The sequence below is a fragment of the Bos mutus genome, chromosome 22 (genome assembly GCF_027580195.1).
Source record: "Bos mutus isolate GX-2022 chromosome 22, NWIPB_WYAK_1.1, whole genome shotgun sequence".
Taxonomy (NCBI): domain Eukaryota; kingdom Metazoa; phylum Chordata; class Mammalia; order Artiodactyla; family Bovidae; genus Bos; species Bos mutus.
The window spans coordinates 70,240,769-70,312,741 of NC_091638.1; the positions used below are offsets into that span (position 1 = coordinate 70,240,769).

General features: G+C 41.2%; 2 protein-coding genes and 1 pseudogene across 2 annotated transcripts; all 3 read right to left on the reverse strand.

Annotated features, from left to right (window-relative positions):
* Nucleotides 1-709: 709 nt before the first annotated feature.
* Nucleotides 710-31,380, reverse strand: LOC102280015 (solute carrier family 22 member 10). The gene is made up of 10 exons (XM_005894366.2): nucleotides 30,979-31,380; nucleotides 30,188-30,291; nucleotides 23,111-23,265; nucleotides 22,856-23,024; nucleotides 9,239-9,362; nucleotides 8,638-8,753; nucleotides 4,555-4,769; nucleotides 2,940-3,048; nucleotides 2,286-2,489; nucleotides 710-770 (listed from the first exon to the last, which is right to left on the reverse strand). The coding sequence occupies exons 1-10, from the start codon at nucleotides 31,378-31,380 to the stop codon at nucleotides 710-712; spliced, it is 1,659 nt and encodes a 552-aa protein (XP_005894428.2).
* Nucleotides 31,381-41,417: 10,037 nt separating this feature from the next.
* Nucleotides 41,418-43,511, reverse strand: LOC102281417 (FH2 domain-containing protein 1 pseudogene; annotated as a pseudogene).
* A 12,857-nt stretch (nucleotides 43,512-56,368) lies between these two features.
* Nucleotides 56,369-58,051, reverse strand: LOC138984612 (endogenous retrovirus group PABLB member 1 Env polyprotein-like). The gene is given in 2 exon segments (XM_070358882.1): nucleotides 56,369-57,311; nucleotides 57,313-58,051. Coding segments are annotated over 2 exon segments (1,431 nt in total). The 5' UTR covers nucleotides 57,990-58,051; the 3' UTR covers nucleotides 56,369-56,557.
* Between the last annotated feature and the right edge of the window lie 13,922 nt (nucleotides 58,052-71,973).

Genomic DNA, 71,973 nt, shown 5'->3' on the forward strand with positions numbered 1-71,973 from the left:
ATCTGCAAATAGTGAGAGTTTTACTTCTTCTTTTCCAATTTGGATTCCTTTTATTTCTTTTTCTGCTCTGATTGCTGTAGCCAAAACTTCCAAAACTATGTTGAATAGTAGTGGTGATAGTGGGCACCCTTGCCTTGTTCCTGACTTTAGGGGAAATGCTTTGAATTTTTCACCATTGAGGATAATATTTGCTGTGGGTTTGTCATATATAGCTTTTATTATGTTGAGGAATGTTCCTTCTATTCCTGCTTTCTGGAGAGTTTTTATCATAAATGGATGTTGAATTTTGTCAAAGGCTTTCTCTGCATCTATTGAGATAATCATATGGCTTTTTATTTTTCAGTTTGTTAATGTGGTGTATTACATTGATTGATTTGACTTTTGCAAATTTATTTAGAGTTCATCATATGGTCCTCCTTACATGAACCTGCCATGGTATTCCTCTGTTTCTGAATCACATTGTCTATTAATAATTTATTGACAAATTTGAAACTTTTTTGACTCCTTCCCCCCAAAATGGGACTGTTCATGGAATTACATATTCTCATTTATTACATGTTTAATTGCCAATTAATGCAATAATTATAAATGAGATGTATTTTTCAAGTGTATTTTCTTGCCATTTTGTAGATATAAAGGAGATATCTACTCCTGGAGATATTTTTTCTTCATAATTTTTTCTTCCTCACCAGCAAGACCATGAAGAGCCTTAAAATTTTGTCACTTTTATGTAAGAATCTTTTTCATTTATTTTTCTTGAGAATTTTTGGCTGAAAAACCAAAGGAGAAACAACAAATTAACCAACCAATCAGAAAATAAGAATAGACATTATGAAAGAGAAAAAATAAAAGTAAGTTTGGATGCCCTCCTTGTACAAGTACAAACTGATCCCTAACCATCAGCTTTTTTCATTGTTGCTATTGAGTCACTAAGTCACAGATTCCTTACCACTGAATCAGGATGACTCAATGGTAAAGAACTCTCCTGCCAATGTAAGAGACACAGATTTGATCCCTGGGTCAGAAAGATCCCCTGGAGAAGGGCATGGCAGTCCACTCCAATATTCTTGCCTGGTAAATTCCATGGACAAAGGAGCCTCATGGGCTACAGTCCATGGGGTCCCAAAAGAATCAGATGTGACTTAGTGACTAAATGACACCAACTGTGCAGGCACATGAATGCACTTAAAAGTGCTACTTGCACTTGGTCTTTTTGGATTCTCACTTTGTCATTTGGATCTCTGGCCAATGACACCTTTGATAAGTCAGGAGGTGGGTTAAAAATCTAAAGGAGTTCCCAACTTGTTATAGGTTCAGTTGTGTACCTTCCAAAGTATATATATTGAAGTCTTAACCATCTACCTCAGAATATGCAATTATCATATTTGAAAACGGGATTGTTGCTGATTAATTAAGATGAGATCAAACTGGAGTAGAAAGAGCCCCTGATCCAATATGATGATGTTCTTATTAAAAGAGGGGAACTTGAGACATAAAGTGATGCCAGGGGGATGCAATGTGAAGACTGGAGCTATTTTCCACTAGCCAAGGAACTACCAGAATCCAGGAGAGACCTGGAACAGACCCTTCTCTAGAGCCTTCAGAAGATGTAGAGTCCTGCCAACAACTTGAGCTCAGACTTTCAGCCTCCTGAAACTTGACACAGTAAATTTATTTTGTTTAAGTCACTCAGTTTATCAGATTCTACTGTAGAAGCCCTATGAAACTAAGATACAACGTTATAGTTTTAAAATGCCTTTTCCAGTTTCTTATTATCGTCAATCTTTGCATAACTTGTGGCAGCAAAACTGAATCTTACAGCCACATGCAAATAAATAACTTTTTTACTGCCTTTCCACAGAAAGTCCTTAAATTGTGGGAAAGTCCTTAAAATGTGATTTTTCTAACAATGCTCCTTCACCAGTCATCCCATTTCTTTCCCCTCTATCCCAAGCTCTTAAGGATCTGAGGATCATGATCCCAATATGAATGTGTGTTTCTCATGAGGACAGGTAGGATGTAAAATCATAACAGAGCTAATTACCATCACTTCAGCACTAAAACTACCAATGAGAACAGGGCAGAGGGGATCTCTGCAGTCTAGACTAGAATTCACAATGGATGGAAATGACCTTGCCTCTCATGAAGATAATGGCCCAAGATGGGAGTATCCCAGGCAAGGCTCAGCCTCCCCAGTGATCTGAGGGACTCATGAGGTGTGTTGCCTTTCTGACCCACAGATCCAAAGCACACAGTCCCTCCCAGGGGATGGTAGGTTTACTCACTTATTTTCCACATCCTGGATGGTGTCAGGAATGGGCAGATTTTTGGTTTCAGGTAGGAGAAGAATGAGAAGACCAGCAATGATTGGAAAGACTCCATAGATGATCCAGGGCAGGATGGGTAGATACACTACTAGGGTCATCAAGAGGGGAGCCAGGGTTGCCCCACATCTACTAGCTAGCATATCTAATCCTAAAAAGTTTGCCCTGAAGGAATAAATGACATGATGTAGTAATTCAGTAAATATCTGCACACAAAATTCATGAGATATTATTCTGCAATGAAACACAATTACTATATTCATGAGCTTGATGATAAACCCTTGTTATTGAGATTTGCTCCCTGGTTTTCTAGCTGTCTTTGTCAAGTGTATTGATATATTTTCATTATTTTATATGGAATGTTACACATTGGACCTATAGTAATAAGAGATTCAAAAGATTAATGAGAAGGATTGAATTACTGCTCAGAACAATACACAGAACGAAGTTGGGTTTTTCAATTAACTTTGGCTATAGTTGCTATTGATATAGTATTACCATTACAAATGATTAATTTATAACTTAAAGATCTTATTGTGTTCACTCCTGAAATAAGCATCAGTTAGATGGGAAAGTCATACTTTAGATCCTGGCAGAGCATCCATAAACTCTTACCTGAGGAGAGTGGGGATGAGTTCATTAGAGTGGACAGAAAGAGCAGACACAGAGGCAGCAACACAGCCAATTCCCACACTTGCCAAAGCCACACGCAGGGTCTGCATTTCTGGAGACAGGAAGACCAGCAACACTAAGAAATCTGGGCTGGAGGAAGTGGCATCCACCAAATTTACTCAGGAAAAAAAGAAAACTATGGTTTATTGATAGATTTGAAATATACCATAGAATATATATATATGTTGATAAACTGAGAAATGTAAAATCATCAATATATGTGGTAAAATTACATAAAACTATCTGGAATAATTGCAACAAATCCATCTGCATATCTGAGATTTGCAAGAAAAGAAAAAGGAAACAGTGTGGCAGAAATTTGCTTTCACTAATTTTGTCTGGTATTTGCAATATCCTTATTGCTGAAGTTAAGACATGGACAATTACTGAGTCTAATGTTCAGCTCCAATCTTGAGACGTTTGTAATTAAAGTGCAGGTTTTAAAGTGACCAGTCATCCTGGGAATTTGAAGGTTTTGATAATGTGAGATTTTCATTGATAAAATCAGAAAAGTCCCAGGTAAACCCAAATAAGTCAACCAACCTAGTGTAGATACAGCATTGCCATGGGGTAAGTATGACACCAGAGAGTAACAGGACAGTACTGCTCTATTAGTGAACAGGCTGTGGAGAAGCTAGATCTACATCAATGTTAGACATGAAGAACCTAAAATTGAAGCCTCTAGTTGGGAAAAATTGTCAAAATTAAGGAACAATTGAGAAAATTGAGGGGAATCAGTTTTCTACACAGTATAAAAAGAAATGTAATTATAACCAGATAATATTGGAAAGAACTCCATAGTAAAGAAGTATTATTAATGCATTATTGATGATATTCTGAGAAGCAATAAAAATACCTATCTGTAATGCTGTGTCACATTCCTGCATTGGAGATGCAAATTGCCCACCAAGTTTCTCCTAATTATTACATATCATCATTCTATTAACTTATAAAGTAATCTGATAGGGAATGGACAAGGATTTTTCTCAGCTTCAGTTCTTGTTTCTACTACACCCTCCTTCCCCACTTGAAAAAGAGGATTTTTTTTTTCATTTCCTGGGAGACTTTCTTAAGCAAGAACTATAGTCATAGTGACTTAAGCTCACAGTCATATGTAGATACATAGAAATGGGGAAGTAGACCAGTCATCAAAGCTGGTAATGAAGAGCCCAAATAGAGGGAGTGGCCATAGTATGCTCTCACATGGGATATAATTGCAAGGCCTCATCCCTCTTTACTGGCTATTTAATGTGTGAATGGGAAAACCACAAGTGAATGATTGCTGTCCTAGAGAGACTACCTGGAATAAATGGGACCATTTTCCAGACGTTTCCACTATGTGATGAAAGATAAATATATGTTTGCGCTGCCCCTTACTGACCTTTAGTTCTTTCCTCAAAAACTTATTAGCAGAATTTCTCATCAGTTTGGTTTGGGGGAATACTTAACCTTTCATTAGGACCTCTTTTTACTCCTGGCTTCAGACAAGTATGACCAAACAAACCTTGAAGAATGAGAAAAAGACCCTTCGTTTCCCCAAAGTCCAGTCTTCTCTCACCTTGGGGCACAAATGTGTTGACCAAAATGGATATTCCCACCAGGAACATGAGAAACATCTGGGTTGGTCGACGGCCCATGTGATTCAGTGGTAAAACTGCAAGACTTCGGACTGAGACAGTGAGAGCTCCAAAGATTACCTGGAACAGGAAAATATTGCTCCCAAAGTGCTGTAGATTCATAAAGATGCCAAAATAGGGTATTGTGGTTGCAAATCTGTAGTGGGGAAAAAAAAAGAAGAAAAAAGACATAAGCCATAAGACTTAGAGCAAAGGTACTATAATTGATGATTATATTCACCCAGGCAGCCAGTGATCAATATTAAACAATAAAGGCCCTATCTGACTTGTGTAATTCTTCATTTTAAAGTGAAAAGTTGTCGTAAAAATTACATGGCTGTATATGAAAACAACACTTTTTCTGACATTCTTTTGTCTGATTTATTAAACACAAATATGACAGTAAGAGGAAACATAACGTGACTCAGTCTCCAAACAGGATAGTATATAATACTTGACAACAGAAGCATTAATAGTAAAACTTAGAAATTAGGGAAATAATTTCTTTTTGAGGGTTGTCTATATGCTGTGAGTCCTCCCCCTCCTCGCCCAATCCCAATACTGCAAAGAATTTCTATTTTCTCAACTAGTGGTTGAAGCTGGAAAATACTGTCTGTGTCCCCTTGACTTGACAGCATAGTGCCCTGGGGATTAACACAGTTCTAGGAAATTTAAAGTTCATTCCTGATTTTTTAAGGCTAAGAAACAGTGTAAGAATACAGGAAAGCAAACATATACCAACAGTAACATCAGAAATGGAATCAAAGGATCTCACTTCAGATTTTACCCAGAAAACATTTAAAGAAGCCCACTTTAATGATCTACTATACCTATAGAGAGCTAGACTTAGTACAACTAGACTTAGACATTAAAATAGAAGAAACATCACAGATCACAGTATTCCAAAAAAGGTGTCTGATGACTGTCATCTTTACTTTTTCTTTCCACTCTGATTGTCTAGGATTCAGAAACACAAGTCTATGTCCTAGTGAATATGGAAAAGTTGAAAATGCATGTGCTGTGAACTTAGTCACTTAGTCGTGTCAGATTCTGTGCAACCCAATGGACTGTAGCCCACCAGGCTCCTCTGTCCTGGGGATTCTCCAGGCAAGAACACTGGAGAGGGTTGCCATGCCCTCCTCCATGGGGATCTTCCCAACCCAGGTCTCCCACACTGCAGATGGATTCTTTACTGTCTGAGCCACCAGGGAAGCCCCTCAAAAGAAGGAGGCACTAATTTCCATGTAAGTATTATTAGGTGTCTTTTCCTCATCTTCTATCTCCCAATCAGTGTCTCCCCCTCATTCTTCATTATTAAAAAGCATAATAAAGTTAAATGCATAAATGGTCTACTAGGCTATGCCTGGGAAGAGATCAATTATGCAATGCAATAGTCACTTACTTAAGCTTGTCAGTGGGTCTATGTTGTCCTGTATGTTTCTCGTGCATGAGCATTCAGTATTCAAAAATTAAGAATTATATTTAAAATTTCTCCTCTTGACTCTACCAAAGTGAGTACTTATATCCCCTCAAGAGACAATAACCAAGATTTCCTTACAGAAGCCCTTGTGCTAACACACAAATAAAATGTATCCAAATTGGAAACCAATAAAAGTCCACCAACATTGAAGTACATAATGGGGAGGGAGGAGGGGGGGGTTCAGGATGGGGAACACGTGTATACCTGTGGCAGATTCATGTTGATGTATGGCAAAACCAATACAATAGTGTAAAGTAATTAACCTCCAATCAAAATAAATAAATTTATATTAAAAATAATAAAAAGGTATAATTTGAAAAAAAAAAAGAAATTGTAGTGTATTCATCTAATGAAAACTGAAGCACTAGGGAGGAAAACCACCTAATGTTATGCGCAGCAGAATGGGTAAATCTTCAGGAACGAGCATGAGAAAAGGGGGCCTGTCACAGAATCCTCTTATCATTTACATTAGGTGAAGGTCAGGATCAGGCAAGACTCTTCTGCAGTGAAAGAGATGAGAGCAGCTGGACAGGCGAGGGCAGTGAGGAGAGAACAAGAATGAGGCAGTGGTGGAGGTAGTGGTGTTTATTATTGTACAGGATATGTGAGGGGAATCCTGGGGTATCAGGATTTTCCTGCTTTGATCTGGAGGTTGCTACATTTTTACATGTTGAAATATTCATTAATCTGTATATATTCATAATATCTTCATGTATCAATTGGCAAAAATTGCTTCCATTAAAATTTAAAGAAAAAATAAACCCCCAAATCCACACTGTGACAGAAATTCTCAACATAAACCTTCACTGAAGAGACTGACACAGTGATATAACCAACTCTACTTCATATACTAATTTCTGTGGCAGTATTATTTGGTGTGTTTCCCTCATCTTTTATCTTTAAATCAGTGCCTCCCTCTCACAACACTGTTGTAATTAATGAAATAGTTTCATGTCCACTCTTTTATTTTTATTTTATTTTATTTATTTATTTTTTAATTATTATTTTTTTACTTTACAATATTGTATTGGTTTTGCCACACATCAACATGCATCCGCCATGGGTGTACACGTGTTCCCCATCCTGAATCCCCCTCCCACCTCCCTCCTCATACCATCCCTCCGGGTCATCCCAGTGCACCAGCCCCAAGCTTCCTGTACCCTGCATCGAACCTGGACTGGTGATTCGTTTCTTATATGATATTATACATGTTTTAATCCCATTATCCCAAATCATCCCCCCACAGAGTCCAAAAGACTGTTCTATACATCTTTGTCTCTTTTGCTGTCTCGCATACAGGGTTGTCGTTACCATTTTTCTAAATTCCATATATATGTGTTAGTATACTGTATTGGTGTTTTTCTTTCTGTCTTGCTTCACTCTGTATAATAGGTTCCAGTTTCATCCACCTCATTAGAACTATTCAAATGTATTCTTTTTAATGCCTGAGTAATACTCCATTGTGTATATGTACCACAGCTTTCTTATCCATTCATCTGCTGATGGACATCTAGGTTGCTTCCATGTCCTGGCTATTATAAACAGTGCTGCAATAAACATTGGGATACACGTGTCTCTTTCAATTCTGGTTTCCTCGGTGTGTATGCCCAGCAGTGGGATTGCTGGGTCGTATGGCAGTTCTATTTCCAGTTTTTTTTAAGGAGTCTCCACACTGTTCTCCATAGTGGCTATACTAGTTTGCATTCCCACCAACAGTGTAAGAGGGTTCCCTTTTCTCCACATCCTCTCCAGCATTTATTGCTTGTAGACTTCTGGATCGCAGCCATTCTGACTGGCGTGAAATGGTACCTCATTGTGGTTTTGATTTGCATTTCTCTGATAATGAGTGATGTTGAGCATCTTTTCATGTGTTTGTTATCCATCTGTATGTCTTTTTTGGAGAAATGTCTATTTAGTTCTTTGGCCCATTTTTTGATTGGGTCGTTTATTTTTCTGGAATTGAGCTGCAGGAGTTGCTTGTATATTTTTGAGATTAGTTGTTTGTCAGTTGCTTCATTTGCTATTATTTTCTCCCATTCTGAAGGCTGTCTTTTAACCTTGCTTATAGTTTCTGTTTTCTCCAGTAGTCCTGTATGGATGTGAGAGATGGATCATAAAGAAGACTGAGTGCCAAAGAATTGACGCTTTCAAACTGTGGTGCTGGAGAAGACTTTTGAGAGTTCCTTGTACAGCAAGGAGATCAAATCAGTCTATAATAAAGGAAATCAGTCCCAAATATTCATTGGAAGGACTACTGCTGAAGCTGAAGCTGAAGCTCCAATATTTTGGCCAGCTAATGTGAAGAGCCAGCTTGTTTGAAAAGACTCCAATGTTGGAAAAGATTGAAAGCAAAAGGACAGGGGGCTTCAGAGGATGAGATGGTTAGATAACATCACCAACTCAGTGAACATGAGTTTAAGCAAACTACAGGAGATAGTGGAGGACAGAAGAACCTGGCATGCTATAGTCCCTGGGGTCACAAAGAGTTGGACAAGACTTAGCAACTGAACAATAGCAACAACTACATGCATTCTGTAAAGCCCACCTCAAAAAGGAGAGAAGACAGATGCTTTTACGCAGATTGGGTGTGCGGAACAAGTCAAACACAGTAGGTTTGGTCTGTGCTGCCTCCAGCTCCTCCTGCATGGTCGCTTTCAATCCCTTCAACAACAACAAACACATATCACTTGCTGACACAGTGCCAGGTATTGTGATGAACACTGGCACCCAATAGGATAGGAGAGATACCTTCCCTTTCTTTGTAGTACAACAGATTACACATGCAATCACATGTGTGAACATGATATGAAGGAGGATGTAGGGAGTTAAGGGAGACTCCAGGAAATTACACAGCAACAATGATTTTTTTTTTTAATGAGGCCATGGTGGAGGGAAGTGGGCAGGGCATCCATGAGAGCACATAGGCTGCAGGTTCAAATCAGCAGATGAACTAAAGGAAGAAGTCCTTGTATAGTGTTCAAAGCTCCCTTTATAAGAAATGGGCATGAAAGACCAGGAAACTGAGCTTGCATTCTCAACTAGATGGCCTTGTTAGAAAAGCAGTTTGTCTCTCTCAATAAGGAGGAGGCAGGTACTAGTTCATGACTTCCCTCCAACCCAATAACCACCTTCCCTTTCCGGCTTACCTCCATACTCAAGATTTCTTCAGCATTCTTTATTCCATTTCTGTGTGCAACTTTTTTAAGTTCCTTTAAGCCCTCATCTGGTTTATTGGTGACAATCAGCCACCGTGAAGATTCCACCTGCCACCTGATGAAAGAAGAGCAGACGGATAGAGTCAACCCTTCTTTGCTTATTTGCTATTTGATTATTGACAACATGTTTTATGTCTTCCACCCACTATCCACTACATCAACTAGACATTCATGTTGTGCTAGACTAATTCTAGGAAAATATGAGAGTGATAACTCCATGCTGGGATGACAGACTTGGAGACAAATTGCCTTTATGCTTATTCAGCAGGAGTTTTTCCCAGAAGTTTATGAAGGTTAAACTGGAGAGTGCCTCACATACATAATTTCCTCTCGAAGCTTGATATGAAATCTAGCAATTTTGTGCACATAATATATATTCTTTTCAAAAAGTGCCCCAGGCTTCCCTGGTATCTCAGTGGTAAACAATCCACCTGCCAACGCAGGAGACCTAGGTTTAATCCCTGTTCTGGGAAGATCCTATATGCCGGGGAGCAACTAAGCCCATGCACCAAAACTATTGAGCCTGTGCTCTAGACCCCAGAAACCACAGCTATTAAGCCCATGTGCCACAATACTGAAGTCTGTGTGCTTCAGGTCTCCTGCTCCACAACAAGAGAAACCACCCCAGTGAGAACCCATGCCCTACAATGAAGAGTAGCCACTGCTGGCTGAAACTAGAGAAAAGCCCATGTAGCAACGAAGACCCAGCATAGCAAAAATAAACAAATGAATAAAAACTTTTTAAAAAAAAGAAGCCCCAGTTATGTATGGTTCAGTTCAGTTCAGTCGCTCAGTCGTGTCCGACTCTTTGAGACCCCGTGAATCACAACACGCCAGGCCTCCCTGTCCATCACCAACTCCCAGAGTTCACCCAGACTGACGTCCATCGAGTCAGTGATGCCATCCAGCCATCTCATCCTCTGTTGTCCCCTTCTTCTCCTGCCCCCAATCCCTCCCAGCATCAGAGTCTTTTCCAATGAGTCAACTCTTCGAATCAGGTGGCCAAAGTACTGGACTTTCAGCCTTAGCATCATTCCTTCCAAAGAAATCCCAGGGCTGATCTCCTTCAGAATGGGCTGATTGAATCTCCTTGCAGTCCAAGAATCTATTCTTCGGCACTCAGCCTTCTTCACAGTCCAACTCTCACATCCATACATGACCACTGGAAAAACCATAGCCTTGACTAGATGGACCTTTGTTGGCAAAGTAATGTCTCTGCTTTTCAATATGCTATCTAGGTTGGTCATAACTTTCCTTCCAAGGAGTAAGCGTCTTTTAATTTCATGGCTGCAGTCACCATCTGCAGTGATTTTGGAGCCCAAAAAAATAAAGTCTGAAACTGTTTCCCCATCTATTTCCCATGAGGTGATGGGACCGGATGCCATGATCTTCGTTTTCTGAATGTTGAGCTTTAAGCCAACTTTTTCACTCTCCACTTTCACTTTCATCCAGAGGCTTTTTAGTTCCTCTTCACTTTTTGCCATAAGGGTGGTGTCATCTGCATATCTGAGGTTATTGATATTTCTCCCGGCAATCTTGATTCCAGCTTGTGCTTCTTCCAGTCCAGCGTTTCTCATGATGTACTCTGCATATAAGTTAAATAAGCAGGGTGACAATATACAGCCTTGATGTACTCCTTTTCCTATTTGGAACCAGTCTGTTGTCCCATGTCCAGTTCTAACTGTTGCTTCCTGACCTGCATACAAATTTCTCAAGAGGCAGATCAGGTGGTCTGGTAGAGGTCAACAAATATTTTAAACACATGTACACCCATGGCTGATTCATGTGAATGTATGGCAAAAACCATGACAATATTGTAAAGTAATTAGCCTCCAATTAAAATAAATAAATAAAATAACTAACCCCCCCCAAAAAATAAATAAATACTCCTGCCACTACCAACAATGTTTATATCTAACTACACATGTGAGTCACGTATTACATGTGCCTCAATTTTCTCATCAGTAAAATGGGAACAAGAGGCCTAGCTTCCTTTTATGGTTTTTAAGAGGATAGAATGACTGAGCATGTGATTCGGACATGGATTACACTGTCCCCTCTCTCTGAACTCATCTCACTGTTAAATATATAGTCATCTTTCTGTGGTCTATTAAATCTGATTCTTCCTAAAATGGTTTTAAGTGTAGGAATGAATTTATTTATTTAAAAACTGTTTGTTGGGGCTTTCCAAGATGGTAGGGGAGTGGGTGGACAAGGAGTGCATCTCTGTCCAAGGATGCATCAGGAATACCTCTGCAGATGCAAAAGTTCTCACAGAACACTGGCTGAACACTACTAGCAGGAGAACTCAATCACCAGAAAGGACCATATGGAGCCACACTTAACTGGCTAAGATGAAAGAAAGAAGGGAGAAGAAGGACGAGAGCAAGTAGGAGCAGACCTACACCGCAGGGTGGGGTAGCTGAAGGAAAGGAGAGATTCCCACATCCAGGGAAATCAATTGAGACAGAAGGGAAGAATTTGGGGCTGTCAGTTATGAACCAGCTGGTCTGTGACAGTCTGGATAGAGTTAGAACCATACGGACAATCTGTGCCACAGTCCTACATACCCTAGACTGGAAGCCACATCCACGGGTATGCAGGGGGTCTGGGAGCTGGAGCCTGGGGATTGGAGAGCAAACCCAGGCGAGGACTGCCGTTGGCTGGGGGGAGACGTCTTAAGGGAATAGGAGGAGAAAATCCACAACAGGGAATGCCTTTGGAGGAAAATTGGACTGCCGTGGAAGCAGGGCACTACTGCTGAGTCACATGCAGGGAGTAGAGTCACCACTGTAGCTTCTCTCTCCCCACACACCAGCCTGGGCTACCTAGCAATAGAGAAGAACCAGCCATGGCTGCCCCTTGCCTGCCTGCCTCTGGAGGTTAGGAAAAGCAATCAATAGAGCCTTATCTCTTGCATCCATGGCCACTGGCTTCCCTGTACGCTGGGCACCACCAGCCTTCCTCAACTCAAGCAGCTATGCTACCTCCATGCCTGGTCCCCACTGCAGCAGACCCAAGTCCTCCAGGGCAGCCTTAGGAGCAGACTCCTGTGAGTGGCCCACATGCAGAGTTGGTGATAAAACCACAAGTGAGCAACAGGGGCCTGGCAATTAAGTAAGAGGATCAAAAACCTTTTCATCAGCTGTTCAAGCTGCAGATTAAATACTCAACATCAACTAAAGACTCTGCATCTATGGAATATATGAGAGTATAATGAGTGCTCCCACAAAAGAAAATGCTCTAGCTCTGGCAGCTGTGGATATTGATGGCAAGCACACATGGGAGAAAAGCCAAATTACAGTCTCAGCTGTCCTCACAGGTCCACAGCAGGTCTAGAGATTAGCCCTCCCCAGCATTTGTGGGTCTCTTGGGAAAGCAGTGGAGGGAAATGATTCAAGGTAGGGCAAAGGACACCAATGGCTGAGATCCTAGGAAAACTTTTATTATTGTTTTTGTGTTTTGATTTGTGCCATTATCACTGGGTTGGGAAGATCCCCTGGGGAAGGAAATGGCAACCCACTCCAGTATTCTTGCCTGGAAAATCCCATGGACAGAGGAGCCTGGTAGGCTACAGTCCATGGGGTCACAAAGAGTCGGACACGACTGAGTGATTTCACTTTCACTTTGGCTATTTTTGAAATTTCTTTATTCTCTGCTGTTGTGATTGCTGTTTTTTTTTTAATTTAAATTTATTGATTTTAATTGGAGGCTAATCATTTTATAATATCGTATTGGTTTTGTCATACATCAACATGAATCCTATTATTATTATTATTTCTATTTAGTTTTGCTGGATTCTTTTTAACCATACTTTTAATTTTTTAAATCTATCTCTACTTTTACTTTGGTTTTCTGTTCTGTTTTTTGGGGAGGGGTTGGTTCCTTTTTGTTTTGTGGGGATTTCTTTTATTAAAAAAAAATATATATATCTTTTATATACTTCTGTATTAACTTTGCTTTTCTGTTGTTCTTTTTTTAATCATTTTTCCATTTGTTTTGTTTTCTTTGCTTTATTCCTCAGTTGGCACTCTGCTTTGGTTTTATTTTCTGTTTTGTATTTTTGTTAGTTTTGTTTTTAATTGGTTGATTTCATTTTGGGTTTCCTTTGCTTGTCTGGTTGCTGTCTTTTACTTTGCTCTCTTGGTTTTGTTTTGGTTTCTTGTGTGTGTGTGTGTGTGTGTGTGTGTGCGCACACACATGCATACACATGCTTATATTTCCTTTGCTCTTCTGTTTTTTTAGATTTTGCTTTAACATTTGTCTGGGTTTCTTTTTTATCCCTTTTATTACCATGATGAATGGCTTGTGGGGTATTGATTCCCTGACTGGAAGTCTGGCCTGAGCCTCTAGGGTGGAAGCACTGAGTCCAGGATACTGAACAGAGGATTCCTGGCCCCAGGGACTATTAATAAGTGAGCGCGCCCATAAAGGCCTCCATCCAAATCCAAGACCTAGTTCCACCCAACTGCCTGTAGCACCTAGCACTGCATACCTCATGCCAAACAATAAGCAAGATAGGAACACAAACCAAATCATCAGCAGACAAGCTACCTAAAGTCGTACTAAGCCCACAGACACCCCAAAACACATCACTTTACACAACCCTCCCATCAGAGTGAAAAGATTCAGCTCCACCCATCAGAATGCAGACACTTGCCCTCTCTACACAAGCCACTAGACCAGCCTCACCCACTTGGGGGAAAGACCAAAAGCAAAAATTATAACCCTGCAGCTTGGGGAAAGGAAAACTTAAACACATAAAGTTAGACAAAATAAAAAAGACAGAGAAATATTGTGCAGATGAAGGAGAAGGTAAAAACCCACAAGACCAAATAAATAAACAGAAAATAGAAAATTTACAAGAAAAAGAATTCAGAGTAAGCCTAAGGATACTGGAGTGGGTAGCCTGTCCCTTCTCCAGGGGAACTTCCCAACCCAGGAATTGAACCAGGGTCTCCTGCATTGCAGGCAGATTCTTTACCAGCTAAGCTACCAGGGAAGCCCAATGATAGTAAAGATGATACAAAATCTCAGAAATGGAATGGAGCAAATGCAAGAAACACTTAGTAAGAACCTAGAAGAAATAAAGAATAATAATATAAAAAATGATGAACAACACAAAAACTGAATTTAAAATACTCTAGAAGGAATCAACAGCAGAATAACTGAATCAGAAGAATGAATAAATGAGATGGAAGATAGATTGCTGGAAATAACTGAAGCACACTAGAATAAAAAAGAGAGCTAAAATAATTGAGGACAGTCTCAGATACCTCTGAGACAATATTAAATGCACACATTCAAATTATAGGGATCCCAGGGGAGAAAAGAGAGCACGCGTGCGAGAGAGAAAGGGGTAAGAAAATATTTGAAGAGATTATAGTTGAAAACTACTCTAACAGGAGAAAGGAAATAGCCAATCAAGTCCAAGAAGCACAGAGAGTTTGATACAGCATACACTCAGTGGAGAAACATGACAGACAATGCACTCTGCGCTGACGGGCAGCAAGCCCTGTCTGTCTAGCTTGAGCAGAAAGCACTGCAACCAAGGACATTGGAGGCAGTCAGGCAGGCGGGGATCAGAAAGAGAGACAGACGCAGGTTGTGGGCAAGCCAGGAACCTCGGTTTCCTTCTCCCCGCAAGGTGATAAATAAAGCCCAGAAAGTTTAGGGCACTGGTTTGAAGACACCAGCTGGTAGGGAGAGGGAGTGAGCCTAAAGTTCCTGGTCCATGCTTGGGGCCTCTGGGACAGTGTGGAACAAATATTTAGAAATAAGGCTTTATGGTTATTGCTGTTCATTAAGTATCAAGAAATCATCATAATAAAGATACTCAAGTTGCTGTAAAAAAAAAAAAATTAAACACAAAGAAAAATATTAAAAGCAGCAAGAGTAAAGCAACAAATACTATACAAAGGAATCCCCATAAGTTTAAATCTGATCTTTCTGCAGAAACTCTGCAGGCCAGAAGATAGTGGCAGAATATAATTAAAGTAATGAAAGGAAGAAAACTACAACCAAAAATACTCTACCCAGCAAAGATCTCATTCAAATTCAATGGAGAAATAAAAAATTTTACAGACAAGCAAAGGTTAAGAGAATTCAGCAACATCAAACCAGCTTTACAACATATGATAAAGGAAATCCTCTAGGCAGGAAATATAAGAGAAGGAAAAGACCTACAAAAACATACCCAAAACAATTAAGAAAATGGTAATAAGAACATAAATATTAATAATTACCTTAAATGTACATAGATTAAAAGCTCCAACCAAAAAATACAGATTGACTGAATGAATAAAAAAATAAGACCCATATATAAGCTGTCTACAAGAGATCCACTTTAGACCTAGGGACATGTATAGACTGAAAGTAAGGGGATCAAAATAGACTTTAGAATAAGAACTGTTATACGAGGCAAGGAAGGACAGTACATAATGACCAAGGGATAAATCCAAGAAGATACAAGAATTGTGAATATTTATGCATCCTACGAAGGAGCACCTCAATATATAAAGTAAATGCTAACAGCCATAAAAGGGGAAATCAACATAACACAATAACAGTGGGGATTTTGACACCCTACTTACACCAATGAACAAATTATACAGAAAGAAAATTTATAAGGAAATGCAAGCCTTAGGTGACACATGAGAACAGATGGACTTAATTGATATTTACATGACATTCCATCCCAAATCAGCAGAATACACTTTCTTCTCAACTGCACATGACTCTCCAGGATAGATCAGATCTTGGGTCACAAATCAAACCTCCATAAACTTAAGAATATTAAAATCATATTGAGCACCTTTTCTGACCACAATACTGAGATTAGATATCAATTACAGGGAAAAACTGTAAAAAACACAAACACACGGAGACTAAGCAATACACTTCTAACCAACGAAAAGATCACTAAAGGAACCAAAGAGAAAATAAAAAATACCTAGAAACAAATGACAACAAAAACACACTGACCCAAAACCTATTGGATGGTTTTGTTCAGTTGCTCAGTCATGTCTGACTCTCTGCGACCCCATGGACTGTAGCTTGCCAGGCTTCCCTGTCCTTCACTGTCTCCCGGATCTTGCTCAAACTCATGTCCATTGAGTCAGTGATGCCATCCACCCATCTCATCCTCTGTCCTCTGCTTTCAATCTTTCCCAGCATCAGGGCCTTTTCTAATGAGTCAGCCCTTTGCATCAAGTTGCCAAAGTATTAGAGCTTCAGCTTCAGCATCAGTCCTTCAATGAATATTCAGGACTGATTTCCTTTAGAATTGACTGACTTGATCTCCTTGCAGTCCAAGGGACCCTCAAGAGTCTTCTCCAGCACCACAATGTAAAGGCATCAATTCCTTGGTGCTCAGCCTTTTATGGTCCAACTCTCACACCCATAAGTTACTGCTGGAAAAACCATAGCTTTGACTAGATGGACCTTTGTTGGCAAAGTGCTGTCTCTGCTTTTTAATACACTCTCCATCACCTGTCCATCACCATCTCCCGGAGTTCACTCAAACTCACATCCATTGAGTCGGTGATGCCGTCCAGCCACCTCATCCTCTGTCGTCCCCTTTTCCTCCTGCCCCCAATCCCTCCAAGCATCAGAGTCTTTTCCAGTGAGTCAACTCTTCGCATGAGGTGGCCAAAGTATTGGAGCTTCAGCTTTAGCATCATTCCTTCCAAAGAAATCCCAGGGCTGATCTCCTTCAGAATGGACTGGTGGGATCTCCTTGCAGTCCAAGGCACTCTCAAGAGTCTTCTCCAACACCACACTTCAAAAGCATCAATTCTTCGGCACTCAGCTTCCTTGACAGTCCAACTCTCACATCCATACATGACCACTGGAAAAACCGTAGCCTTGACTAGATGGACCTTTATTGGCAAAGTAATGTCTCTGCTTTTCAATATGCTGTCTAGGTTGGTCATAACTTTTCTTCCAAGGAGTAAGCATCTTTTAATTTCATGGCTGCAGTCACCATCTGCAGTGATTTTGGAGCCCCCAAAAATGAAGTCTGACACTGTTTCCACTGTTTCCCCATCTATTTCCCATGAAGTGATGGGACCACATGCCATGATCTTAGTTTTCTGAATGTTGAGCTTTAAGCCAACTTTTTCACTTGCCTCTGTCTAGTAATTCTCAAATTATAGTGAGCAGACATTTCATAAGGCAAGCTTGTTAAAAATGCAGATTTCTAGGCTCATCACTCTTAATCTAACTTGTCAGCTATAGTGTAGGTCCTAAGAATGTTGAGTTTTAAACCAGCTTTTATCTCTCCTCTTTCAAGAGGTTCTTTAGTACCTCTTCACTTTCTGCCATTAGAATGGTGTCTTCTGAATATCTGAGGTACTTGATATTTCTCCTGGCAATCTTGATTCTAGCTTGAGCTTCATCCAACCCAGCACTTTGGATGATGTCCTCTGCATAGAAGTAAAATAAGCAGGGTGACAATACACAGTCTTGATGTACTTCACAATTTGGAACCAGTCTGGTCTGGTTCTAACTGTTGCTTCTTGACCTGCAAACAGGTTTCGCAGGTGGTAGATAAGGTGGTCTGGTATTCCCATTTCTTTAAGTATTTTCCACAGTATATTATGATCCACACAGTCAAAGGGTTTAGCCTTTGAAGTCAATGAAGCGGAAGTAGACGCTTTTCTGGAATTATATTGCTTTTTCTATGATCCAATGGATGTTGGCAATTTAATCTCTGGTTCCTCTGCCTTTTCTAAATCCAACTTGAACATCTGGAAGTTCTTGGTTCACGTACTGCTGCAGCCTAACTTGGAGAATTTTGAGCATTACTTTGCTACCATGTGAGATGAGTGCAACTGTGCAGTAGTTTGAACATTCTTTAGCATTGCCTTTCTTTGGGATTGGAATGAAAACTGACCTTTTCCAGTCCTGTGGCCACTGCAGAGTTTTCAAAATTTGCTGGCATACTGAGTGCAGCACTTTCACGGCATCATCTTTTAGGATTTGAAACAGCTCAACTGGAGTTCCATCACCTCCACTAACTTTGTTTATAGTCATGTGTTGTAAGGCCTGCTTGACTTTGGACTCCAGGATGTCTAGCTGGACAGACACTCATTCCAGGATGTGAGCAATCACATCATGGTTATCTGGATCAATAAGATCTTTTTTGTACAGTTCTTCTATGTATTCTTGTCATCTCTTTTCAATATCTTCTTCTTTTTTTAGGTCCATACTCTTTCTGTCCTTTTTTATGCTCATCTTTGCATGAAATGGTCCCCTGATGTCTCTAATTTTCTTGAAGTGTCTCTAGTTTTTCCCATTCTATTATTTTCCTCTATTTCTTTGCACTGATCATTTAGAAAGGCTTTCTTACCTCTCCTTGCTATTCTTTGGTACTCTGCATTCAGATGGATATATCTTTCCTTTTCTCCTTTGCTTTTGCATCTCTTCTTTTCTCAGCTATTTGTAAGGCCTCCTCATATAACCATTTTGCACTATTGCATTTCTTTTTCTTGGGGATGGTTTTGATCGGTGCCTCCGTACAATGTTACGAACCTCTGTCCATAGATCTTCTGGAACTCTGTCTATCAGATCTAATCCCTGTAATCTATTTGTCACTTCCACTGTATAATTGTAAGCGATTTGATTTAGGTCATACCTAAATGGCCTAGGAGTTTTCCCTACTTTCTTCTATTTAAATCTGAATTTTGCAGTAAGGAGTTCATGATCTGAGCCACAGTCAGCTCCCAGTCTTATTTTTGCTGACGTTATACAGCTTCTCCATCTTTGCCTACAAAGAATATAATCAATCTGATTTTGGTATTAACCATTGTGATGTCCATGTGTAGGGTCATCTCTTGTGTTGTTGGAAGAGGGTGTTTGCTGTGACCAGTTCATTCTCTTGGCCAAACTCTGTTAGCCTTTGCTCTGCTTCATTATGTACTCCAAGGCCAAACTTGCATGTTATTCCAGGTATATCTTGACTTCCTATTTTTGCATTCTAGTCCCATATGATGAAAAGGACATCTTTTTTGGTGTTAGTTCTAGAAGGTCTTGTAGATCTTCATAGAATTATTCAACCTCAACTTCTTCAGCCTTAGTGGTTGAGACATAGACTTGGATTACTGTGATATTAAACGGTTTGCCTTGGAAATGAACAGAGATCATTCTGTCATTTTTGAAATTGCACCCAAGTACTGCATTTTGGACTCTTGTTGACTATGAGGGTTACTCCATTTTTTCTAAGAGATTCTTGCCCTCATTCTGGTCCATTTTGGTTCACTGATTCCTATAATTTTGATGTTCACCCTTGCCATCTCTTGTTTGACCACTTCCAATTTACCTTGATTCATGGACCTAACATTCCAGGTTCCTATGCAATATTGTACTTTATAGCATTGGACTTTACTTTCACCACCAGACACATCCACAGCTAGGCGTTGTTTCCACTTTGGCTCAATCTCTTCATTCTTTCTGGACCTATTTCTCCACTCTTCTCCAGCAGCATATTGTTCACCTACTGAGTTGTGGAGTTCAACTTTCAATGTCATATCTTTTTGCCTTTTCATACTGTTCATGGGGTTCTCAAGGCAAGAATGCTGAAGTACTTTGCCATTCCCTTCTCAGTGGACCACATTTTGTCAGAACTCTCCACCATGACTTGCCCATCTTATGTGACCCTACATGGCATGACTCATAGTTTCATTGAGTTAGACAAGGCTGTGATCCATGTGATCAGTTTTGGTTAGTTTTCTGACACTGTGGTTTTCATTCTGTCTGCACTCTGATGGATGAGGATAAGAGGCTTGTGGAAGCTTCCTGATGGGAGGGACTGACTGTGGGGAAATCTGGGTCTTGCATTCAAAACCAATAGAATGCAGCAAAAGCAGTTGTGAGAGTAAAGTTTATAGCAGTACAATTCTACTTCAAGAAACAAGAAAAATCTCAAATAAAGAACCTAAACTTACACCTAAAGCAATTAGAAAAACAAGAATAAAAAGGGGCCAAAGTTAGTAGAAGGAAAGAAATCATAAAAATCAGAGCATAAATAAATGAAGAAAATAATAGTGATGATCAATAAAACTAAAAGCTGCATTAGTATACTGTATTGGTGTTTTTCTTTCTGGTTCACTTCACTCTGTATAATAGGCTCGTTTCATGTTGATGTATGGCAAAACCAATACAATATTGTACAGTAATTAACCTCCAATTAAAATAAATAAATTTATATTTTTTTAAAAAGCTGCTTTTTGAGAAAAATGGATAAACCATTATCCAGACTCATCAAGAAAACAGGAAGAAGACTAAAATCAATAAAACTAGAAATGAAAAAGGAGAAGTTACAAGAGATACCACAAATATACAAAGGATCAAAAGAGACTACTATGAGCAACTATATGCCAATAAAACAGACAATGTGGAAGACGTGGAAAAACTCTTAGAAAAGTACAACTTTCCAAGACTGAACCACGAAGAAATAGAAAATATGAACAGACAAATCACAAGCACTGAAATTGAAACTGTGATCAAAAACCTTCCAACAAACCAAAGTCCAGAGCCAGATGGTTTCACTAGTGATTTCTATTATATCATATGTCTAGAGAAAAGCTAATGTCTATCCTTCTCAAACACTTTCAAAAAAATTGCAGAGAGAGGAACACTCCCAAACTCATTCTACAAGGCCATCATCACCCAGATACCAAAACCAGACAAAGACATCACACAAAAAAAGAAAATTACAGGGCAATATCATTGGTGAACATAGATGCAAAAATCCTCAACAGAATACTAGCAAAATGAATCTAACAGCACATTAAAAGGATCATACACTATGATCAAGTGGGGTTTATCCCAGGGATACAAGAATGCTTACACAAAAATCAATCAATGTGATACACCATAGTCACAAATTAAAAGATAAAAGCCATAAGACAATTTCCATAGAAGCAGAAAAGTTTTTGACAAAATTCAACACCCGTTTATGATTAACTTCCCAGAAAGTGAGCATAGAAGGAACCTACCTCGATATAATAAAAGCCATATAGGAAAAATACACAGCACACTTTATTTTCAATGGTGAAAAACTGAAAGCCTTTCCTCTAAGACCAGGAACAAAATACGGACGTTCACTCTAGACACTGTTCAACATAGTTTTGGAAGTCCTAGCCACAGCAAGGACATCATGTGAAAAGCCTGGCTAGATGAATCACAAGCTGGAATCAAGATTGCCAGGAGAAATATCAATACCTCAGATATGTAGATGACACCACCCTAATGGCAAAAAGTGAAGAGGAACTAAACAGCCTCTTGATGAAGGTGAAAGAAGAGAGTGAAAAAGCTGGCTTAAAACTCAACATTTAAAAAATGAAGATCATAGCATCTGGTCCCATCACCAGTCCCATTCTAAGGGAATCGAAAAAAAATATTGTAAATAGGTCAGGTAGTTAATTAAATTAAAAAATGTTTTGCTTAGGCCTCACATGATGCCTGCCTTACTTTAAAGCTATTTACCACAGTTCGGTTAAATAGTGTGGAAGTCCTTTTGCAGTCTGATGCGCATGTCTTATGATCAGGATAGTTTTTCCATCCTATCTCGTTACCTATAAGCAGGTAGGAAATACAGTGAATTTACCCTAAAATGTCCAATCTGTATTGACATATCTTGTCAGTGTTTTGACGTTGGTTTTCTAAAACAATCCAATCAATAAATCTTATCTAGGTCTTTAAACAACACTAAAATCATGGCATCTTGTCCCATCACTTCATGACAAATAGAAAGGGAAAAAGTGGAAGCAGTGACAGATTTTATTTTCTTGGGGTCCAAAATCACTGTGGACCTTTGACTGCAACCATGAAATTAAAAGATACTAGCTACTTGAAAGGAAAGCTATGACAAGCCTAGACAGCTTATTAAAAAGCAGAAACATCACTTTGCTGATAGAGGTCCATATAGTCAAAGTTATAGGTTTTCCAGTAATCACGGGCGCATGTGAGAATTGGACCATAAAGAAGGCTGAGCACCAAAGGAATTGATGCTTTTGAACTGTGGTGCTGGCGAAGACTCTTGAGAGTCCCTTGGACAGCAAGATCAAACCAGTCAATCCTAAAGGAAATCAACCCAAAATATTCACTGAAAGGACTGATGCTGAAGCTGAAGCTCCAATACTTTGGTTACCTGATGTGGAGAAATGATTCATTGGAAAAGACTTGGTACTCGGAAAGATTGAAGGCAAAAGGAGAAGGAGGAGGCAGAGGATAAGATGGTTAGATAGCACCACTGACTCAATAGACATGAATTGGAGGAAACCCCAGAAGACAGTGGAAGGCAAAGGAGCCTAGCATGCTACAGTCTTTGAGGTTGCAAAGAGTCAGAGATGACTTAGCAAATGAATGACAACAACAAATCTGCTCCTGGAATCTCAAATTGTATAGAATGAACAGATGAGAAATATGAGTTTTATATCCTAACAATAAGAAAGGGCCCAGGGAATAAGGCAGTCAATATATTCCAATTCAATATGTATTTTCACCCCAGTTCCCTTAAGTCAGAGTGAGAGAGAAGACTTTTACCTTGAGAAGAGAAAGAAGGCAAAGAAAGGTACAGACACCACCAGCTGTAGGGTGCGCCACTCTCGAAAGACAAAAGCCAGTCCTCCCAGCATCATCTGTCCAATACTAAGGGCACAGGATAACAGTGTTATTACCATGGCTTTTGACTGGGATCTGGTCCACTCTGTAACTGAAAGAAACAAAATTGAGGTAGTAATGTTAGATGAAGAAATTTCAAGGTTTGGAAAATGGAGGAGATCAAAATTGTCAACTTACCGAGCATACCGCTATTTGATAAGATGACCACAGCAGAACAACCTGACCAGAAGCGTAGGGAGCAGTAAATGAGGAAGGTGGGAGCAAAGGCTGCACAGGTCCCAGAGATGGCCAGCTGGAGCAAACAGCACCTGAGAATCAACTTCCGCCCAAACCTAAGAAACAGAAGGCAGTTAGAATATGAAAGCAATGATAATTTGGGGCAAAACATTAAGAAAGCGAAAGCATACACTGAAATGTAAAGAATGCTTTAACAAATGATTCTTTGTACCTGAATGCTTGAAAAATCAAGAGCTAAATCAGCAATGGAAATCTCCTCAAATAACATTCCTTGCTACAAATGTACACTAGCAATACCAAAATTTCATCCTCCAATCACCAATGGACTCTGTCATCTAGCATATTAAGAGAACTACAATGTTGGAAATTGTAACATACTGTAAGCACATATTGTACTAACTTACATATTTAACAAACTAGATAGACTATCCAGTGTGTAGACCACAAGAGAGCTAAAAGTGTACTTGGGTTTCTAGGATCAGGCAGATTAAGGCTAACTGATACAAAAGACTGGTGGGAAATGCAACAAAGTTGTAAGAGGTTTATGTAAGGACCACTCTTTGTTGAATTTGGATTTATTAGTCTCAAGCAATATTTTTTTTCTAGAACAGAATGTAAAAGCACTACAACACAGATAGAGGATATTATATAAATCTCTCAGAGAAAAGAACTATGTAAGATGGAGAATGAACAGGAAAAGATAAAGAACAAAGAAGGAAAAATAAATTTTCTGTTTCATTGAGGGTCATGAAAACAGAGTCTTAGTGGAGACATCTAGGACTAAATAGGATATGCAAATCTATATATCCAGTAATAAAAACAGATAAACACATTTGGGATAAGGAATTCCTCTGCAATATTTAAATGGAATTCTTAAGTTATTCAAACAGTTCCTCCAAAAACAGAAAATGTACAACATAGGAACAAACACATCAAATAATCATATATGTAATCATTATCATAAAGAAAATAATTTAGAAAACACAAAATGACTTGATAGACAAAAATTGTAGCAATCATATCAAACTAATTTCAACTGATAGAAATTACCAGAATGGATTCTTTGAAAACTTAATTTTTTGCTTTTCCTGCATCATAGGCATATTCTTTACCATCTGAGCCACCAGGGAAGTCCATGCTTCCCACAATAGTACTTAAATTATTATAGATTAAAACTAAATTGACAAAAAATATATACAACACAAATAGTAATAATAATAAGCTGGAATATTTATACTAACATCAAATAAATTTCAAAGCAAAATACATTTCCAGAAATAATAATGCTAAAGATGTCAAATGTATCTCTTTTTTTAATTTAAATTTATTTATTTTAATTAGAGGCTAATTACTTTACAATATTGTATTGGTTTTGCCATACATCAACATGAATCCACCACGGGTGTACATGTGTTCCCAATCCTGAACCCCCCTCCCACCTTCTTCCCCATATTTTCTTTGATATGGACCATCTTTTAAAGTCTTTTATTAAATATTGCTTCTGTTTTATGTTTTGGTTTTTAGTCCTCAAAGCATATGGGATCTTAATTTCCTGACCAGGGATCAAACTGACAATCCTTGCACTGGAAGGTAAAGTCTTAACCACTGGGCTGCCAGGGAAGTCCTTATGCTACTTTTCCAATAGCGCTTGCTGAGGATCATTCCATACATGGATGTAGTTTTTTATGTGTTCAGGTGGGAGGGTGAATTACATATCCTCTTGAACTACCATCTCACTGTTATTTCTGATTTTTACTGTTTGTTATTCTAGTCATCCTAGTGTGTTTGAACTGGTTTCAATTTAGATTTTTTAAAATATAAATTTATTTATTTTAATTGGAGGCTAATTATTTTACAACATTGTATTGGTTTTGCCATACAATTTAGATTTTTTAAGTTGGAGTATAGTTGACTTACAATGTTGTGCTAGTTTCTGCTGTACAGCAATGTGAGTCAGTTATACATAAACATGTTGTTGTTCAGTTACTAAGTCGAATTCAACTCTTTGTGACCCCAAGGACTGCAACAAAACAGGCTTTCCTGTCCTTTGTTATCCCCCAGAATTTGCTCAGACTCATGTCCATCGAGTCACTGATGCCATCCAACCATCTCATCCTCTGTTACTCCCTTCTCCTCCTGCCTTCAATCTTTTCCAGTATGAAGGTCTTTTCCAAAGAATCAGCTCTTTGCATCAGGTGGCCAGTGTTGGAGCTTCAGCCTCAGCATCAGTCCTTCCAATGAATATTCAGGGTTGATTTCCTTTAGGGTTGACTGGTTTGATCTCCTTGCTGTCCAAGGTACTCTACTCTTTTCTAGATTCTTTTCCCATATAGGTTATTACAGAGGGCGGAGTAGAGTTCCCTCTGCTGTGTGTGTACATGTGTGTTAGTCACTCAGTTGTGTCCAACTCTTTGCAACCCAATGGATTGTAGCCCACCAAGTTCCTCTGTCCATCGGATTCTCCAGGCAAAAATCCTGGAGTGGGTTGCCATTCCCTTCTCCAACTCCCTCTGCTATACAGTAGGTCTTTCAGCTCAGTTCAGTTCAGTTACTCAGTCATGTCCGACTCCCCTGGCCCAGAGCACACCAGGCTTCCCTGTCCATCACCAACTCCCAGAGTTTACTCAAACTCATGTCCATTGAGTCAGTGATGCCATCCAACCATCTCATCCTCTGTCGTCCCCTTCTCCTCCTACCTTCAATCTTTTCCAGCATCAGGGTCTTTTCAAATGAGTCAACTCTTCGCATCACATGGCCAAAGTATTGGAGTTTCAGCTTCAACATCAGTCCTTCCAATGAACCCTCAGGACTGATCTCCTTTAGGATAGACTGGTTGGATCTCTTTGCAGACCAAGGGATCCTCAAGAGTCTTCTCCAACACCACAGTTCCAAAGCATCAATTCTTTGGCTCTCAGCTTTCTTTATAGTCCAACTCTCACATCCATACATGACTACTGGAAAAGCGATAGCCTTGACGAGACAGACCTTTGTTGACAAGGTAATGTCTCTGCTTTTTAATATGCTGTCTAGGTTGGTCACAGCTTACCTTCCAAGGAGTAAGCGTCTTTTAATTTCATGGCTGCAGTCACCATCTGCAGTGATTTTGGAGCCCCAAAAAATAAAGTCAGCCACTGTTTCCCCATCTATTTGCCATGAAGTGGTGGGACCGGATGCCATGATGTCAGTTTTCTGAATGTTGAGCTTTAAGCCAACTTTTTCACTCTCCTTTTTCACTTTCATCAAGAGGCTTTTTAATTCTTCTTCACTTTCTGCCATAACAGTAGTGTCACCTGCATATCTGAGGTTACTGATATTTCTCCCGGAAATCTTGATTCCATCTTGTGCTTCACCCAGCCCAGCATTTCTCACAATGTACTCTGTATATAAGCTAAATAAGCAGGGTGACAATATACAGCCTTGACGAACTCCTTTTCTTATTTGGAGCCAATTTGTTGTTCCATGTCAAGTTCTAACTGTTGCTTCCTGACCTGCATACAGATTTCTTTTTTTTTTTTTAATTTTATTTTATTTTTAAACTTTACATAATTGTATTAGTTTTGCCAAATATCAAAATGAATCCATCACAGGTATACATGTGCTCCCCATCCTGAACCCTCCTCCCTCCTCCCTCCCCATACCATCCCTCTGGGTCGTCCCAGTGCACTAGCCCCATGCATCAAGTATCGTGTATCAAACCTGGACTGGCATCTCATTTCATACATGATATTTTACATGTTTCAATGCCATTCTCCCAAATCTTCCCACCCTCTCCCTCTCCCACAGAGTCCATAAGACTGTTCCATACAGATTTCTCAAGAGGCAGGTCAAGTAGTCTAGTATTCCCATCTCTTTCAGAACTTTCCACAGTTTATTGTGATCCACACAGTCAAAGGCTTTGGCATAGTCAATAAAGAAGAAATAGATGTTTTTCTGAAACTCTCTTGCTTTTTTTATGAGTAGGTCTTTATTAGTTACCTATATTATATGTTGGGGTTTCAATAGTTTTGATTGGTATGGCTTAATAAGTGATGCTGTTGTGCTTCTTTTCATGTGCTTCTTACAAGTTGTATATCTTCTTTGTAAAGAAATGTATCTATTCAAATCCATTGGTAATTTGTCCACTTAATTGAGGTATAATTGACAAAAGCAAATAAAATTGCCTATATGTACCTCATGCGAAGAGTTGACTCATTGGAAAAGACTCTAATGCTGGGAGGGATTGGGGGCAGGAGGAGAAGGGGACAACAGAGGATGAGATGGCTGGATGGCATCACCGACTCAATGGACGTGAGTTTGAGTGAACTCCAGGAGATGGTGATGGACAGGTGATGGAGAGTGTATTAAAAAGCAGAGACAGCCACCAGGGAAGTCCATGCTTCCCACAATAGTACTTAAATTAGATAAGGACATTACAAGAAAATGAAAGACCAACATCTCTGCTGAATATAGATGCAAAAATTTCTCAACAAGATATTAGAAACCGAATTCAACAGCACACTAAAAGGATTATACACTAGGATCAAGTGGGATTTAGCCCTAGGATGCCTGGAGTTCAACATACACAATTCAATGTATGTGATATACATTAATAGAATGAAAAATAAAAATAATATGATCATCTCAAAAGATGCAGGAAAAGCCATTTGACATAATACAATATCTTTTCGTGATAAAAATACTCAATCAATTGGGGATAGAAGCAATGCACATCAACATTATGATGAGTCTTCAGATAATAGCATACTTCGTATGGACAGGTTGAAAGATTTTCCTCTCAGTTTAGGAGGGGAAAGGAGGTGCCAGCTCACACCCCTCCTATCAACATAATCCTGGAAGCCCTAGTCAGACCTATAAGGCAAGAAAAAAGCAAAAAGCATCCACTGGAAAGGAGGAATTATATTGACTTTGCATATGATATGAAATTATATATATAAAATTCTGAAAACTTACAAAAAATTTTTCAACTCACTAAAAGTGGACTAAAGACTTAAACATTACCCCAAAACAGTAAAACTCCTGGAAGAAAGAAAAGGAAAATCTCCTTGGCAATAGTATCTTAGATATAATAGCCATCAGAACCAGCATGAGGATATATCTCACTGTTCTTTTGATTTCTCTTTCTCTGGTTATTAGTGATGTTAAGAGTCTTCTCATATACTGATTGACTATTTCTATATGTTCTTTGGAGAAATATCGACTGAGGTCCTATGCCATTTTAAATATCAGGATATTTGAGAGCTTTTCTTATTTGTTGTAATAGTTTCTTTGGATATTAATTCTTTATCAGACATATGTCTTTCAAATATTTTCTCTTATTCTGTAGGTTTCCATTTCATTTTGCTGGTCATTTTCTTTGCAATGGAGAAGTTTCTGGTTTGACATAACCCCACTTGTCTATTTTTGCTTTTGATACCAATGTCCAGAGCTTTTTATCTATTTTTAGTTCAAAATCTTTGACTGAGCTATAAGTTTCCTGCTTCTTCACTGAATTTTCTTCTCTCATTTTCTGTCATAACATACTAACAAACACATATCTATAAGCATCACCACACATCAGTATTATCTAACACATGTACACCCGTGGTGGATGCATGTTGATGTATGGCAAAACCAATACAATATTGTAAAGTAAAAAAATAATAATAATAATAAAATAAATTGATCAATCAGCATTGGTTTTGAATCATCATAAAAGGCTCAGTCAGAAGACTGGCCAATATGAGCACTTCAGCTCTGAAATCTTTTTTTTTTTTTTTTTAAACTTTACAATATTGTATTAGTTTTGCCAAATATCGAAATGAATCCGCCACAGGTATACCCGCGTTCCCCATCCTGAACCCTCCACCCTCCTCCCTCCCCTACCCTCCCTCTGGGTCGTCCCAGTGCACCAGCCCCAAGCATCCAGTACCGTGCATTGAACCTGGACTGGTGACTCGTTTCATACATGATATTATACATGTTTCAATGCTATTCTCCCAAATCTCCCCACCCTCTCCCTCTCCCACAGAGTCCATAAGACTGATCTATACATCGGTGTCTCTTTTGCTGTCTCGTACACAGGGTTATTGTTACCATCTTTCTAAATTCCATATATATGCGTTAGTATACTGTATTGGTGTTTTTCTTTCTGGCTTACTTCACTCTGTATAATAGGTTCCAGTTTCATCCATCTCATTAGAACTGATTCAAATGTATTCTTTTATGAATTACACAGAGGTGATACATTCAGAGTTCACAATTTTCAGATGTAAGAAGAAATGATATTAGGCTTACAGACAAGGGATATTTTAAGCTTCCCACTTCTCCTACAGAGGACTTGATGTGTGGCTGCCACAGTTGTTCTCTTACTTTTGGATGACCACTGCCAGGTACAAGATAACCCAAACGTCTCACAACACAAATTATATCACCTGAGGTTTACAGATTAGTTAACTCATCTGGAAGTATTACCTCTAATGAGGTTTTTAAGCAAAACCAAACATCCAGGTTATAGTCACAATTATTTCTTAATTCAGCTTCAGAACCGTCTCACTAAACACCAAAGTTTTCTAGAAATGAATATGGGGGGTACTATGACAGCAGGACCAATATGAGAACCCACAGGCGTTTAGCTCACAGAGTCAAGGAGTGAATTAACATAGAGTCATAACATATAAACCCACAATATTGTTTCTCTAAAAAGATTGAACCTCCTGTCTTGAAGCACCTTACTCTCACTTCTCATTGGTAATTTCTGCTCATCTTTACAAATGAAGTTTACGTAACCCTCCTCTACTGTTCTGAAATGCCCCCCGACCTAAGAAAGATGTTATTTCTGTGTCCAGTACAATGAGCTCTGTGACCCCAAAAAATTGCATTTGTAACAATGAGTCTAATTCTCCATTTCCGTCTATAGTCCCTAGAAACCAACAGTATAAACTGCCTATTGGAACTCAATAAAGACTTCTTTATGAAAGAGTTAATAGAAAACTGTGAAACTACCCAGAGGAAGGGCAGCAGTGATGTGGAGACACTCACCTGTCTGAGAGAAGGCCATATATGAGGCCTCCCACCAGCATTCCAGCCATGTATAGGGATTGACCCACTGATTTCTGTGACAGATGGTCACAAATGAGGTCCCACTGGAAGAGAAGGAAACCAGCACAGAGGAGCTTCACAGCTTCTTATATCCCTCAACGAACATTCACTCACTCTAACAACCCTCAGAAAACACAGCTTCTGATTTCCTTTGAACATTTACTCACATATATTACTCAAGTCTCAGCTTAAGCACGGAATTCTCTAAATCCTCAACTAAATCCTCTAAGTTCTATCATGGCAAATCATACTCACGTAGCACTGTGTGCCTCACTGGTTCTCAAACTTTGCCACACACTGAAAATATTGAGGGGATTTTTGTTTCATTACTGATGCCTAGATTTTACACATGGAATAAAATGTATTTGGTTTGTTTCTTTCATAAGAATCCAGGACATGGAATTTTTTAAATAAATATAAGTATTTCCGACTTGCACAGAGGCTAAGAACACGTGACCAAGAATAATTTTCCACAATTTATATCAAGTACTAACTTGGCTAAATATAAAAATTCACACAAAACTTAAGTTTTGTGATAGTAAAATCCATAATCAGTTTGTTAATTTCAGTGTCCTCAAATTGTAAGTAATTGACAATTTTAAAAAATCAGCAATCACTATTTGCTAAAAGAATGAATAAAAGCTGGCTACCTGAATAATGAACCTGTGTTTATTTTACATTATTCTAAACACAGAGAACAAGTACTCACAAGAGGTAAATGAGGCCTTTACCTCAGTCACGATGGTGGAGGAGAACAAGCTGTGGTCATATACCCAGCCATCCACACAGGGCTCCGTGTCCAGGTCAGTCATGTTGGGGAAGGTCCCATTCAGGTGAAGGAGTTGCCACTGAGCGTGGAGGAAACGATGACACTTCTCTGGCTTCAAGTTCGAATCCAGTGGGATGGAAATTCTTAGGAGGACATCAGGGCTGAGGATCCCTGTGTCATTACCAGAGACAGTGGCATTATCAAGAATGTGGACCCAGCAGCGATGACCAGGAATGGCTGCTGTGAAGTTCTCCAACAGTGAGTGACAGACTACTATCATGTAAGTGGGGAGAACAAAAACCACCTGGACAATCTGGAATTTCCCCAGGCCACCAACTTTATCCAGGAGCTCCTCAAAGGCCATTGTGAACAGGTGATCCTCAAGAAGAGTTACAATGACATCAAAGCTGCAACTTCAAAGGGAGAAAACAGCATCCTTTCATTAATTCACATTAAATCTATGTGACCTCATGTCAGGTTCTCCTCACTACCGAGTGGATCCAACTCACCTCACTACTACAATAGAGAAATGAAAACAGTTTCCCTAGTCCTTTTGGAAGCATAGGATGTTCGCTTTTTAATAGTCATAGGGAAAATTATTTACCAAAGATACTTGTGTCTGATGAACATTAAATCTGTTTAAAGATTTACTCTCTGATGTGCTTGTCCTCAGTGATTCTGTATCATCAACAGTGAACTTTGGCATGTACATGGTCTCCAAACAAGTTAAAATAAACCTGCTGTAAGTATTCAGTCATTTTCAGAAGATGGAAAGGACAGAATTGAACTGCTTCATGGTTTTTCTGTGGAAAGAACAAAAAAGGAAGGGTTTTACTTGTTTATATGGACTTTGTTGCTACTGTTCACTTGCCAAGCCATGTCCAACTCTTTGTGACCACATGGACTGCAGCACACCAGGCTCTATCCTCCACTAATTCCCAGAGTTTGCTGAAACTCATGTCCACTCAGTCAGTGGTGCTATCTAACCTCTCATCCTCTGCCACCCCCTTCTCCTTTTGCCTTCAATCTTTCCCAGCATCAGGGTCTTTTCCAATGAGTCAGCTTTTGCCATCAGGTGTTCATAGTAGTGGAGCTTCAGCATCGGTCCTTCTAATGAATATTCAGGGTTGATTTCCATTAGGATTTACTGGTTTGATCTTATTACTGTCCAGGGGACTCTCATCACTCTTCTCCAGCACCATGATTCAAAAGCATAAATTCTTTGGTGCTCAGCCTCCTTTATAGTTCAACTATCACATCCATACATGACTACTGGAAAAACCATAGCTTTTACTAAATGGACCTTTGTCAGCAAAGTGATGTCTCTGCTTTTTAATACACTGTCTAAATTTGTCATGGCTTTCCTTCCAAGGAGCAAATGTCTTTTAATTTCATGCCTGCCTTTCTTGTCTGCAGTGATTTTGAAGCCTAAGAAAATAAAATCTCTCACTGCTTCCACTTTTTGCCTCCATTTGCTATGAAGTGATGGGACAAGATGCCATGATCTTAGTTTTTGAATGCTGAGTTTCAAGCCAGCTTTTTCACTCTTTCACTGCCATCAAGACACTCTTTAGTTCTCTTTACTTTCTGCCATTAGAATGCTATCATCTGCATATCTGATGTTGATATTTTTCCTGACAATCTTGATTTCAGCTTGTAATTCATCCAGCCCAGCAGTTCACATGATGTATTCTGTACAGAGGTTAAATAAGCAGGGTGACAATGTGCAGCCTTGTCGTACTCTTCTCTCAATTTTGAACTAGTCAGTTTTTCCATGTAAGGTTCTAACTGTTGCTTCTTGACCTGCAAACAAGTTTCTCAGGAGACAGGTAAGGTGGTCTGATACTCCCATCTCTTTAGGAATTTTCCACAGTTTGTTGTGGTCCACACAGTTAAAGGCTTTAGCTTAGTCAGTGAAGCAGAAATAGATGTTTCTTTGGAACTCCCTTGCTTTCTCCAAGATAAAACAAATCTTGGCAATTTGATCTCTGGTTCCTCTGCCTTTTCTAAATCCAGCTTGTACATCTCTAAGTTCTCAATTCATATACCGTTGAAGTCTAACTTGAAGGATTTTGAGCCTGCTAGCATGTGAAATGAATACAGTTGTGTGGTGTTTGAGCATTCTTACTTTGCCAACAAAGGTCCGTCTAGTCAAGACTATGGTTTTTCCAGTAGTCATGTATGGATGTGAGAGTTGGACTGTGAAGAAAGCTGAGAGCTGAAGAATTGATGCTTTTGAACTGTGGTGTTGGAGAAGACTCTTGAGAGTCCCTTGGACTGCAAGGAGATCCAACCAGTCCATTCTAAAGGAGATCCGTCCTGGGTGTTCTTTGGAAGGAATGATGCTAAAGCTGAAACTCCAGTACTTTGGCCACCTCATGCAAAGAGTTGACTCATTGGAAAAGACTCTGATGCTGGGAGGGATTGGGGGCAGGAGGAAAAGGGAACGACAGAGGATGAGATGGCTGGATGGCATCACTGACTCAATGGACTTGAGTTTGGGTCAACTCCAAGAGTTGGTGATGGACAGGGAGGCCTGACGTGCTGCAATTCATGGGGTCGCAAAGAGTTGGACACGACTGAGCAACTGAACTGAACTGAACTGAGCATTCTTTGACATTGCCTTTCTATGGGACCAGAATGAAAACTGACCTTTTCCCTGTGGCCATTGCTGAGTTTTCCAAATTTACTGACATATTGAGTGCAGCATTAACAGCATCATCTTTTAGGATTTGAAATAGCTCAGCTGGAATTCCATCACCTCCACTAGCTTTGTTTGTAGTAATGCTTCCTAAGACACACTTGACTTCAAGCTCCAGGATGTCCAGCTCTAGTTAAGTGGTGGCACCATCATGGTTATCCAGGTCATTAAGACCTTTCTTGTATAGTTCTTCTGTGTATTCTTGCCACCTCTTTTCAATATCTTCTGCTTCTGTTAGGTCCTCACCATTTCTATCCTTTATCGTGCCCATCCTTGCATGAAATGTTCCCTTGATATCTACAATTTTCTTGGAGAGATCTCGTCTTTCCCATTCTATTGTTTTCCTCAATTTCTTTGCATTGTGAGATGTGGCTTCAATCCCTGGTTCAGGAAGATCGCTTAGAGGAGGAAAATAGCAAAGATCCCTTAGAGGAGGAAAATAGAAAACCACTCCAATATTCTTGCCTGAAAAATTCCATGGACAGAGGAACCTGGGAGGCTACAGTCCAAAGTGCCCCAAAGAGTCAGACACCACTCAGCAGCTAAGCACTTGTACTATTACTGCTTCTTGCTATTCTCTGGAATGCTACATTCAGTTGAGTATATCTTTTTGTTTCTCCTTTGCCTTTCACGTCTCTTCTGTCCTCAGATAACCACTGAGGCTATCTGAGACAACCACTTTGCCTACTTGCATTGCTTTTCCTTAGGGATAGCTGCCTCCTGCATAGTGTTACAAATCTCTGTCCATAATTCTACAGGCACTCTGTCTACCAGATCTAATCCCTTGAATCTATTCATCACTTCTACTGTATAATCATAAGCTATTTAAGTAATACCTGAGTAGTCCAGTGATTTTCCCTACTTTCTTCAATTTAAGCCTGAATTTTGTAATAAGAAGTTCATTATCTGAGCCACAGTCTTGGTTTTGCTGACTGTATAGAGCTTCTCCATATTTGGCTGCAAAGAACATAATCAGTCTGATTTTGGTATTGAGCATCTGGTGATGTCCATGTGTAGAGTCACCTCTTGGGTTGTTGGGAAAATGTGTTTGCTATGACTAGCATGTTCTCTTGACCAAACTCTGTTAGCCTTTGACCTGCTTCATTTTGTACTCCAAGGCCAAACTTTCCTGTTATTCCAGGTATCTCTTGATTTTCTACTTTCACATTCCAATCCTATATGATGAAAATGATATCTTTTTCTTTTCTTTTTTTTTTTTTTGGTGTTAGTTTTAGAAGGTGTTGTAGAACCAGTCAACGTCAGCTTTTTTGGCATCAGTGGTTGGGACATAGACTTGGATTACTATGATGTTGAGGTGGTTTGCTTTGAAAATGAACTGAGATCATTCTGTGTTTTTTGAGATTGCACCCAGGTACTGCATTTCAGACTGTTTTGTTGACTATGAGGGCTACTCCATTTCTTCTAAGGCATTCTCGTTCACAGTAGTAGATACAGTGGTCATCTAAATTAAAATCACCCACTCCCATCCATTTTAGTTCACTGATTTCTAAAATTTTGATGTTCACTCTTGCCATTTCCTGCTTGCCTACATCCAACTTATCTTGATTCATGGACCTAATGTTCCAGGTTCCTACACAACATTGTTTTTTACAGCATTGGATTTACTTTCACCACCAGACACACCCACAACTGAGCATTGTTTCTGCTTTGGCCCAGCCACTTCATTCTTTCTGCAGCTATTTATAACTGCCCTCCACTCTTCCCCAGTAACACATGGGACACCTTCTAACATGCAGTGGAGGGTATGGAGGGGGAAGAGAAGAGGCAGCATTGTAAGTTGGAGAACAGAGTACAGGGTGCATAAACTGGGAGACTGATCCCCCTTTGAAGTCAGAGTTAAATGAACTTGGACGGCCAGGAAATTCCAAGGATTCGCTTGGTAGTTACAGTCTCACATTTCCTGGAAAAGTGACTAACCACATTCAGTGACTTGAGTCCAAAGTGCAAAACAGAGAGAAGTTACTCCCAACCACACATCTAAGTGCACAGAGTTGTGTAGGTGACACATGGCAGTTTCAAGGAGCACGGATGGGATGGGATTGGCTCTTGTTCAGCATCTTCGTCTCCTGCCTATCCAACTCCATGCACTTCCCAGTCTCACAGAGAAGGACCTTGTATAGGGAAAGGCCAGTCTATTCAGAATACTTTTTCATGAAGGAAGGCTATTTAAGAAGTCTTTGGGTGATCCTTGGCCTTAGAGTTGGTGTGCCCAGAGGGTCTCCATGGCAGGATAAGGTGTGGGAGCTTGATTCAAGGAGGGCTCTGATGAGCCCCTAAGGAAGAAGGTCTGGGGTTAGGAGGGGCTGCTCGGCCTCCACAAGCTGAAGTGAGGAGCCCTTGGGAGGAATGGACCTTGCCAACTTGGCTAGGTCTTACTGTAAACTGGGACCTAGAAGGTCCCAGCTTTAGCTTCATGGAGATAGGAAGGGGTAGTGAGATGAGGTTCCTGTAAGTCCCACTTCCCTAAAGCCATTGCCATGGAAAACTACTTCTACCTTCCTGGCAGGACAAGGAAATTTGCAAATGTATACAAATATTTTCTCCTATAGAGAAATAGTTCTCCTCACTATAGAATATTTTATGTTTTATGTATCCTAGCTAACTTATTCTTCTTCTTTTTTTTTTTTTTTTTTTTTTGACTCTCTGATTTATTTTATTTTCCTAAGTATTTGTTTGAGCATTCTTTGGCATTGCCTTTCTTTGGGATTGGAATGAAAACTGACCTTTTCCAGTCCTGTGGCCACTGCTGACTTTTCCAAATTTGCTGGCATATTGAGTGCAGCACTTTCACAGCATCATCTTTGAGGATTCGAAATAGCTCAACTGGTATTCTGTCACCTCCACTAGCTTTGTTTGTAGTGATGCTTTCTAAGACCTACTTGACTTCACATTCCAGGATGTCTGGCTCTAGGTGAGTGATCACACCATTGTGATTATCTTGGTTGTGAAGCTCTTTTTTGTACAGTTCTCCTGTGTATTCTTGCCACTTCTTCTTAATATCTTCTGCTTCTGTTAGGTAAATACCATTTATGTCCTTTATCAAGCCCATCATTGCATGAAATATTCCCTTGGTATCTCTAATTTTCTTGAAGAGATCTCTAGTCTTTCCCATTCTGTTGTTTTCCTCTATTTCTTTGCACTGATCACTGAGGAAGGCTTTCTTATCTCTTCTTGCTATTCTTTGGAATTCTGCATTCAGATGCTCATATCTTTCCTGTTCTCCTTTGCTTTTCACTTCCCTTCTTTTCACAGCTATTTGTAATACCTCCTCAAACAGCCGCACAATTGCATTCATCTCACATGCTAGTAAAGTAATGCTCAAAATTCTCCAAGCCAGGCTTCAGAAATACATGAACTGTGAACTTCCAGATGTTCAAGCTGCTTTTAGAAAAGGCAGAGGAACCAGAGATCACATTGCCAACATCCACTGGATCATGGAAAAAGCAAGAGAGTTCCAGAAAAACATCTATTTCTGCTCTATTGACTATGCCAAAGCCTTTGACTGTGTGGATCACAATAAACTGTGGAAAATTCTTCAAAAGATGGGAATACCAGACCATCTGGTATTGAAAAAATACCTTGAAAAACCTATATGCAGGTCAGGAAGCAACAGCTAGAACTGGACATGGAACAACAGACTGGTTCCAAATAGGAGAAGGAGTATGTCAAGGCTGTATATTGTCACCCTGCTTATTTAACTTGTATGCAGAGTACATCATGAGAAACACTGGGCTGGAAGAAGCACAAGCTGGAACCAAGATTGCTGGGAGAAATATCAATAACCTCAGATACGCATATGACACCACCCTTATGGCAGAAAGTGAAGAGGAACTAAAAAGCCTCTTGATGAAAGTGAAAGAGGAGAGTGGAAAAGTTGGCTTAAAAGTATACAAGCAATAAATTCTGGAGAGGGTGTGGAGAAAAGGGAACTCTCTTACACTGTTGGTGGGAATGCAAACTAGTACAGCCACTGTGGAGAATAGTGTGGAGATTCCTTAAAAAACTGGCAATAGAACTGCCTTATCACCCAGCAATCCTACTGCTGAGCATACACACCAAGGAAGCCAGAATTGAAAGAGACACATGTTCATACCCAAATGTTCATCACAGCACTGTTTATAATAGCCAGGACATGGAAGCAACCTAGATGTCCATCAGCAGATGAAGGATAAGAAAGCTGTGGTACATATACACAATGGAGTATTACTCAGCCATTATAAGAATCCATTTGAATCAGTTCTAATGAGGTGGATGAAACTGGAGCCTATTATACAGAGTGAAGTAAGCCAGAAAGAAAAACACCAATACAGTATACTAATGCATATATATGGAATTTAGAAAGATGGTAACAATAACCCTGTATGGGAGACAGCAAAAGAGACACAGATGTATAGAACAGTCTTTTGGACTCTGTGGGAGAGGGCGAGGGTGGGATGATTTGGGAGAATGGCATTGAAACATGTATAATATCATATAAGAAAAGAATCACCAGTCCAGGTTCAATTCATGATACTGGATGCTTGGGGCTGGTGCACTGAGACGACCCAGAGGGATGGTATGGGGAGGGAGGAAGGAGAGGGGTTCAGGATGGGGAACATGTGTATACCTGTGGAGGATTCATGTTGATGTATGGCAAAAACAATACAATACTATAAAGTAATTAACCTCCAATTAAAATAAATAAATTTATATTTTTAAAAAGTTGGCTTAAAGCTCAACATTCAGAAAACTAAGATCATGGCATCTGGTCCCATCACTTCATGGGAAATAGATGGGGAGACAATGGAAACAGTGTCAGACTTTATTTTGGGGGGCTCCAAAATCACTGAAGATGGTGACTGCAGCCATGAAATTAAAAGACGCTTACTCCTTGGAAGGAAAGTTATCACCAACCTAGATAGCATATTCAAAAGCAGAGACATTACTTTGCCAACAAAGGTCCATATAGTCAAGGCTATGGTTTTTCCAAGGGTCATGTATGGATGTGAGAGTTGGACTGTGAAGAAGGTTGAGCACCAAAGAATTGATGTTTTTGAACTGTGGTGTTGGAGAAGACTCTTGAGAGTCCCTTGGACTGCAAGGAGATCCAACCAGTCCATTCTAAAGGAGATCAGTCCTGGGTGTTCATTGGAAGGACTGATGCTGAAGCTGAAACTCCAGTACTTTGGCCACCTCATGTGGGAGGGATTGGGGGCAGGAGGAGAAGGGGATGACAGAGGATGAGATGGCTGGATGGCATCACTGACTCGATGGACATGAGTTTGAGTAAACTCCAGGAGTTGGTGATGGACAGGGAGGCCTGGCATGCTGCGATTCATGGGGTTGCAAAAATCGGACACGACTGAGTGACTGAACTGAACTGAACCGAAAGCAATTTCATTTTGGGAGGTCTGTTTTTAAAAACCCAGTGGCCCAATGGCCCTTAAAAAGTTGATCTGGTTTTATTCAGAATTTAAAACTACAGTACCAAAGAACAGGGGTGTGTGTGTGTGTGTGTGTGTGTGTGTGTGCGCTCAGTCATGTCCAACATTTTGCAACCCCATGTAGCCCACCAGGCTCCTCTGTCCATGGAATTTTCCAGGCAAGAATACTGCAGTGGATTGCCATTTCTTTCTTCAAGAGTTCTTCCCGACCCAGAGATCAATCCCGTCTCCTGCATTGACAGGCAGATTTTTTGCCACTGAGCCACCTGGAAAAGAGATATCAACATTAAAAAGTATTGAGAGACAGACAGACAGACAAAAGAAGGACTTTCTCCAGGCTCCAGGAGAAAGACTGGGAGACTGAAGAGTTAATTCTTTCCTGTAACTAGAGCGAACACAAGTCATAGCAGCGTTCACTTAGTTTTATAAGATACTCAAAGGAGAAAAGGCTTCAATACTTTGGCCACCTGATGTAAAGAGTCAGCTCATTGGAAAAGACCTTGATCCTGGGAAATATTGAGGGCAGGAAGAAGAGGGGGAGACAGGGGATGAGATGGCTGGATGACATCACCGACTCAATGGACATAAGTCTGAGCAAACTGCGGGAGATAGTGAAGGACAGGGAAGCCTGGTGTACTGCATGTAGTCCATGGGGTAGAAAAGAGCTGAACACAACTTAGCAACTGAACAGCAACAACAAATGAGAAAACACAGAAGGGGAAAGATGTGCTCACTGAAACCTCTCTGATGACCTTCCATCAAAATGCAGCACGTGTAAATTCCAGAAGCTCCAGCATTCTTCCAGAGACTGTCACCTTCTGTGACAGGAGCATCTGCGGGTGGCCCCAGAGGATGACTTTAAGTGGAACAGCCATGAGCGGGAAGGAGGGGCGGGTCGGCCATTCTCAGAAGTCTGTCCTGGAGGCCAGAGCGGAGGGCGGATGCTCTTTGCTTCCGTAAGGGATGGAGCCCCTTCCCCAGGTCCGCTGGACTGGCGTCCTTCAACGGAAGGGAGGCCTTTTCCTCGGTCTATCTCTATCGGTCTATCGGTCCTTTCCCGGGATCTCTGTGCAGCACCGGGGCCCCAGGCCGACTCCAGCCCCTACTGGGGAACGCAGACGCCACTTTCCTTGGGGAGTGGAGTCTCTGGGCCACCCTTCACCCTCAGCTGCCGCTGAGACACGGTTTGGCTGAGGCCGGGGGCTCTGCCCACAGTGGTGAGAATTGGTCCTCTGGTGTTGCGAGCGAACCTGAGGACACGGCCGGCCCGAGAACGCCCCCCTCACCCTGCCCCCCGACTCCTCACCCCTCACCCCGCACTTCTGCCGCCTGACGTTGCCGGCAGGGGAAGGGGGCAGGGGGCGCGGAGTTTGGAGCCGAGCTTCCTGAAGGTGTCCTGGGTGGCGCGCGGGGCTCCCTCCCCGCCAGGCCGCTGTCCAGGGCCTCCTCGGAAGTTTGTCGGAGGCCCCCTCACCAGCTGCGGCTCAACAGGGTCGCGGGCGGGTCCCAGCCGCCAGCCCTTGCGAAGGGAGCCCTCTGCAGCGGGAAGAGCAGGGGGAGGAGGTTGTGGAGGGGAGCGCACCCGCTCTCGCTCTCGCAGCACATCAGCGCCAGCCCGGGCCCCGCGACCCTCTGTGCAACAGTGACCGCGGAGGCCGCAGCAGACGCCGACGCCTCTTTGAGGGAGTTCCTCTTCGGGGGACCATCACCTCCTTCCCTCTGGCCGGCCTGTCCTTGGGCAGGTCCCCGTGGCAGCCAGCCGGGCTCTCGGCTGCAGTGGGAGCCTCCCCAGGTGGGATGCAGGTGTGGTTAGAGGAGACCTGGCTGCCTCCGGTCTCCCTGGCTCCGGAGGACACGGAGCCCTCCCCCATCGCCCTGATCCTGCGGGTCCCCCGCTTCGGGTCTGGAGTCGGTTCCCTCCTCTCAGTCCAGGGGCAGCGAGCAGTCAGTGGTGTCTGAGACTTAGAACCGAGAGCCAGGATCTTGGTTCTCAGGGTCACTGCTGCCCTCAAATATCAGACCCTCGCTCCTGGGCTCCTCGGGGCCGCCCCGCCATTCCCCCGGCCCCGCCCTGGGCACCTCTGCCCGCACGGGCGTCAGGCTGTCTTTTCAGGCGCTCGGAGACTAAGTCTCTCATCCCCCTACAGACGCCAGCTCTACAGGGCTGAAGTCATTCACCGTCAGGGGCCCGGCTCTTCCGGGGCCGTGGGGGCCTGGCGGTAGAAGTGAGCCAGTCCGGTCACCAGCTCATGCCCCCTAATCCTTAGAGCAGACGGCGAGAGTAGGGGGTACCGCTCGGGACCCAGACCCCGGCTCGCTACTCGAGCCCACTGCGCTGAACCCCGGGTAAGACGGAGGAGGGTCCTCTGGCCGGTTCGGCCAAGCCAAGGCAGGTTCGGGGGCTTCCTCCTGGCTCTCCGAGGCCAGAGGTCTGAACGCTGGGCTGGGGTCCTGGTCCCTAGGCTCTCCAGGCTCCGCTGGGCGGGTCCCGCTGGGGGTAGCTCCCGGCCGAGCTGTTGAACTTGAGCTCCTCCTCGGGGCTGCCAGGGCAGCTCTCTCCGCGAAAATTAGAAGCTCAGGGTCCGAGGCGCCCAGGGAGAGGCTGGAGCGGCGGGCGTTGAGGGTCTGGTAGGAAGGGCTAATGGGCGCGGGGTGGTGGGGTGGAGGAAAGCGGGCGGGTCCTTCGCGCTCCTCTCGGTCAACAGCCCAGAGTCATTCTCTGCTGCTCCAGCCGGATCCCCAGCTCCCCAGCCGCTACTTCAGCTCCTGCGCCTCGTGGTCTCGGTTGTCCTTCACCGCTTCGTTGAATCTGACACAAAGTCACTGACTATCTGGAGGCATTTGTCCAGTTGCGCGGTGTCTTTGTCTTCACAAAAGAAGTCCGTGAAGGCATTGCGGCTTGTCTTCGAGCCCTTGCTTCCAGCGCCCCAGCTTTTCCAGGGCACATTGAAAGAAGAAAATCTTCGTCCACTGACACCCACCCACCACCCCGCTGGATGTTCTTTAGAGATCTCGTCTTGATCCCAAAAGCCAGGAAGCAGCTAAGCCCGTGGGTCACAACTACTGAGCCCACTTGCTGCAATTCCCGAAGCCCCAGCGCCCTAGACCCCAGAGATCCGCAGCAAGAGAAGCCACGGGATTGAAAAGCTAGAGAGTAGCCCCTTCTTCCTGCAAGTAGAGAAACCCTGCGTGCAGCAAGGAAGACCCAGCACAGCCATAAATAAATAAAATTGTATTTTTAAAAAAGAGAGAGTGTACCCTGCCTTCGTATTTTCCAGAGATAATCTAGCATCCTTGAGAACACGATGAAACTTTTCAGAAAAGTTCAGAAGCACGGCATCTTCCTTTTGGGCTTCCCGTGCAACAACGCAGGAGATTCACCATAGGTTTATTTGCATTGTCTGCCAAGTTGAGCAAAGAAGACAGTTTAAATCACACTGCATTGCTAGCATGCCCCCTCTGCAATCATGACATTCCCTTCTTGCAGCACCAAGTATATTAATAATATCAAATGTAGTTCCTCACACACATCAGCTCTTTTGTAGCAGTTTTGAGAAGCATCATGTCTGTGTATAGACAAGAAGAAGGCAAAAATTCTAATTTAGCACCATGACTTCAATCCGCAGTGAGTAGTTTGGCATCTGAATTAAGGGATCTTCCCAGGACAGCTTGGCCATGTCTCCACTTAATGCTTTTAATTTCTTCATATCTTCTGACTCTGGCAAAAGCTTAAGAAATTCTCACAATGCCTCTGGTCCATCATGCTCGCTCTTTCCTTGGTGAATGTCTTCTTCAATGGACCAAGGAGAATTCTTAAATAACTTAAGAAATATCCCAATGTTCATGCTCTGTTTTGCATCCAAGATAGTAATCTCTTCTCTGGCCTTCCTGGAGGACAATTTTAAAGCCTTCCTCTCCTAGAAGAGGAAGACTTGGTGGTATTTTCTTGCTGCCCAAACAGCTTCTGGGTGGTCCCTGTGTCGATTTGGTACTGATGCTGTTGCCTGGTGCCAAGGTCCAGATGTTGGTTTTGCTATGAACCTGGTCCTCTGGAATGGTTTTCCAATTTAAAAAAAGAAGCTTCTCATTCACTTTTTCTTACCAAGGTGGCTGTAGCTGTTCAGGTGAGAGGTTGAGGGTAGTTCTGGGGTGGGGAGAGGGACCAGAGGCCCTCCAGTCAACGGAGGGGGAGGGGGAGGAGAAAGAGGAAACCCTTCTAAGGAGTTTGAACCTGGTCGGTGGGTGGAGAGGAGTTGGTGGTGGTGCTTGCCCAACCATGCATCCAGCTGCTGTGTTGCTATTCCTACTTCCTTTATCACTGACCAAGCAGATACAATTCATAGCATGCATAGTATGTTGCCTTTTAAGGAGATAATTTCTTGACCTAGGGGAAGCAGACACAGACATCCGACTTATGCCATACTTTTCCAGCCACTAGCAGGAGGAGAAGTGGTTGACACAGGATGAGACGGTCAGATGGCATCATGAACACAATGGACATGAGTTTGAGCAAGCTCCGGGAAAACAGGGAAGCCTGGCATGCTGCAGTCAATAAGATGGCAGAGAGACGGACACGACTGAACAAATGAACAATGAGAAGAAGTCTGTCTCCGTTGGGTGTCATCTTCCAAACCAACGCGCCACCAGCTGGACACACAAAAGGCTCTGAGGGCGCCGCATCCGCCCGAGTCCCTGGGGGGCCGCGTCTGCATGGCGGCAGCAGAGGGACGCGGGTACGGTTCCCCCCGGGTCGCCAGCCCCAGCGCGTCTTCTCGCGGCAAGGGCTGGAGGGGTGAGGGCGCGGGCTCAGGTGCGTGGCGGTGATGACAGCTCAGCGCGGGGACACGCGGGCCCACGGGATCACACGGGGCAGTCTCAGACCCATCCACTTTCCTGAGGGCTGATCGCCCCGGCCTGAACCTGCTGTTTTAAAAATGCAAGCAAATATTTCACACTGGATTTGACTTAAACTACTATTAAATTTGAACAACTTTCATATACTAATTAACCAGAGCATTTGAAATATAAATTTAATTTGTAGTGATTTTATTAAATGTATATACATTTTGAATTCTGTTTATCCTGTTATTTTCCCCACGATTTTGATAACTTCATAATATTTTACATATGTTTATTGTTTAAAAAAGGGAGAAAATTGCAAAGAAAAAGTAGTAAGCACTTAAAAATCTGCTCTTTAAAGGTCCCCATCATTATAATTTCAATGAGTGAATTTCCAAGGAGCACTTAATCTTTCTCTTTGCCAATGACTTTTGTTGTCGAAACTAGCATGTACTAAGTTTACAGATGTATTGGTATCTACTTCTGTATTTCTGTTGGTACTGGTTACCTATGCTACTCTGTTCTGATTTTGGTAAATTTAGAGTTCATTATGTGCTGATCCATATATAAACCAGCCACATCCTAATTACACAGTATTTCTGTTTCTGAATTATCTTGTCCATTAATATTAATAATTTATTGATAAGTTAGCTTTTCAGCTACCTCCCCCCAAATATTGAATTGTTAGTAGAATTGCCTGTTCCCATATATTATACATTGAGTTGTAAATGAAATTAGTATTTCCTTAGTGTATTAGTGTATTTTCTTGCTACTTTGTAGATAGAAAGGGTTTTTTCCTTATATTTTTCTCTGTCTCATCAGTGATATGAAGTCTTAAAAGTTTGTCAGGTAGGAATCTTTTTCATTTGTTTCTCGAGAATTTTCTGCTGAAAAAAAAAAAAAAAAACAGACACAGCCAATCAACCAATTAGCAAAAATAAACATTATAAAACAAAAATAAAAATAATTTGGGATGCACTTGCTGCATAAATACAAACTGGCCTTCTAACCATCACCTTTTTGTAATCCAGCAAAATCCATGGGATTAAAACTCATGCTGGAGAAAGGCTTTGCTAACCATACAGACCCAAGAAAGCAGTTTTGAAACTTGCTGCTCTCACTTGAGATTTTCAGACCTCTGACCAATGACACCTTTAGGAAGGCAAGAGGTAAATTAAAAATCTAAGGGATTCCATATGTATGCATTAACATATAATATTTGCTTTTCTCTTTCTGACTTACTTCACTCTGTATAACAGGCACTAGGTTCATCCACCTCACTAAAACTGACTCAAATTCATTCCTTTTTATGGCTGACTAATAGTCCATTTGGAGAAGGCAATGGCACCCCACTCCAGTAGTCTTGCCTGGAAAATCCCATGGATGGTGGAGCCTGGTAGGCTGCAGTCCATGGGGTCGATAAGAGTCGGATACAACTGAGCAACTTCACTTTCACTTTTCACTTTCATGCATTGGAGAAGGAAATGGCAACCCACTCCAGTGTTCTTGCCTGGACAATCCCAGGGATGGGGGAGCCTGGTGGGCTGCCGTCTATGGGGTTGCACAGAGTCGGACACGACTGAAGTGACTTAGTAGTAGTAGTAATAGTCCATTATATATATATATATGTATAACATTTTCTTTATCCATTCATCTGTGGACACAGTGGGGGAAGAAGAGGGTAGGACAGATTGAGAAAGTAGCATTGACATATGTACACTGCTGCTGCTGATATATATTATATATATATATATATAGTTGCTTCAGTCGTTTCTGATTCTTTGAGATCCTATGGACCAGCAGTCTCCCGTCTCCATGGGATTCTCCAGGCAACAACACTGGAGTGGGTTGCCATGCCCTTCTCCAGGGGATCTTCCCGACCTGGAGATTGAACCTGCATCTCTTATGTCTCCTGCATTACAGGCAGATTCTTTACCACTGAGCCACCAGGGAAGTCTATATATATATCAACACACGTGATTTGTGCTGTTGTATGGCAGAAATCAACAGAACAATGTAAAGCAATTATCCTGTAATTGAATATTTTTTTATTTTTTTAAATTTTATTTTATTTTTAAACTTTACATAATTGTATTAGTGTTGCCAAATATCAAAATGAATCCGCCACAGGTATACATGTGTTCCCCCTCCTGAACCCTCCTCCCTCCTCCCTCCCCATACCATCCCTCTGGGTCGTCCCAGTGCACTAGCCCCAAGCATCCAGTATTGTGCATCGAACCTGGACTGGCATCTCATTTCATACATCCTATTTTACATGTTCCAATGCCATTCTCCCAAATCTTCCCACCCTCTCCCTCTCCCATAGAGTCCATAAGACTGTTCTATACATCGGTGTCTCTTGTGCTGTCTCGTACACAGGGTTATTGTTACCATCTTTCTAAATTCCATATATATGCGTTATTATACTGTATTGGTGTTTTTCCTTCTGGCTTACTTCACTCTGTATAATAGGCTCCAGTTTCATCCACCTCATTAGAACTGATTCAAATGTTTTCTTTTTAATGGCTGAGTAATACTCCATTGTGTACATGTACCACAGCTTTCTTATCCATTCATCTGCTGATGGACATCTAGGTTGCTTCCATGTCCTGGCTATTATAAACAGTGCTGCGATGAACATTGGGGTACACGTGTCTCTTTCCCTTCTGGTTTCCTCAGTGTATATGTCCAGCAGTGGGATTGCTGGATCATAAGGCAGTTCTATTTCCAGTTTTTTAAGGAATCTCCACACTGTTCTCCATAGTGGCTGTACTAGTTTGCATTCCCACCAACAGTGTAAGAGGGTTCCCTTTTCTCCACGCCCTCTCCAGCATTTATTGCTTGTAGACTTTTGGATCGCAGCCATTCTGACTGGTGTGAAATGGTACCTCATAGTGGTTTTGATTTGCATTTCTCTGATAATGAGTGATGTTGAGCATCTTTTCATGTGTTTGTTAGCCCTCTGTATGTCTTCTTTAGAGAAATGTCTATTTAGTTCTTTGGCCCATTTTTTGATTGGGTCATTTATTTTTCTGGAGTTGAGCTGTAGATGTTGCTTGTATATTTTTGAGATTAGTTGTTTATCAGTTGCTTCATTTGCTATTATTTTCTCCCACTCTGAAGGCTGTCTTTTCACCTTGCTAATAGTTTCCTTTGATGTGCAGAAGCTTTTAAGGTTAATTAGGTCCCATTTGTTTATTTTTGCTTTTATTTCCAATATTCTGGGAGGTGGGTCATAGAGGATCCTGCTGTGATGTATGTCGGAGAGTGTTTTGCCTATGTTCTCCTCTAGGAGTTTTATAAGTTCTGGTCTTACGTTTAGATCTTTAATCCATTTTGAGTTTATTTTTGTGTATGGTGTTAGAAAGTATTCTAGTTTCATTCTTTGATGCCGGGAGCCGGCATATTGCATATTGAGTGCATATTGCATATTGCATATTGAGTGCAGCACTTTCCACAGCATCACCTTTCAGGATCTGGAATAGCTCAACTGGAATTCTATCACTGCCAGGAGCCAGCGTGAGGAACTCCACCCATGACAAAGGTCATGAGGAAGGAGGCTTGGCATACGCAAAGGCGGGATCGAGCCTCAGGAGTCCCCCATCTACCCCCAAAACCAGAGTCTTCCTACTTTCTGCTTTGTGCTTTCACCTGCACCTCTGACTTTACGGGGGGCTGTCCCCCACTACCTCTCTCTGAAAAAGAGTTAGCTTACAGCTCCAGTTAATAATTCCTGGGTGTGACAGTGTTTAACCTACAAACTCCTTTGGAAATCCTCTAGCCTGCCTGAATAGGTTTTTCCAGCTGCATATGATTGTTCAGAGCCTCCCAACTGTGAGAGGCAGGAGATGTTCTAAACTGTCTAAACACAGATTCCTTTGAGTAGTTAAAAGATTAATTAGAAATTGTATTGGTGAAGGGATTTTCACTTGTTGGGCCAATGTTTGCTGCTAAGTTTCCATATCCCTTACCTGCTGTGTCCCTGGCAGTGTATTAATTAATATAATTAGTGTAAATAGTAGCTTTAATGTTTGTAACCTGGGATCCTTGAGTTAATTCTTTTTCTTGTTATAGCCCACCACACCTTTGCTCTGTAGGAATGCAACTTTATCTAATGCTTTTGGAGGGTGGCTCCTGACCAATCACCTTTAGAGAAAAATAAGTTTTCTGAAGAAAGGGTCTTAAAATGTTAACAGGCCTCCGGGCCAGAAGATGATGCAAATCACCTAAGCTTTTGCATATGATAAGTTTGCAGGAAGAAAGCCTGGCTTGCTGCATGACTCTACCCCTTCCCCCATTATCCTCTATGCATAACTTAAGGTATAAAAACTACTCTGGAAAATAAAGTGCGGGCCTTGTTCACCGAAATTTGGTCTCACCATGTCGTTCTTTCTCTTACCTTCTGGCTGAATTATTCAGCCTCTTTTCTCCATGGAATTTCCTCAATGAGCTATCCTTATTTCAGCCTCTTTTCTGCACTGAATTTCCTCACTGAGCTATCCTTATTCTATTACTCTTTATATCTTTGATAAATATTTAAATAAATAGGTCACCTATGCCGTCTCTCCTTCGAATACCCTGGATCAGCCGGGGCTGGACCCTGGCACTTTTACAAGTGGTTGACCAGATTTCCCAGCACCACTTGTTAAAGAGATTGTTTTTAATCCATTGTATATTCTTACCTCCTTTGTCAAAGATAAGGTGTCCATATGTGCGTGGATTTATCTCTGGGCTTTCTATTTTGTTCCATTGATCTATATTTCTGTCTTTGTGCCAGTACCATATTGTCTTGATAACTGTGACTTTGTAGTAGAGCCTGAAGTCAGGTAGATTGATTCCTCCAGTTCCATTCTTCTTTCTCAAGATCACTTTGGCTATTCGAGGTTTTTTGTATTTCCATACAAATTGTGAAATTATTTGTTCTAGCTCTGTGAAGAATACTGTTGGTAGCTTGATAGGGATTGCATTGAATCTATAAATTTCTTTGGGTAGTATACTCATTTTCACTATATTGATTCTTCCAATCCATGAACATGGTATATTTCTCCATCTATTAGCGTCCTCTTTGATTTCTTTCGCCAGTGTTTTATTGTTTTCTATATATAGGTCTTTAGTTTCTTTAGGTAGATATATTCCTAAGTATTTTATTCTTTTCGTTGCAATGGTGAATGGAATTGTTTCCTTAATTTCTCTTTCAGTTTTCTCATTATTAGTGTATAGGAATGCAAGGGATTTCTGTGTGTTGATTTTATATCCTGCAACTTTACTATAGTCATTGATTATTTCTAATAATTTTCTGGTGGAGTCTTTAGGGTTTTCTATGTAGAGGATCATGTCATCTGCAAATAGTGAGAGTTTTACTTCTTCTTTTCCAATTTGGATTCCTTTGACTTCTTTTTCTGCTCTGATTGCTGTGGCCAAAACTTCCAAAACTATGTTGAATAGTAGTGGTGAAAGTGGCACCCTTGTCTTGTTCCTGACTTTAGAGGAAATGCTTTCAATTTTTCACCATTGAGGATAATGTTTGCTGTGGGTTTGTCATATATAGCTTTTATTATGTTGAGGTATGTTCCTTCTATTCCTGCTTTCTGGAGAGTTTTTATCATAAATGGATGTTGAATTTTGTCAAAGGCTTTCTCTGCATCTATTGAGATAATCATATGGCTTTTATTTTTCAATTTGTTAATGTGGTGTATTACATTGATAGATTTGCGGATATTGAAGAATCCTTGCATCCCTGGGATAAAGCCCACTTGGTCATGGTGTATGATCTTTTTAATGTGTTGTTGGATTCTGATTGCTAGAATTTTGCTAAGAATTTTTGCATCTATGTTCATCAGTGATATTGGCCTGTAGTTTTCTTTTTTTGTGGGATCTTTGTCAGGTTTTGATATTAGGGTGATGGTGGCCTCATAGAATGAGTTTGGAAGTTTACCTTCCTCTGCAATTTTCTGGAAGAGTTTGAGCAGGATAGGTGTTAGCTCTTCTCTAAATTTTTGGTAGAATTCAGCTGTGAAGCCGTCTGGACCGGGGCTTTTGTTTGCTGGAAGATTTTTGATTACAGTTTCAATTTCCGTGCTTGTGATGAGTCTGTTAAGATTTTCTATTTCTTCCTGGTCGAGTTTTGGAAAGTTGTACTTTTCTAAGAATTTGTCCATTTCTTCCAATTTCTGCCCTAATTTTTATGGTTTCTTTCCTTCTACTAACCCTGGGGTTCTTCATTTCTTCTTTTCTAGTTGCTTTAGGTGTAGAGTTAGGTTATTTCTTTGATCTTTCTCTTGTCTCTTGAGGTAAGCTTGTATTGCTATGCATTGTCCCCTTAGCACGGCTTTTACTGAATCCCGTAGGTTTGGGGTTGTTGTGCTTTCATTTTCATTCGGTTCTATGCAGATTTTGATTTTTTCTATGATTTGTTGGTTATTCAGAAGCATGTTGTTTAGCCTCCATATGTTTGTATTTTTAATAGTTTTTCCCCCTATGCTGCTGCTGCTAACTCGCTTCAGTCGTTTCCGACTGTGTGCAACCCCACAGATGGCAGCTCACCAGGCTCCCCCATCCCTGGGATTCTCCAGGCAAGAACACTGGAGTGGGTTGTCATTTCCTTCTCCAGTGTATGAAAGTGAAAAGTGAAAGTGAAGTCCCTCAGCCATGTCCAACTCTTAGCGACCCCATGGACTGCAGCCTACCAGGCTCCTCCGTCCACGTGATTTTCCAGGCAAGAGTGCTGGAGTGGGGTGCCATTGCCTTTTCACTCTATAGTTGACATCTAATCTTACCACCTTGTGATCAGAAAAGATGCTTGGAATTATTTCAAGTTTTTTTGAATTTACCAAGGCTATATTTATGGCCCAGGATGTGATCTATACTGGAAAAGCTTCCATGTGCACTTGAGAAAAAGGTAAAATTCATTTTTTTGGGGTGAAATGTCCTATAGATATCAGTTAGGTCTAACTGGTCCATTGTATCATTTAAAATTTGTGTTTCCTTGCTAATTTTCTGTTTAGTTGATCTATCCATAGGTGTGAGTGGGGTATTAAAAGTCTCCCACTATTATTGTCTTACTGTTAATTTCCCCTTTCATACTTGTTAGCATTTGCCTTACATATTGCAGTGCTCCTATGTTGGGTGAATATATATTTATAAATGTTATATCTTCTTCTTGGATTGTTCCTTTGATCATTATGTAGTGCCCTTCTTTGTCTCTTTTCACAGCCTTTATTTCAAAGTCTATTTTATGGGATATGAGTATTGCTACTCCTGCTTTCTTTTGGTTTCCATTTGCATGAATCTGTTTCCAGCCCTTCACTTTCAGTCTGTAGTATCCCTTGTTTTGAGGTGGGTCTCTTGTAGACAGCATATATAGGGGTCTTCTTTTTGTATCCATTCAGCCAGTCTTTGTCTTTGGTTGGGGCATTCAACCCCTTTACATTTAAGGTAATTATTGATAAGTATGATCCCATTGCCATTTACTTTGTTGTTTTGGGTTCAAGTTTATACACCTTTTCCTGTTTCCTGTCTAGAGAAGATCCTTTAGCATTTGGTGAAGATCATTTAGCACCTTGTTTGGTGGTGCTGAATTCTCTGAGCTTTTGCTTGTCTGTAAAGCTTTTGATTTCTTCATATTTGAATGAGATCCTTGCTGGGTATAGTAGTCTGGGTTGTAAGTATTTCTCTTTCATCACTTTAGGTATGTCCTGCCATTCCCTTCTGGCCTGAAGAGTTTCTATTGAAAGATTAGCTGTTATCCTTATAGGAATCCCCTTCTGTGTTATTTGTTGCTTTTCCCTTGATGCTTTTAATATTTGTTCTTTGTGTTTGATCTTCGTTAATTAATTAATATGTGTCTTGGGGTGTTTTGCCTTGGGTTTATCCTGTTTGGGACTCTCTGGGTTTCTTGGACTTGGGTGACTATTTCCTTCCCCATTTTAGGGAAGTTTTCAACTATTATCTCCTCAAGTATTTTCTCATGGCCTTTCTTTATGTCTTCTTCTGCTGGGACCCCTATGATTCGAATGTTGGGGCATTTAACAATGTCCCAGAGGTCTCTGAGGTTGTCCTCATTTCTTTTAATTCTTTTTTCCTCTCTGTTTCATTTATTTCCACCATTCTATCTTCCACCTCACTTATCCTATCTTCTGCCTCAGTTATTCTACTGTTGGTTCCCTCCAGAGTGCTTTTGACCTCAAATATTCCATTATTCATTTCAGATTGACTCTTTTTTATTTCTTCTATGTCCTTGTTAAACATTTCTTGCATCTTCTCAATCCTTGTCTCCAGTCTATTTATCTGTAACTCCATTTTGTTTTCAAGATTTTGGATCATTTTTACTATCATTATTTTGAATTCTTTTTCAGGTAGACTCCCTATCTCCTTCTGTTTTGTTTGATTTGGTGGGCATTTATCATGTTCCTTTACCTGCTGAATATTTCTCTGGTTTTTTCATTTTGTTTAGATTTCTGTGTTTGGGGTGGTCTTCTGTATGCTGGAAGTTTGTGGTTCCTCTTTATTGTGGAGGTTCCTCCCTGTGGGTGGGGTTGGACAAGTGGCTTGTCAAGGTTTCCTGGTTAGGGAAGCTTGCATCTGTGTTCTGGTGGGTGGAGCTGGATCTCTTCTCTCTGAAGTGCAATGAAGTGTCCAGTAGCGAGTTTTGAGGTGTCTATGGGTTTGGTGTGACTTTTGGCCACCTGTATTTTAATGCTCAAGGTTATGTTCCTGCATTGTTGGAGAATTAGCTTGGTATGTCTTGCTCTGAAACTTGTTGGTTCTTGGGTGGAGCTTGGTTTCAGTGTAGATATGGAGGCTTTGGGATGAGCTCTTGTAGATTAATGTCCCCTGGAGTCAGGCATTTTCTGGTGTTCTCAACTTTTGGATTTAAGCCTCCTGCCTCTGGCTTTCAGTCTTATTCTTACAGTAGCCTCAAGACTTCTCCATCTATACAGCACTGATGATAAAACATCTAGGTTAATGGTGAAAAGATTCTCCACAGTGAGGGACACCCAAAGAGGTTCACAGAGTTACATGGAGAAGAAAAGAGGGAGGAGGGAGATAGAGGTGACCAGGAGGAGAAGAGGGGGAATCAAAAGGAGTGAAAGCAATCTAGCCATTAATCAATTCCCTATGTGCTCTCCACAGTCTGGAACACTCAGAGAGATTCATGGATTTACATAGAGACAAGAAGAGGGAAGAAGGAGATAAAGGTGACCAGGAGGAGAAGAGGGGGAATCAAAAGGAGAGAGACAAATCTAGCCAGTAATCAGTTCCCTAAGTGTTCTCCACAGCCTGGAACACCCAAAGAGATTCACAGAGTTAGGTAGAGAAGAGAAGAAGGAGGGAGGAGATAGAGGTGACCTGGGGGAGAAAAAGGAGAGTCAAAAGGGGGAGAGAGCAATCAAGCCAGTGATCACACCTCTAAGTAAAAATGGGTACTGAAGATTAGATTCTTAAAGGTACAAAATTGACAACAAATACCAAAAAGCAAAGATTAAAAATCTAGAGTAGAGGTTAGACTCTCAAAAATACAATATTAAAAAACAAAACAAAATCACAAAAATTATTAAAATATATACATGAGATTTGCTTTTAAATGGGGTTTTTTTTGCAAGGTAATAGTAGGTTATAAAAATGTAAATTAAAGGAGTGATAAAGAACTTAAAAATAAAAAAAATTTTTTAATTAAAAGATGATAATAGTAAAATATATCTAGGAATTTCTCTGGAGCTGTTGAGGGCAATGTGGGGTCAGTTCAGTTTTAGATATTTCCTTGTTCCAGTTTATACTTCTTCTGAAGGTCTATAGGCTCCTTCCAATGTAGTCAATGCTAACTACAGGGTTTTAATCTGTTGTACCTGTCACTTCCAAAGCAGTTCCCTATTCTTGGTTTATTTTGGCTTCTTCTGTTTGCAAGTCTCTTCAGTGTCTAATTTCCACCCTGACACAAGGGGGCGAAGGTGGTTACTTATTTAGGCTCACTTGTTCAGTTGTGTTGTGGGAGGGAGGAACACTGTGAACAAATATCACTGGTGTGTGTAGGGAGTGCTCACAGTGTCTGGGCCACATTGGGTTTGCCCCCACTCATGGTGTGTGTTCTTTCCTGGTCTACACTGCTCAAGCTCCAGGTTGCTCTGCAGGGGAACTGTCCAAAGTGGGCCCTGGGTTGCGTGCACTTCCCAGGTCTAAGCTGCTCAGGTTCAGGTTCTCAGGCACTCCACAAAGGTACAGACTTGGTTGGATGTGTGTTTTGTGCCCATCCCAGGTCAGAGCAGCTCAGGTGACCAGGTGTTGGGCAGGTGCACTGTCCCAGGTGGTCTGTGCATCTTAATCACCTCCCTGGTCCCAGCCACTTGGTTTCCTGGGTGTGCAGCAAGAGCACCATCTCAGGTGTGCTGTGTATCTCCTCTGGGTGGCTGATCTCTGGCTGCGACCCTCCTGGTAGATGTCAACCATCCAGGATCCCAGGAACACTTGGTTAGCAACTGGGAGCCTGCTCACAGTTCAGTGGAGGATGCCATCTCTGGGGCCAAGATTGCCCCTCACCATTCGGTTCTGGCTGTCTCCCGCCTGCCTCTCTGCCTCCAGCGTGGGGAGGATCAGTCTGCAGTTGGCTAGCTCTCCTCTGGTATTCACTCAATCCTTTGTTCTGGCTAGCTGTCCTCTGGTACTCGCTCAATCCTTTGTTCTGTGAGCAGGCCAAGCTATGCCTTAGGTTAGAGCTTTTCATGGGAAAGTTCTCTCTCTCTCTTTTTTTCTCTCTCTGGCTATCTTACAATATGGGTTGCTTTCTCACATTAGCTCCCTCAGATTGTATTCAGGGCATTCAGGCCCGGTCCTTACCCTAAGAATGCAACCCGTGCCTCCCTGTTCAGCCCCCACTGCTAGCGGGAGCAAGCATCCAGGCTACTTCTCCACTGGGAGTTGCAGTTAGGTGCATAATCTGTGGGTTTCCCCCCCACCTCCTGGTTATGTTGCCCTCTGAAATTCCAAAACTCCCACAGATCCACTGGTGCAAGGGTTTCCTGGTGTTTGGAAACTTCTCCTCCTTCACAACTCCCTCCCTGGGATGGGTCTCCATCCCTAACTCTTTTGTCTCTCTTTTTGTCTTTTATATTTTGTCCTACCTCCTTTCGATGAGAATGGGTTGCCTTTCTGGGTGCCTGGTGTCCTCCACCAGCATTCAGAAGTTGTTTTGTGGAATTTGCTCAGCATTCAAATGATCTTTTGATGAATTTGTGAGGGAGAAAGTGATCTCCCCATCCTATTCCTCTGCCATCTTAGGACCGCCCCAAAATCTGTACTTTGAGGGAAATTCTCAACATCAATCTCCAGTGAAGAGACTGACAATGTGGTATGACAAAACCAACTCTACACAATGTAATCAGTCCCATATGAGTCTTATTTATTCATCTTTTATCTCAAAATCAGTGCCTGTCTCTCACAACACTGTTATAACCTTTGAAATAAATAGATTCATGTCCCCACTCTTTGAAAGCTGTCATGTACTCTGTGAAGCTCACCTCACAAAGGACAGGAGACAGATCCTTTTACAAAGGTTGGGTGTGCGGAACAAGTCAAACAGTAGTTTTGGTCTGGGCTATCTCTAGTTACTCCTGCATGGTCACTGTCAAACCCTTTAACAACAAGAAATATGTATCATTTGCCAACATAGTGCCAGGTATTGTGATGAGCGCTGGCACCCAACAGGACAAGAGAGTGAAAGGTTGTTGTTGAATCACGCGAATACACCAGGATTCTTGGCCCCCGGAGGAGAAGAATTCAATCCGGGGCCAGAGACGAGGCTTGATCGCTCAGAGCTTTTGTGTAATAAAGTTTAATTTAAGTATAAAGGAGATAGAGAAAGCTTCTGACATAGGCATCACTAGTCTTTAGCTGGATGTTATATAGTCACTAGCAGTCTGTTAATGAAAGAAAGGAATGTCTTAAAATTCAGAATGGCACCAGGCCCTCACCCATAAGATGCATTTTGGGATAAATGGTTTATCCTGGGCCATAAAATGATTAACTTGAATCTTGAAGAAGGGCAGACCACCATACAAATAGTTTCATTTACATAGATTAGGGAACAATATCCATACTGGTTTGTCAAGTAGGTTCTGGGCCAAGAGGCGGAACCGACTTGGAGACAGAGTTTGGGGTAAAGGCATAGTACATTAGCATAGCTTAAGACAAACATTTCCATAAGAAAAAGGCATTGGTTATCTCTAGACTTGAGAATAGCTAACTTCAGGCCAAACCAGGTGTCATTATGGCAACACAGTATTTTAAGAGAAACCTCCTTTAAATTTGTATAGAGAAGGAAAAAATATTGCTAGTTTGTTTCCTCCTCCTGCCGCTAAGAGAGATAAAATGTCTGACACTTGCAGGCTATTTCCTCTATTTGGAGACCCCTGGCCTTCCTGCCTGTTACCCTCTCATTCCCCCCTTTTCTTTTAGGAGAATTATGTTGCCTAGGGAAAAGGGGCGTCGTTCTCATTCCATAACTACTTCCGAGCTGACAAGGGGCGTTGTCCCTAAATTGGTGAGGCAACATATTCTCCTAATCCTCATATTGAGGATATCTGATCCAGGGGCCCCAAATAGTAGCTGGAGGAAGCTACAGTAGTAGCAGGAGTTTGAGCAACCATTTGTAACTTAAAAGCTTTTATGCGGCTAGAAACAAATCCAGTTATACAATTACAGATGCAGGGAGCAAACAGCAAGAACAAAACAACCAGAATTATTGTAATTAAGATAGTTGTCCACCATGGGGAATTAGTTAACGTTTTCCAAAGTGAAGCAATTGAGGCTTCAGGAGTGTCCATGGCCCTAATCATCTTGTTCATGTGGTTAGTAAAATGAGTAACATTCGTGCTCATATCAGGTATATATGTACAGCATTGGGTATGAATAATGGCACAAGTTCCTCCTTGTGCAGCTGTCAGAATATCTAGAGCCAATCTGTTTTGTAAAACCACCTTTCTAATTTGTGCTTGTTCAGCATTAAGAGCTGAAATAGCCTTTTGAGAATCTTGTAATGCCTGTTGAGTAAAATTAGTCAAAGCATCCACTCGTAACATAACATCTGTAGTTCCCAAAGAGGGAACAAACGCTGCAGCCAAATAATCATACCAATAAAATACAGACCTTGCCCACCGAGTTCTAAGGTGGGGTAAATTAGCAGGCTTTTCTGGAAGCTCTGAAAATATAAAGCCATGAGTAAAGGCTAGACCCAGGGTGCATCTCCCTATCCAACCAGGGGGAAGCCATGCCCATAGGTAAGAGCCACATATCCAATAAGTCCCGTTTGGAGCAAGCCAGCGACTGAGATATCCAGTCCCAATTTGTGCCTGGCCAGACAAAGGGAGAACCTGAACTGGGATTGGAAAACACGGGAATGATTACATTGCATGTTTCCTGAGACAAATATCCCATTTGTTTCCAATCATTGTAATTAAGTTGTTGGCTAACTTTTGGGGACGGCTCTGTTTGTTCCCAGCATATAGAGGCAGTAGATATTAAACGTCCTTTTTCAGGAGTTAGCCATGTAACCTCATCCCATATTTGATAAACGTCAGGTAAAAAGCCATTAGATCTAGACCTATTTACCTTATATGTAGCAAAATAGTCATTGAACCGAGACAATGTATAATCAAAATTAAAAGTCACATTATGTCCATAGTTAGAGTACAAAGTGTTGCACCAGTCCATTTTAGGGTTGGTAGATGTCATCAGATGACGAAGAGGCATCGCATGTGATTGTTGTCGAAGGTATTCACAGACTTGGAGAAAGTCTTTTTCTTGAAGTGGGGATGTCCACCACAGGAAGCCTTCCACTGACAAAGAGGGGAGCGCTCCGCAGACCCAGCAGTTAGACCGATTGTGGAATGCAGCATAGGAGTGAGCCCAGGACAGGAATATATTGTCTTGAGGATCCAACGGCAGACTCAGGATATTTGGAGTCAGCAGAAGTAAGCTCACATAGGTTATCAGGCCCATCTAAAAGGTACAAAGTCAGAGCATAGAAAGTAAAGACATAAAATGAAGTCACTTAATTTTGGTCAGGGTGCCACCTCTTAACTCGAGTATGATGTACCCACGAATCAATTCCTGGCACTTTGACAGCTGTGGGAGAGGAAAGAATAACCTGGTAAGGACCTTCCCAGAGAGGCTCGAGGGATGGCCCCCCAGATCCCACTGTTTTTATGAGGACCTCGGTTCCTGGCTCAAATAGAAGCCTGCTTGACTCGGAGGCTGGGTCAGAAGTCTTCTCCCGGAGCTCTGTTAACATCTGTTGAAAAGCTGAGAGCTGAGTTACATAATTAGTTAATTCCAAGGCTTCAGGGTCTATAACAATGTCTGTGCGTAAGAAAGGCCTTCCATAAATACATTCAAAGGGGGACAGTCCTCTTTTTTTGGAGTAGTTTGAGCCCTCATTAAAGCTATGGGTAGGACTTTAATCCATTTGTCCTGCGTCTCTTGAGTTAATTTGCGCAGATGCCTTTTGATAATGTCATTAGCTTTTTCAACTTTCCCGGAGGATTGGGGTCTCCAGGAACAGTGTAAGTGATATTCTATTCCTAGAGCTTTAGATACCCCTGAGTTACAGCAGCTTTAAAGGCGGAGCCATTGTCACTCTGAAGGCTCCGTGGCAGCCCAAACCTGGGGATAATTTCATGAATTAAAATCTTTATAACCTCCTTAGCCTGTTCACTACGACAGGGAAAAGCCTCAATCCATCCAGTAAAGGTATCTACCCAAACTTGTAAGCAAGAATATCCATTAGCTTTTGGCATATGAGTAAAATCAATTTCCCAATCTTCTCAGGATACTTCCCACTTCGTTGTAATCCAGATTTTGCTAGCTTTTCAGTCTTTGGGTTATTTTTTGACAAATCTCACACCTTTGATAATATTTTTAAAGTTTTCATTACATTTTTACCTTTAAACAAACGAGAAACCATTTGGTAAGTACTCTCAGCACCCAAATGAAAACTCTGATGTAAACCCTTAAGAATTTTCCACTGAGCATTTTCAGGAATTATTAATCGTCCATCCTCGGACTGTAACCATCCTTTATCAGTAATCTTTGCTCCTCGTTTTCTCATATCTTTCTAATTCTTCCTCAGTATATTGTGGTCTTTCCTGTTCCACAGGACCTGTCCAGATCAAAGGCGTCTGTAGTGAAGGGGTTTCGTAAAGTGCCGCTTTTCTGGCTTGACAGTCAGCCAGATGATTACCTTCGGCTATTTTACTCCCATCCCTGCTGTGCCCTTTGCAGTGCATAACAGCTACTTCTTTAGGACAATATATAGCAGTTAAAAGTCTCTCGATCTCTCTGAAATGCTTAATAGGTTCTCCTGTTGCTGTTTTAAAGTGTCTCTCTTTCCATATTGCAGCATGAGCATGTAAAGTCAAATAAGCATACTTAGAATCTGTATAGATATTTACCCGCTGCCCTTTGCTTAACTCTAGAGCTCGGGTCAGGGCCACAAGCTCCGCTAACTGAGCACTAGTTTCCTGGGGGAGAGATTTTGCTTCTAAAACCTGTTCAGCAGTCACCACGGCGTAACCTGCTTTACGCTTTCCATCCTGAACAAAAGAACTGCCATCTGTAAATATTTCCATGTCAGGATTGTCTAATGGGGTATCCTTTAGATCCTCCCGAGCTGCATAGTTTAAAGTTAGGAATTGAGAACAATCGTGATCAGGTGTTTCATTTTCCTTCTCAGGAAGGAAAGTGGCAGGATTTAAATTTCCACAAACTTTAAGCTTAGTTACTGGTCCTTCTAACAACAATGACTGATACTTAAGAAGCCTACTGTCTGTCATCCAAATATTAACCTTAGAATTTAAGATTCCACTCACATCATGAGAAGTCAGTACAGTAAGGTTTCGTCCATTAATTATTTTTAAAGCTTCAGGTGCTAATAAAGCCGCTGCCCCAATTACTCTTAGGCAGTGGGGCCACCCACATGAAACTACATCTAATTCTCTGCTTAGATAAGCAATAGGTTGTTGGTGAGGCCCTCGGGGTTGTGTCAAAACTCCCAATGCCACACCTTTTTTTTCAGTGACAAACAAATTAAATTCTGACCCTGTGGGCAAGCTCAGAGCTGGAGCTTGCAGGAGAGCAGTCTGAAGAACCTTAAAAGCCTTTTGAGTTTCTGGAGACCAAACCAGTTTGTCGGTTTGGGCCTGCTGAGTTTCAGCTATAAGTTTATATAAAGGCCGGGCAAGTTCCCCATAACCCGGAATCCAAATGCGACAGTAACCTGTGATTCCCAAAAATCCTCTCAATTGTCTTAAAGTCATAGGTAGGGGGTGATTTAGTATAGGTTTAATTCTCTCAGGGCCTATGGCCCTAGTCCCTTCTGATATGATTAGGCCCAGATATCTAACCGATTGTTGACAAAGCTGAGCCTTTTCTCTTGATGCCTTGTAACCACAGCCTGCCAGAAAGTTTAAGAAATCTTCTGAGGCTCGCGAACAAGCTTCCTCTGTCTCAGCACAGAGCAAAATATCATCTACATATTGTAACACCACTGCTTCAGAGCTGTTAAAGTTTTGTAAATCCCGTGACAAACTTTGTCCGAATAAGTGAGGACTGTCACGAAATCCCTGGGGCAAAACTGTCCAGGTTAACTGAGAAGCTGGCTGCGTAGGGTCTTCAAAGGCAAATAGGAATTGACTTTCTTCCGCCAAAGGCACTGAATAGAAGGCATCCTTTAAATCAATTACTGAGAAATATTTGGCCCGTTCAGGAATTTCAGACAATAGAGTATAAGGATTAGGCACCACGGGGTGTAAAGGAACTACAGCCTCATTTATTATTCAGTAAATCTTGAACTAGTCTCCATTTACCATTTGATTTTCTTTATACCCAAAATAGGAGTGTTGCAAGGACTGTTACAGGGAATTAATAGTCCCTGTTTCTTTAAATTTTTGATGATGGGTTTTAACCCTTTTTTAACTTCAGGTTTCAGTGGATACTGCTTCTTATGTGGAAATACGTGTGGGTCTTTGAGCTTAACAACTACAGGAATAGCATTTTGTGCTCGACCCACAGATTTTTCATCAGCCCATACTCTAGGATTTACATTTTGTTCAACTAAAGGGAGAGAAAGGAGGGCTCCATATTCATGAAAACAGAGGCATGGACCTTGCTCAGTATATCCCTTCCCAAAAGGGGTGAGGGAGATTCTGGCACAATCAGAAACTCGTGTGAAAACAGCACAGAATCCCAGTTGCAAGATAAAGAATAACTGAAATAATACCTTTTGGCTCGTCCAGACAGTCCCATTATGGAAGCGGATCGGGAAGAAAGTGGGCCAGGGGCTTCAGTAAGCACAGAATAAGTTGCCCCAGTATCTAAAAGGAAATCGACGGATTGGCCCCCCACAACTATTAATACCCGGGGTTCCTCAGGTGTAATTAGGACGGGAGCTTGTGTGGGGACCCCCGGGCACCTTCAGTCCTGATTGTCTTGAGAGTCCGACCCCGGAGACCTACGCCTCTGGGGACAGTCTCTCTTCCAGTGTGGTCCTTTGCAGACCGGACATGGAGCCGGGCGGCTTAGATGCCTGAGGGCAATCCCGCTGAGGTGCCCCTCCTTTCCACAGCAGTAGCAAGCCCATCCCTTTTCACCTGGGCCCCTCTGGGCATTTTTCTCAGGCTGTTTAAGAACGTTTTTCATAGCCATGGCGAAGGCTTCCGCCTTTTCCTTTGTCTTTTTTTGTCTTTCTTTCTTTTCTTCATATTTCCTACCATAATAGACTGTCTGAGCCAGTTGTAACAGAGTATCTAAAGACTGATTTGGTCCATACGCCTGTTTTAATAGCTTACGGCGGATATCTGGAGCCGACTGAGTAAGAAATCTATCTTTTAAGATCACTTTTCCCTCTTCACTTTCGGGATCAATCTCAGTGAATCTGCGAAGGCCTTCTCTCAGTCTATCTAGGAATTTACCAGGAGCTTCTTTCTCTTCCTGTTCTATATCTGCCAATTTGCCATAGTTTAAAGGCTTAGAACGCGCCTGCCTAAGTCCTTCAAGAATACATCTAACAAAATGACTCTGATCCCATCTTCTTTTAGCTGTGTTGTAGTCCCAGTCTGGTTCTATAGTTGGGACCGCCTGATTCCCAGTGGGGAGGGCCGCTATCTCGTTCTCTCTCTTCCCTACTGATTCATTACCAAGCCACTCATCTCCATAAGCAACAGCTTTTCCCAAAACTCGAGTCTTTGACTCAGGAGTCAGCGTTTGTCCCAAGATATACATCACATCCTTTCAAGTGAGATCATAAAGCAAAGTAACACCTTTAAAAGCTCTGATATATTTTTCTGGGTCCTCTAAATAGTCTCCCAGATCCTCCTTGATTCTTTGTATTTCTTGATAAGAAAAAGGCTTATTAACTCTCACAGACTGATTATTTCTCCCGGTGGGTGTTTCATAAAGAGGCAACAGCTTGTGTGGCTGTTCCTCAGTCTCTCTGGCTGCTCTGCGCATATGATCCCAGGGATAGATTGGAGAAACCTGTTTTTCCTCTTTGTCTCCTGTCCTCCATCTCATCGCTTACTTCGATGGTCTGAGTTTCTACTGAAACCAGAGTAGTCTGAGGTCGTACTGAGACAGGAGTTGTTTGGACCTCCATGTGGGCAGTTTGAATCCCAGTTTGGAGTCCCAGGTACGGGGGCAAAGGAAGAGGATAGGGAGGAGCTGAAGGTTTCACACCCAAATCTATACCCTTAGGACATAAGTCTGGCATATTTCAGAGAGAAAAAGGGCAACACATATGCTACTTCTACCCATTTCCCTTGTTCCTTACAGAACCGGTCTAATTGTAGAACAGTATTATACTTAAGAGACCCTCAACTGGCCACGTTACGCCTCCTCCAATGGATACCGTGGCCATGCAGTATCACATAGGAAGACCAGGTGTGTCTTCTTTAAGCCCTGGGGATCAAATCTATCCCAGTTTTTCAGGATACAGTTCAAAGGAGTGAGGCTGGAATTGTTAGCTCCCATCTGTAAGAGAGAAAAAAAGCGACCAGCGCCATTTTTTCTACCGGAGGCGTCCCTCCCTGCTCTAGATGGGGGTGTAGACAGACGTTACACCAAAAGCTTTTCCTTCCTGGTCGGACTTAGTCTGTCCCTTACCGACGCAGGGGCCGTACTCGTCCCTCCCGGTTCTACCACCGAGATGGGGTGGGGATGTACCAGGGGTAGACTTGATAGCATCCCTACTTGACGTCCAGCTCTTCACCCTTAACCTTGCTTGCCTCTGATGTCACCCGGGGTGAATCAGAATAACCTTCCAGAATGCCTCCCAAGCTAAGACCATTGTGGGAAACATTCGTCACCTGAGTGCCTGTGCACGACCCTGAGTATTTCTTGACCACAATAAGACCGACGCGAACATAAAACTGAGATGTTCTTTCCAAGCATCACCACACCAGTATAACAGCCTCCTCTGATCCACTAAGAGCCGGCATTACCAAAGGAAAAAAAAAAACCATCGCAGTCCCAATCTGAGTAACCTTTAACCTCAGAGATGTTCTGGGAGCTAGAGCTCCATCTAGCTTCCGAACTTTCGATTCCTAGCGAGGCTAGACACTTTCTTGACTACCAATCCAAGTTTGGGACCTAAGCCACAGTACACAGTAACAGTATAGATCACAAGTCCCTTGAAAGTCTATGATCCGATAGATTAGGTTAGTACTTCTAATTCCCAAGGAGTTATGAAATGGTCAAAGAGACCGAAAAGTTTGACCAAGAAAGGAGAGTTCGGTCCACACGCTTTGCCCATTTCTGGTCGGTTCCCGAAGGAGACATTGGGTGCCTCTTGGCATTGGCAGGTCGGTATAACGCCCCGACAGGTTTCTGCCATAAGCCGTATGAGATCACCGTGGAACCGCAGAGCAGGGCTCCTTACTTGTTTCACGCAGGGCATGCCATTCATTCACACAAGCACACGGTTGAGTTAGTAAAGCACAGCAGAAAACGTGTTCGCTAAGAGAACAAAGAACTAAAGCTCCAAGCATCCTTACCTTGTCCTGAAGGATCCCGGACGAGCCCCCAAGATGAAAGGTTGTTGTTGAATCACGCGAATACACCAGGATTCTTGGCCCCCGGAGGAGAAGAATTCAACCGGGGCCAGAGACGAGGCTTGATCGCTCAGAGCTTTTGTGTAATAAAGTTTTATTAAAGTATAAAGGAGATAGAGAAAGCTTCTGACATAGGCATCAGAAGGGGGCAGAAAGAGTACCCCCCTGCTAGTCTTTAGCTGGATGTTATATAGTCACTAGCAGTCTGTTAATGAAAGAAAGGAATATCTTAAAATTCAGAATGGCACCAGGCACCCATCACCCATAAGATGCATTTTGGGATAAATGGTTTATCCTGGGCCATAAAATGATTAACTTGAATCTTGAAGAAGGGCAGACCACCATACAAATAGTTTTATTTACATAGATTAGGGAACAATATCCATACTGGTTTGTCAAGTAGGTTCTGGGCCAAGAACCGACTTGGAGACAGGAACCGTACATTGGAGACAGAGTTTAAGAAAAAGGCATTGTACATTTGAGAATAGCTTAAGACAAACATTTCCATAAGAAAAAAACATTGGTTATCTTGCTAGACTTCCTCCTGAGAATAAAAATGCTAACTTGCAGGCTATTTCCTCTAAACCCCTGGTGTCATTATGGCAACACAATATTTTAAGAGAAACCTCCTTTAAATTTGTATTAGAAGGAAGGAAAAACTATTGCTTTGAAAATGAAGCCAAAGCAGGGTTTGTTTCTCCATCAGCTGAGCTAAATAAGAGAAAAATGTCTGACACTTGCAGGCTATCAATACACGTGTTCCCCATCCTGAACCCCTCCTCCTCCTCCCCCCTATACCATCCCTTTGGTCGTCCCAGTCCCACCCTCCAGTCCATTGAACTCCCACAGAGTCCAAAAATCACAGTTCTATACATCAGTGTCTCAGTGTCTTTTGCTGTCTCATATACAGGGTTATTGTTACCATCTTTCTAAATTCCATATATATGTGTTAGTATACTGTATTGGTGTTTTTCTTTCTGGCCTACTTCACTCTGTATAATAGGCTCCAGTTTCATCCACCTCATTCTATGAGACAGCCATGACAGAGAAGAAACTGAGTTTATATTCTCAACTGAATGTCCCTGTTTTTAATAGCAAAGCAGTTTGTCTGTCTCAATAAGGAGAAAGCAGGTTGCCGTTTATCTTCCCTTCAACCCAATAACCACTTCCTTTTCCTGTTCACCCCCATATTCTGGGTTATTTAAGCATTCTTTACTCCATGTCTCTGTGCAAACTTTTATGTTCCTTTAAGCCATTGAGTGGTTTGTTGCTGATAATCAATAATTATCAGTACTGACCAAGCAGATTCTACTAATTACCTGATGAAAGAATTACACATAAGTGCAGTCAACTGTCTCTTGCTTATTTGTCACATGATTCTTGACAACAATTTTTTTTTTTTTTTTTGCCTTTTATCTATAATCCACAACTTCACTTGTTGGGTTAAAAAATACAAACTCATGTTCTATTATACAAATTCTAGGAAAATATGAATACTTAAAACATGTGCTATAAACAAGGGAACACAGACTTTGGAGTCAAACTGCTCTTTGTTTATTCACCAGGAAAATTTCCAAGAAACATCAAAGTTTAAACCTGAGAGTCACTCACAAGCATGATTTCCTCCCAAAGCTTGGCATGTGCTCTGGCAATTTGGGGCACATAGTGTATATTTATAGCACATATTCTAAAAAAAATAGAAAGAAGTCCTTAAATATTATAAGCTCAAACACCAACAAGTATTGTAAGTACTTCTGCTACTTCCAGGGTTCTTGGTAGCTGAATACAGGAATAAGTCACTGATTGTGTTGGTCAAAAAGTTAGTTCAGGATTTTCAGTAACATTTAACAGACAAAACAAACTTTTTGTCCAACACAATACACTGCCTCATTTTCTCATTGGTAAAGTACAGAAAGGGACTTCTTTGGCAGTCCAGTGGTTAAGATATCAACTCCCAAAGTAAGGGGAGGCAGATTCCATCCCTGGTCAGGGAGCTAAGATCCCAGACGCTTGGCAGCCAGAAAACCAAAACTAACACAGGAGCAATATTGTAACAAATTCAATAAAGACTTTTAAAAAATGGTCCACAGTGAAAAAAAATAAATAAATAAGAGTGGACAATAATTTTTAGATGATTAAAGGGGAAAACCTACAACCAAGAATACTCTACCCAGCAAGACTCTCACTCAGATTAGGCAGAGAAATAAAAATTGGCAGACAAGCAAAAACTAAGTGAATTCAGCACTGTCAAACTACCATACAAAAATTCTAAAGGAACTTCTCTAGGTAAGAGATGTTTTGAAGAGGCAACTAGATATAAGAAAATCACAAATGGAAAAGCTCACAAGTAAAGGCAAACAAAGTAACTACAAGAAATCATCATACAAATATAATATCAAAACCAGCAATAATTATGAGAAGAGGAGAACACAATACAGGAAATGGATATGCATTTGAAATTAAGAAACCAGCCATTTAAAATAACCTTGTACATATATAGATTGCTATATAAAAACCTCATGGCAGTGGGACTTCCCTGATGGTCCAATGGTCCAGAAGAATCCACCTTGCAATGCAGAGGGCATCAGTTCCATCCCTGGTCAAGGAAGATCCCAGATGCCATGAAGCAACAAAGCCCATGACCACAACTACTGAGGGCTTCCCTGGTGGCTCAACTGATAAAGAATCTGCCTACAATGCAAGGAATCTGGGTTTGATCCCAGGGTTGGGAAGATCCTCTGGAGAAGGAAATGGCAACCCACTCCAGTATTCTGGCCTGGAGAATCCCATGGACTGTACAGTCCATGGGTCACAAAGAGTCACACACGACTGAGCGATGTTCACACACACAACTACTGAACTTGTGTTCCAGAGCCCATGAGCCACAACTACTGAGCCTACATGCTGAAACTACCGAAGCTTGGGCACATACAGCCTGTGCTCTACAACAAAAAAAGCCACCACAAGTAGAAGCCTGCATATAGCAATAAAGAGCAGCCCTCAGTCATCACAACTAATGAAAGCCAACATGCAGCAATGAAGATCCACCACAGCCAAAGAAATAAAATAAATACAAATTTAAAAAACCTCATGGGAATTGCAAACCAAAAGCAAAAAATAGATACATGGAAAAAAATAAAAAGCAACCAAACACAACATTAATCAAACCACAAGACAGATCAAAAGAAGAATAGAAGAAATACTGACAAAAATGATTCCAAAGCAATTAAGATAATGGCAATAGGAACATACATATCGATGATTATCTTAAATGTAAAGGATAAAACTCTCCAGCCAAAAGATGTAGACTGGATAAATGGAAATAAAAGTAATATATATATATATATATATATATATGTGTATATATATATGTATATATATATATGTATATATATATATATGTTTGTATAGTCTACAAGAGACCCATCTCAGACCTAGGGACACATACAGATTAAAAGTGAGGAGATGAAAAATGATATTCCATGAAAATGGAAATCAAGTAAAAGCTGGAATACTAATACTCATATCAGACATTATAGACATTAAAATAAAGACTATTACTAGAGACAAGGAAAAATAATTACTTGGTGGTCCAGTAGCTAAGATTGTGCTCCCAATGCAGGGGGCCTGGGTTTGATTCAGGAAACTAGATCCTGCATGCCACAACTGTTTGCATGCCACAACTGAGGACCCTGCATACTGCAAATAAGACCTGGCCACCAAATAAATAAATAAATAATAAATATTAAGAGACAAGGACGGATAGTACATAATGATTAAGGGATCATCCAAGAAGAATACAGAACAATTGTAAATATATATGCACCCAACATAGGAGCCCCTCAGCATATAGGCAGATGCTAACAGTCATAAGAAGAGAAATCAACAGTAACACAATAAAAATGGAAGATTTTAACACCCACTTACACCAATGGAGATAATCATACATACAGAAAATTAATAAAGAATCATAGACCTTAAATGATACATTAGATCAAATAGACTTCAGTGATATTTATAAAGCACTCATCCAAAGGATAAAAGATGATGCTGTGAAAGTGCTGCACTCAATATGGCAGCAAATTTGGAAAACTCAGCAGTGGCCACAGGACTAGAAAAGGTCAGTTTTCATTCCAATCCCAAAGAAAGGCAATGCCAAAGAATGCTCAAACTACCACACAATTGCACTCATCTCACATGCTGGTAAAGTAATGCTCAAAATTCTCTAAGCCAGGCTTCAGCAGTACATGAACCGTGAACTTCCAGGTGTTCAAGCTGGTTTTAGAAAAGACAGAGGAGCCAGAGATCAAATTGCCAACATCCACTGGATCATGGAAAAAGCAAGAGAGTTCCAGAAAAACATCTATTTCTGCTTTATTGACTATGCCAAAGCCTTTGACTGTGTGTATCACAATAAACTGGAAAATTCTTCAAGAGATGGGAATACCAGGCCACCTGACCTGCCTCTTGAGAAACCTATATGCAGGTCAGGAAGCAACAGTTAGAACTGGACATGGAACAACAGACTGGTTCCAAATAGGAAAAGGAGTACGTCAAGGCTGTATATTGCCACCCTGCTTATTTAACTTATATGCAGAGTACATCATGAGAAACACTGGGCTGGAAGAAGCACAAGCTGGAATCAAGATTGCTGGGAGAAATATCAATAACCTCAGATATGCAGATGACACCACCCTTACGGCAGAAAGTGAAGAGGAACTAAAAAGCCTGTTGATGAAAGTGAAAGAAGAGAGTGAAAAAGTTGGCTTAAAGCTCAACATTCAGAAAACAAAGATCACGGTATCTGGTCCCATCACTTCATGGGAAATAGATGGGGAAACAGTGGAAACAGTGTCTGACTTTATTTTTCTGGGCTCCAAAAGCACTGCAGATGGTGACTGCAGCCATGAAATTAAAAGACGCTTACTCCTTGAAAGAAAAGTTATGACCAACCTAGACAGCATATTAAAAAGCAGAGACATTACTTTGCCAACAAAAGACCATCTAGTCAAGGCTATGGTTTTTCCAGTGGTCATGTATGGATGTGAGAGTTGGACTATAAAGAAAGCTGAGCACAGAAGAATTGATGCTTTTGAACTGTGGTGTTGGAGAAGACTCTTGAGAGTCCCTTGGACTTCAAGGAGATCCAACAAGTCCATCCTAAAGGAGATCAGTCCTAGGTGTTCATTGGAGGGACAGATGTTGAAGCTGAAACTCCAATACTTTGGTCACCTGATACAAAGAGCTGACTCATTTGAAAAGACCCTGATGCTGGGAAAGATTGAGGGCAGGAGGAGAAGGGGACGACAGAGGATGAGATTGTTGGATGGCATCACCGACACAATGGACATGGGTTTGGGTACACTCCGGGAGTTGGTGATGGACAGGGAGGCCTGGTACTGTGGTTCATGGGGTGGCAAAGAGTCGGACACGACTGAGCGACTGAAATGAACTGAACTGAACATCCAAAGGAAACAGAACACACTTTCTTCCAATGACCACATGGAATATTCTCCAGGAATGATCAGTTTTGGCCACAAATCAAGCCTTGATAAATTTAACAAAATTGAAATCATATCAAGAATCTTTTCCAACTACAATGCTGTGAGATTAGAAAAAAACTGAAAAAAAAAAAAAACATAAACACTAAAAGGTAAAACAAAATGTTATTAAGCAACCAGAGGATCAGTGAAAAAAAAAATCAAAAAGAAAATCAAAAAACACCTAGACAATTGACAATGAAAACATGATGATCCAAAAGATATGAAACATAGCAAATGCAGTTCTAAGAGGGAAGTTTATAGCAATGCACTCTAACCTCAAGAAACAGGAAAAATATCAAATAAACAACCTAAACTCACACCTAAACCAACTAGAGAAAGAAGAACAAACAAACCCCAACGTTAGTAGAAAGAAAGAAATCATAAAGATCACAAAAGAATTAAATGAAATAGAGACAAAGAAAATAAAAGCAAAGATCCATTAAACTAAAAGTTGGTTCTTTGAGAAAATAAACAAAATTGATAAATCTTTAGCAAGACTCCTCAAGAAAAAAAAAAATGGGGGTGGGAGGGAGGACTCAAACCAATAAAATAGAAGTTACAAGGGACACCACAGAAATACAATGTATGGCAATGAAATGGACAAACTAGAAGAAACTGACAAATTCTTACAAAGGTACAGCTTTTCAAGACAAACCAAGGAGAAACAGAATATATGAACAGAACAATTACAAGTATTGAAATTGAAACTGTGATTAACAATCCCCCAACAAACAAAAGTCCAGGAGAGATAACTTCACAGATGAATTCTATCAAATATTTAGAGAAGAGTTAACACTTACCCTTTAGAAACTCTTCCAAAAAATTGTAGAGGAAGGAACTTACCTGGTGGTCTAGTGGTTAAGACTCTGTGCTTCCACTGCAGAGGGATCGGGTTTCACCTCTGGTCAGGGAACTAAGATCCCACATGCCACACAATGTAGACCAAAAAAAAAAGTAATAAAAAAATTATAGAGGAAGGAACACTCCTAAGCTCATACTACGATACCACCATCCCTCTGATACCAAAACCAGACAAACATCACACACACACAAAAGAAAAAATTACAGGCCAATATCACTGATGAACATAGATACAAAAATCCACAACAAAATAGTAGCAAACTGAATCCAACAACATATAAAAGGATCATACACTATGATCAAGTGGGATTTATACAAGGTATGCAGAATTTTTCAATATCCACATATCAATCACTGTGATATGCAGTGATTGATATGCAGTGATTAAATCTCAAACAATGCAGAAAAAGCTTTTCATAAAATTCAACACAGGTTTATGACTAAAGACACTTCAGAAGATGGGCATAGAGGGAAACTACTTCTACATAATGGGCTTTCTTGGTGGCTCAGTTGGTGAAGAATCCTCCTACAATGCAGGAGACACGGGTTTGATCCATTGGTCAGGAAGACCCCCTGGAAAATTAAATGGCTACCCACTCCAGGATTCTTTCCTGGAGAACTCCATGGATAGAGGAGCCTGGAAGGCTTCAGTCCATGGAGTCACAAAGAGTGGACATAACTTAGCGACTGAAAAACAACAAAAGGTTTTTCATAACTTTCTGTCTAAGAAGCAAGCATCTTTTAGTGTCATGGCTGCAGTCACTGTCCACAATGATTTTGGAGACCAAAATCAGAAAATCTGTCACTGCTTCCATTTTTTTCCCCTTCACTTTGCATGAAGTGATTGGACCAGATGCCATGATCTTAGTTTTTTTAAAGTTGAGTTTCAATCCAGCTTTTACACTCTCCTCTTTTACCCTAATATTGTTCATGGGGTTCTCAGGGCAAGAATACAGAAGTGGTTTGCCATTCCCTTCTCCAGTAGACCACATTTTGTCAGAATTCTCCACGATGACCTGTCCATCTTGGGTGGCCCTACACGACATGGCTCCTAGTTTCATTGAGTTAGACAAATAGGAAAATGAGTAAGTCAAGACTATATTGTCACCCTGCTTATTTAACTTACATGCAGAGAACATCATGAGAAACGCTGGGCTGGAGGAAGCACAACCTGGAATCAAGATTGCTGGGAGAAATATCAATAACCTCAGATATGCAGGTGACACCACCATTATGGCAGAAAGTGGAGAAGAACTAAAGAGCCTCTTGATGAAAGTGAAAGAGGAGAGTGAAAAAGTTGGCTTAAAGCTCAGCATTCAGAAAACTAAGATCATGGAATCCAGTCCCATCACTTCATGGCAAAAAGATGGAGAAATAGTGGCTGACTTTATTTTTGGTGGCTCCAAAATCACTGCAGATGATGACTGCAACCATGGAATTAAAAGACGCTTACTCCTTGGAAGAAAAGCTATGATC

Coding starts and splice junctions, on each gene's coding strand:
- LOC102280015 (XM_005894366.2), bottom strand. CDS start 31,380: ATGGCCTTTGAGGAGCTCCTGGATAAAGTTGGTGGCCTGGGGAAATTC. Junction 3,049..4,554: donor CAACACATTTGTGCCCCAAG/GTGAGAGAAGAC, acceptor TCCTGTCTCCAG/AAATGCAGACCCTGCGTGTG. Junction 771..2,285: donor ATCCAGGATGTGGAAAATAA/GTGAGTAAACCT, acceptor TTGGTTTTTCAG/CCAAAAATTCTCAAGAAAAA.